The sequence below is a fragment of a genome, unplaced genomic scaffold, assembly GCF_019419815.1.
Source record: "Pyrus x bretschneideri cultivar Hongxiangsu unplaced genomic scaffold, Pyrus_bretschneideri_v1 Contig5, whole genome shotgun sequence".
Taxonomy (NCBI): domain Eukaryota; kingdom Viridiplantae; phylum Streptophyta; class Magnoliopsida; order Rosales; family Rosaceae; genus Pyrus; species Pyrus x bretschneideri.
In genome coordinates, this window is record NW_025999787.1 from 9992795 (window position 1) to 10054528 (window position 61734).

Here is a 61734-nt window from a genome sequence, read left to right on the forward strand (position 1 = left end):
AGTTATAATAAATCTCTCTAAGTAAGACAATCTCCATCATATTGCGGTTTAGATTCATAATCTGAAAACACAAATATAATATGAGAAGATGTATATATTCGACATGTAATCACGCGAACAAATTGAATAAACATCAAAATATCTTGCAAGATCATTTATGTTAACTAGAGTTGAGTGTGACAAACGAATATGCTTATACATATTCGATATTAAACCATGCTTGTATTCTAGATTGAATAAACCTCCTAAACTCGTTTTAAGAATATTGGTTAATGTGCAAATTTACAGACCGACAACATAAATGTCTTATATTAACACAGCGAGTGACAAGAAAATACCTATGCATGTTGGACGTATGAGTTATAACCATGATGCTTTTCCTTTTGGTCTATATTGAAGCTAATATTAGCAGGTAATGATAATTATATTATTAATTATAGCAATAATATATTAATTATACATTAATTACTACGATAAAAGCTGAAGTGCGAATCTGCAACAGGCAGTTACAACATCCTTTCACATTTGAAGGATGCTTAAACAGGTGTTAGGCAGCTAAACACTCTGGACACCCCAGCGTTACACATATTTTCTAATAATTAATTTTTAACTAAAATAAATAAAAATAAATAAATAAAATCCCCAATAATTACGAGCAGGCTGCAATCGCCTGCCACCAACTCTAACCCTACTTCCATCATGCTCAAATCATGGAATTTTTACCAGGACGAAAATGCCCTTGCATGTCATGACAAATTCCAGGTGGCAGCCTGTGATTGGACAGTTGCAAGAGGGACAAACAGGTCCTTTGGGAGGACCAGTACAAAAAAGAGAATAATAAGCAGGCTAATTAGGAATCTTCAAAAACAAGAACAGTAAAACAAGGAGAACCAAAAGGTGAAAAAAAATATTGTAAATGTAAAAATTAAAATTTAAAAAAATGGTTTGAGATTTTGAGCTTCTTTTTCTTTGTGTCTGTTGATTGTGGTGTTCACTTTTTTTTTTTTTTTTTTTTGTTGCTGTTGTTGTTTTCTCTCTCTTTCTTCAAAGATTCCATCCATTTTCTGGTCCACCACCATTGCAAAAACTTCACCCCCATCTCCTTTTTTTTCAAATCCCTCCTTTTTTTAATGTGAAAAATTAAAACAATAAAGTATTGATTTTGCTTTTTGTAATTTTGTCAAAGAACATAATCATACCAATATCTATAGCAATTTGGGGTAGCCCAGAGAGAGGTAAAGATAGAAGCTTTGAGGATTTTTAATAGGGAAGGAAGAAGGGTTGTTGTTTTGGTGTTTTTTGGAATTGGGTTTTGCTTTCTGGGTTTCTTCTGAATTGGAGAGAAAGGAAGGATTTTTTACAGATTTTGGGTTTGGAGGGGTAGGGGTGGTTGGGAGGTTAGTGGGTAGTGGTGGTGGTGGTCAAAGGAGGAGATTTTGGTCTTTGGCCTCTTATTCAACATCATCTGGGCCTTGACTCTTAATCACTCAGGTAATCATCTTTAATCATTCTCTCTCTCTCTCTCTCTCTCTCTCTCTCTCTCTCTCCCCCCCTTCCACATCCAGTTTGCTTTTTATTACTGTTTCAGTGTTGTGTCTCTTAATTTTGAGAAATTCTTATGTATCTCTGACATCAATGCCTTCCCTGCAAACATAAGGTACCTCACCTTTTTTATGTTCTCTATCAATAATGGTAATGATATTAATAGTGACCCCATTTATCTTTGAATATTGTAACATGGGTTTGTTTTGCTTCATCAAAAATTACCATAATTCATATCTTTTTTCTTCCCTTTTTCTCTGAATTCTGCAACATGGGTTTGTTTTGCTTCGTCACAATTTACCAAAATTCACTACCTTTTTCCATTTTTTCTCTGAATTCTGCAACATGGGTTGTTTAGTTTTCAGTGTTCTGAAGCTTAGATCTTCAATGGATTTCAGGATCTAGCAAACTGGTTGTATTCATAATTCTTCAAATTTGAAATGTATGTTTGCCAACTTTGTAACGTTTTTGTCCTGCAACACCCTGAACCTGCACTCTGGATTGGAAATTTTATGGATATGGTTGTCTAAATTTCTTTCCTTTTTCTTTTGAAAAATCATCCAATCATAACAAAAAAATTGTGTTAATGTCTTCCAATCATAACTATAATGATAATTATTTGTGATGACATCTTAATTGATATGAAGCCCGGGGGAAACTTCGTAGTTCATGCCTGTTTCTTCGATTTTGCTTCTGAGAACACCCAGCTGATTAAAAGTAAAAGCAAAAAAAGGTTGTATGTTTAATTATTGGTTTTTTAAGGAACTTGGTTTGTGTTTTCAGGTCGTTAGATTTCCTCTCCGGTCCCTCCACCACCTCCAAAAAAAAAAAAAAAAACAAAGACGCTTTTTTTAACCAAACAAGATGGCTGTATGGTTTAAAAAGCTAAAAACTCGAAGCTTTTTTCTTTCCTCTGATATTTCTGTGCAAGCTAACAGAACTTCATGTAACAATGTGCATTTATGATATAACGATTTTTCCCAAGAAAATTGTTGATCTGCTATTTATGTATTATGTAGCTCTGAAATGGATTTCCTTTCTTGTGCATTCACTGCTAAGCTTTCAGGAGTTGGATCTCGGTGCAACGCCTTGATTGTTAGTGGTCCCTATTGTGTCCTGATAATAGTGAACCGGCTTAAGCTTGATGGCTGGCATTGATGATAACATTGCCATAATTGGAGATTGGGTGCCTCCAAGTCCAAGCCCAAGAGCCTTCTTCTCGTCAATGTTAGTTGACGACATTGGTTCAAGATCAATCTTGGAACCTCACAGCAACAATAGAACAGAGGATTTCTTCCTGGGAGCCCGAGAAGGAGATAACAACGGAAAAAATTTGTCACAAGGCAATGTTTCTGGTGAGGATATAACTGAAGTGGGTTCATTTCCGGAGTACAAGTCAAACTCACGCGGAGGGCTTGTGGAAAGGATTGCAGCCAGAGCTGGGTTTAATGCTCCGCGGCTGAATACTGAAAGCATTAGATCATCTGATCTTTCACATACTTCTGACATTCGATCTCCTTATCTGACAATACCGCCTGGTCTCAGTCCAACCACACTGCTAGATTCTCCTGTTTTCCTTTCAAATTCTTTGGTAAGATGCAACTTTGGAAATATCTGTTGTGCTTAGTTATAGTTTAGTTGGTAAAGTCCTGGGCATCGAATGGGCTAAAACGGAAATTTGATTTCAAGTTCGAGGCATGCATATTGAACTGTCGAAATATTATTTGTTTATGCGATAGTAAGAACATGGAAAAATGTCGTAAAACCAATATTTGTATATTTTTGGGTCCAATTTTGAATTATAAGATAGTTTATGATTTACATGTGTACAGAAATAGTGTAAAAGTTGATGTTCATATTCTTGTAACGCATTGTATCAAGTGGTTTGACTTCGGGGTTGCTTTCGTTTGAAATAGGGCGTGTAGGTGGAAGTTATTAGAGAGATAATTTGCTATTTCTCTACTTCAAAGTTTTCTTCCACTTGTAATTAAATGTAAAAGTAAGTTTTAGTATTGTCGACGTTCATCCCAACACATGTTGAATTTTTTTTTTTTTTCTTCTGGATTTCATTGCAGGCACAGCCATCTCCAACAACCGGAAAATTTCCATTTATCTCAAATGGCCATGGCAGGAGTTCCACATTAATGCCAGAGAGCCCTGACAAAAATAATTTCTTTGAGGACATAAATGCTTCCTTCGCTTTCAAGCCTGTTGCGGAATCAGGCTCCTTCTTTCTTGGTCCGACTGGAAAAGTAATTTTACTCTCGATTCTTTTCCCCAATTTAAAAGATACAAGCATTCATGCATGCACACATGCTAGTTATTTTATGTGTTTATTGGAGAGTCCTAGTGTATTCTGTTTAAGACAAAATTGCATCATGTTTCTTCATCGTCTCCCACATGGGTTAATAAGTAATTTTCTGCCATATACAGATGGGTTCAGGTACTTTTCAGCAGCAATCCTTTACCAGCATGGAGGTTTCAGTCCAGTCCGAAAATTCTTCTCAAAGTATAGAACCAACCAAAGTTCAAAACCAGAATACAAACAATCTTCAGCACCAGGCAGACTTCTCTCGCACGTCTACTGAAAAAGACAATGGAGCTTATACTATCTCTGCAGACCCAAGGGCTTTCGATACGGTGGGTGGCAGTACTGAACATTCTCCACCCCTTGATGAGCAACCAGACGAAGAAAGAGGCAGTGGTGATTCCATGGCGGCTGCTGGTGGTGGTACAGCATCTGAAGATGGATATAATTGGAGAAAATATGGACAGAAACAAGTAAAAGGTAGTGAGTATCCACGGAGTTATTACAAGTGCACACATCCAAATTGTCAGGTTAAGAAAAAGGTTGAACGATCTCAAGAGGGTCATGTAACAGAGATCATCTACAAAGGGGCCCATAACCACCCTAAACCTCCTCCCAATCGTCGATCAGCTGCCATGGGATCATCCAACCCACTTGTTGACATGCGAACAGACATCCCTGAACAAGGTGGAGCTGATGGTGATTCAATTTGGGCAAATACACAAAAGGGGAATGTTGGAGGTCCCGATTGGAAGCATGACAACCTTGAGGTGACTTCGTCAGCATCCGTGGGCCCTGACTACTGCAACCAATCCTCTATGCAGGCGCAGAATGGTACGCACCACAAATCAGGTGATGTGGTGGACGCATCATCTACCTTTTCTAATGATGAAGAGGAAGATGATCGGGGGACACATGGCAGCGTTTCATTGGCCTATGATGGTGAAGGAGATGAATCTGAGTCGAAAAGAAGGTTACTGCTCACCTCTTTCTAGCTTTTGGTGAACGATCTAAGGTATTAGACATTGGGGTCACCATAAAAGTATCTTTATATTTATGATGTTTCAGGAAAATTGAAGCCTATGCAACAGAAATGAGTGGAGCTACCAGAGCCATTCGCGAGCCTAGAGTCGTGGTCCAGACAACCAGTGAAGTAGACATCCTTGATGATGGATATCGTTGGCGCAAGTATGGGCAGAAGGTTGTGAAAGGAAATCCAAATCCAAGGTTTGTTCCTTATTATCACCGTTGAATTCTTCTTTGTTTGTTCTGTGTTACCATGCCTGACGATGAAACAAAATTCCTTGTTCTTTTTTTTTTTTTTTTTGCAGGAGTTACTACAAGTGCACAAATGCTGGCTGCACTGTGAGAAAGCATGTGGAGAGAGCATCCCATGACCTCAAGTCGGTGATCACCACCTATGAGGGGAAGCACAATCATGATGTTCCTGCTGCTCGAAACAGTAGCCACGTCAATTCCGGCCCTTCCAGCAACATGCCTGGCCAAGCTTCCACTATCCAAACCCACCCACACAGGCCAGAGCCACAAGTTCACAACAGCATGGGGAGATTTGAAAGGCCATCATCAATGGGTTCATTCAACCTACCTGGAAGGCAGCAGATGGGCCCGTCACACGCTTTCTCTTTCGGGATGAACCAGCCTGGCTTCGCCAATCTGTCAATGGCCGGGTTAGGTCCTGGCCAACCGAAACTTTCGGTTCTGCCTTCTCACCATCCTTACTTTGCACAACAGCGCCATCAGGTCAATGAAATGGCATTCATGTTACCAAAAGGAGAACCAAAAGTGGAGCCAATGTCAGAACCAGGACTAATCATGTCCAATGGCTCATCAGTATACCAACAGCTTATGAGTAGGCTTCCTCTTGGACCACAGATGTAGAATTTCCCCTTTTGTTTTACTCTCTAATCTTTTGAGGAAAGAAGTCTTTAATTTTCTCTATATTCATATATACATATATATAATGTTGGTTATGATCCATTTTAGCTCGACTCATTTATTTGTCATTTTCGCTTTTGATCAATCAGGATAGGGTAATTCGAACTCAGGATTGTTTTAACTCTGAAAAAAGAAGTACCACAAGATTATATATATTTTGTTTTTATTATTTTCTTTTGGTTTTGGGTAATTTCCTTTTGAATTTGAGACCACAAAATTTCCCCATCAAGTCTTTAAGAAGCCTCCTAGTCTCACAAGTGTGACGATGGTGCCCTTGCAAAGGGTGGGCTAGGGCACTAGAGTTATATTGTGCACGACACAACTATTAGGGACACTACTTACAAGTACTTTGTATTATCCTACTCAAACAATCATGTGCATTCTTTACACGTCATTACAGTATATCTAATCGTAACATGGTGATAGTATTAAGCATTTGTAACTACCGTGAATTGTTTCAAACTTGAGACGTCTTTAGACAAAATGAAGAAAAATCAGTTTCGAGAAAAGCATTATTTATTTAAAAACAACCGACGACCGTTGCACATCGAGGGTGTTTTGGTCTTTTCCCAAAGAAAAGGAGTACCATATCCAACCATTCAGCTTGCATTATAATTTCATTTATAAGGTTTGTGTTGTCCATGTACAATGACCAAAAGTAGTAGGTTACACAAAAAGAATATGTGGTATCAAAAATAAAAACCCCGTAAGAAATTTCAAGCCTCAAACGAAGGAACTGGAAATATATTCTTCGTTCCGAAGCCAAATTCCACAAAAGCAAAGGAAAAAGGAAAAACCAATCTGACAGATCAACTTTTGGTCTCCCTCACTTTGCTCGGAGCCTTGAGCTTCTCTTTCACGCTGGCTGTCTCACACTAAGGTCTGGCATCGGCTCTGTTACTAAAAGCTAAAGGCCATTGGTAATCTCGTGGAGATTCTCTTTTCTATGTTGAACTGTTTTCCTGTGATTTATCTCCTCTCTGCATAAACACGATATCATCCCGATGAGACAAATTGTGGCATCAAAATTTAGTCAAGTGCAAGCATAAATTGTAACTAATGAATGGGCAATTTCACATTTCTGGTTACATCGAAGCGGAGATGAAGAAAAAAAGGGGAAGCAGGATTCGAATACAGCCATTAAGGTATGTATTTTGCGGTTTGGACGAAGGAGTGGAAAGTAAAAGAGAACAATCAGATTAAAATATACGAGGTGAAGGGTAAGGTTGTTTGTGTTGGTGTAGTTTAAGCACAGGCATCAAATATAGGAGAGGAAACAAGGTATCATATCATATAACCGTAAAGTGAGAATGTAATGGAAACCTGAGGCAGTTCAAGATTGAATCGTAATGAAGAATAGCAACAATTCTTCGCTTTATTTCTTTTGGTGGTTCTCTGACACGCTTAACCACAGGCAACTGCCTTATATCCTTGGCCTCCATTAGCTCCTTGGCCATTGCTAAATCTGTGTCTGGATAACAGGTAAATAAACCACGCGCTCGTCCTCTATAGCGAATTCCTCGAGTACAAACAGATGAAACAAGGCATGTATTTGCCTGCAAAGATTCCAAATTCAGATATAATTAGAAGATTACAAACTTTTATAGTAGAAATCACACCAACACATTATGAAATAAAGAAACTAGGGATTAACTAATAATAGAACTTATGGAAGACAACATGTGTGCATGTTCTCACATACATCCAAAAATCTAGATTCGCTCTTTGATGCATCGCTAGACTTCTTTGATTGAAACCGTCTAACATCACCATATGTTAATATTCCTTCCAGAAAATCTTCATCATCAACCACCAACACACAATTCTGATGATTCTCATGCATGCATTTTATTGCCTCTTTCAGAGTCAAGCTCACAGGAACCTTTGCATATTTCTTTGACATGGCTCGCGAAACCTGACATAAGAAGGGATAAACAAGTGAGTAAGTCAGGTAGAATGAAAGCAAAAAATGAATTGAGATGCTGCAGTTGCAAAAGAAAATGAAACAAAATCAAATTACTTGATAACAATTTAAATTACTTATTGAGGGCCAGTTCATGTGTGAGTGAGTGAGAAAAGTAACTCTTGATAAACAACTTTAAAGAAGAAATGTGAAACCTTTAGATCTTCCAGAAGCAATTCTTCACTAACTAATTCGGAGTCAGAATTGTTTCCAATAACAGAGAGTTCCAAATCATCTCCATCATCTTGTTGTCTCCAATTAGCTTCGTCTTTTTCTTCATCAGCCGAAACATAAGAATAAACTCTTGCTGAATTCCGTGTTTCAGAAGGTTCAGTCTCCTTTTCCTGGTTTACCACAGAGGGCACCCATATTGCCAATCCAACAGCCCCCTACTTGCACGAAACAAAAAATTAACACCAAGCATTAAAAAGTTGTGCATCAAATACATGAATTAAGAAATTATATCAGCAGAAGAATACCATGAGAGGGAGCAATATCCGGTAATCTTTTGTGAGCTCAAACAGAAGCAGAACTGACGTCAATGGTACTGAACAAACTGAAGCTAGTGTAGCAGCCATTCCAACCTACCAAAGTTTAGAACTATTTCAGTCATATCGTATGGACTGAAGTATATATTTACCACTGCAGAAATCAAAATGAGCCCCTTGTAAAGAACTGTACCAGTGCATAAGCCTGTGGCTGGGCAACAGCAGCATTTCCTGGAATCGCTGAGTTTATCAGTTCTGCAGCCGAACCCCCAAACACAGCACCAACAGCAGCACCAATCATCAAGCTTGGTGCGTATAGGCCACCTACCAACCCAGAACCCTTGCATAAAGCTGTTGCCACAACTTTAGCTGCTGCTAACTGAGTTAACAGCCAGATTCCAGGAGCCGAAGCATTCCCAGTATGCAAAATTTCTTCAACATTTGTAAAACCCCAGTACAGAATTCCAGGATACTTAAGAGCAATAATCCCAGCTCCTAAACCACCTAAAGCTGGGCAGGCAACAGCTGGAAGACCAAATCTTTCCTTGATAAAATCAAAGAACCTTGTGAACCAAGCAACCAATCGAGTCAAGGCTACACTTACAGCACCACATAGCATTCCCAATATCAGGTATAGAGGAAGTTCTACAAGGCAACATCAAAACATATAAAAAGAAGTCTCAGAACAGATGCACCGGAATCATTTATCTTAAAATTGAAAATTGCATGCAAGAGAGAAATTCAGCAGTTTAGATGTCCTAGGAAATTTTCATACCAAGTTGCACTTTGAACAATTCATTAATAGAAAAAAGGGACGGATGGAATGAAAATGTGGTAAAAATCATATGAAATGTGACTGTTCCCCACCATCAAGTCAGTAACAGATCAAAAGCGTTCCAACAAGGATCTCACCAAACACTCAAGCATACAACTTTTAACCATAGTTGTTTGAGGAACACTTCACATGAGTGCACATAAAATCAGAAAATGTATATATATACCTATATGCCTAAATAAATGGAAAACATAGTAAACACATACATACATTATATATGCATATAATTAATTAATATTACCAATTATATTTATTGAAGAAAATGAGAAAAAAAATTGCAATTTGAGAAAAAAGAAAGGAAGAGAGGAGAATATCAAGTACCAGCAGCAGATTTTAGATCGTATGTAGGCACTGTAAACGCTGATTGAGTCCCTTGTAAAACATTAGATACAGTGGATGATATAACAGAAGCCAAAATAATCATTGCAGTTGTGAATGGAGGTGAGTTTTCTGCTCGCAGAGGCCTTAACACCGTTTCAATAGCAAAGAAACAACCAGCAACTGCCGCATTGAAACCTGAAGAGAAAAAATCCTAAAAGTTTACTACCAGACTTGTTCACTGGTAAAAACAGAAATTCATAAAGTTCCTCACTGTTCTAGGAGTACAAACTAAATTTGTTCATATTTGTGATTAAGGGACACAAATGAACATACTGTGAATGAAAAAAATATGAGTGCATCTCATATCGAAGGTAAAGTTCCTCAGAAATGTTACTCTAATTTGCAAACAAATTCCGAGATTAACATCAATAAATAGCACACTCGTTATCAACATAATTTGTATTTCATGATCTCAAAGACAGCTGGATGTTGCAAAACAAAAGAAATGAATGAACTATACATCAAATAATTACATTCAAAATAAGTTTCAATCTCCCACAGTTGTTAGTCATAAAGAACAGATTCTTTTTCTTCTTATGAATATAGTATATAATAATTGTTCAAGACAATACTAAATTAGGTTGTTTCCTGTAAAATATCATAAAGCACTAGTAGACAAAGGAAACGAAAAAAGAAAAACTGAAAAAACAAATGCAAACAAATTGTGGACAAGAAAATATAGGTAGTACCTGAAGAAATTCCAGCCGCTGCACCTGCTGCAACAAGGGCAATCTTCCTTTCTCTGTTGTTTTCCATCATTAATGAGAATCCATTGGCACAAGATTTTCCAATATCTACACTAGGGCCTTCAGGACCCAAAGAACAACCGGTACCTAAAGTGACAGCTGCTTGGACAGCCTTTATTGAGGGAAAGACTGCAGCAAGTAAGTCAAATCCTTGCCTTTGAGAGGAACTGGACTGCCTTATCTGGTCCAATATTTCAAGTAAACCATGCATCATGCCAACAATAACCCCACCCGTGACTGGTATTAGGAGAATTCGATGCCAAGTATCGCCTAGTCTCTGCAGACGGAGCCATGCAGCACCTTCACTTGGAGTACCAGCCCAGGCCCATTCATGTATAACATGTACCTAGATGAGCACTAGGGCGTCAATCAATGTGAACAGAATAAACTAAAACAAACATACTGTTATATAGACTACAAGTTAAACAACCATACCAAGAAGCACCATCTTTTATCTGTTATTGGTATCATTTCCAAATGTAGACCATTTTCAATCACACCAAGCATCATACAGACACTGGCACAGAAACAAGCAACAAGTTCACACATTCTTTTTTTCTTAACTTGGAAACACTGTGAGTTTAATCACAATGGGCAGATTCTAGAAGCTAAACAATAGAATTAACTGAAACTGACACATATACTTTTACAGACTCTACAAGCCAAAAACCATGCAGAGAAGCACAACATTTTTATACCTTATAGCCAACCACAAGAACCAAGTCCATCAAAACCATTGACATTGTTTACAAATAATAACAACTTTTGATCTAACATAATACATTCTAACTGAGAATAGAGGTTGGAAATGGTGCAGAATCAGCGTTCTAGGATCTGCAACAAGTGTCAAGCACAAATACCAGTGCTGTAAAACTAAGCAGCAAATTCATATCTTTTCATAAATTTACAAATATTAGAAGCTTTTTCATGATGGGTAGCAATTGGATATCCGAAACATCAATGGATTCAAGCATTGGAGGTTTTAAAGCATTCTAAGAAACGTAACAAATCGAAAACAAAATACAGTGCTGAAAAGCAACAAGTTCACATCTTTTGCATAATTTCATAAAAATTACAAGTTTTTTTCATGATGGGTACAACTGGATCTCCCAAAACATTACTGGGATTAAACATTGGAGGTTTTGAAGCATTCTTAGAACCTAAGCAACAAGTTCACATCTTTTGCATAACTTTACAAAATTTACAAGTTTTGTCATGATGGGCAACAATTGGATCATCAAAACATCAATGGTATTACACGATCGGAGGCTGCGAAGGATCGAAAACTTACCCCTTTGTTAAATGCGGCAACAAAGAGACCCGTGGCGAGGCCAAGAAGGCAACCAAGGAGAAGCAACGCCCACTCCGGTGGGGCACTATCGGCAAGCTCGTCATTACCGTCGCTTCCGGCCGGAGACCCATGATGTTGCTGCTGAATCTGATGATGCTGATTATGATGGTGGTGGTGATCTACAGCGGAACGCTGCTCTCTAACCTCTCTGCCGTCGTGATTTGGGGAATTATCTCGGCCGCGCTTGATACTGAGACGGCGGCCGGAAAGCCCTCCTACGCCGTCCAAATGCTTGATCAGCAGATCTTTGAAGCCTCCGACTCTGCCTCTTCTACCGGTCGGACTAATACTGCTTCTCCTGCTGCTTATTAATCCCTCTTGAGCTTCCAAGTCGCTGTCTTTCTCTGCCGAAAGGCCGGCGTTGTCGTCTTTGATAATGTCGTTGGAGGATCGCAGCAGACGAGTCTCATCGCTGTATTCCTCGCCTGACATCCTCTTCCCCAACACCACCACCACAACTTAAAACCCCAATCCCCCCTCTCTCTCCCCTCTTTCTCTCTCTACAATTCTGCAAAATCAACAGTCCTCTGGTTCCTCTCCATCTTCTCCCTGCTCTGATTCACTGTGTAATTACACGCATTCCTTGTTTGCTTCAGAAGCTTGCAATCTCAGTTTTACCTTTCTCATTTGTCATTCTTGTTTTTTGCTAGGCGTTGGTGCCACGCTTTTTAACTTTTTTCAACCGTTCGAGTCAGAATTTGAAGATTCGTCAACCGTGACCATTCATAAATTATTTTAAATTTTTTTAATTGAACCCAAATAATTCTAGACAAAAACTGACCGTATAATATATAACTAACGAATATGATTTTTAGATCTCTGGGATCCTCACAAAGAGGATCCGAAGAGGATCATGTTGGTTTTCTACGTGCTGTAATACGGGTAATACACTATATATGAATTTTCTTTTAAATGTTTCTTCATATGATATATATGATCGTGTTTTGAACACAGAAAAATCTATTATATCTTCCTAATTGCAAGTTGGAATGGTAAGTTCGATTTTGACTAAAGAATTATTTTTTATTCTTAAAGTAATGTTATACTTATTATATTTGAACCATCTTTTTAATAAAGATAAATCCACCAATATATATAGATATCATCTTTATTAAAGAATAACCACCAGTATGATATGAAAAATGTGATTCAAGTATCATATTATTATTCTTGACTGAATTTTTTTTAAACTTTGTCATTCGATACATGCATTAACAGTATATTTGTTTTCTAAATTCAAAAAATTACCGAAGTCAAGTAATTGTAAAAAAATGGAATGAAATTAGAACGTTTGCGATTTCGAAAAATTCTGAATTCAAGTTATTCTGATTTAAAATTTTACGTGTATTCTAAACTTTCATAGTTATTTACTAAAACTTATTTATTAACGTGACAATTTGATGTAGGGCATGATTTGGGCTACTTGTGTTGGGGTAAAATTAAATGAAGAAAACGACGTTTGAACGGAAAAAAAAAAACGTGTAGAGAATTGGCAATTTGCGAGCTTATAGATCGCCATTTTCACTTATCACATAGTCTTTATTAATTTTTGTATCCTTTTATTTTTTTTTTAATTCATTTGATTTGTCGTCCATAAATTAAAAGAGTATGTAAGAAGTAGAAAGATGTGTGTGGACAACATATTCCTCTTATCTTCTTTATTTCTAAGTGAGAGGTCTTATGTTCGATTCTCGCCAAAAGTGAATTTGAATTACATTATTACTAGTCCATTATGAGACTAAGTCCACTCTTTTTTCTTTAATGTAGAAATATCATCTGTTCAAGAAAAAGACGCATACTATAAACTATTTGTTAGTGGCATTTCTTGAAAATTAATGTTTGGACTTTTTGAGAAAACCCCCCAAAAAGTCCTTGTACTAGTAGGTTCGAGCCATATTTGGCAGACTGGCGATGCGATAACTTGCTTCCCATCTATTTATTTAATTTAGGTTAAGCTTTTCTATTATTTCTTCCTATTGATTTTTTTTTTTTTTTTTTTTGGGTAAAAGCGGTAAACGGTTGAGGTCCAATTACAAGAAAAGCTCAAAAGAAAGAATGGACCCCCAATACAAAAGTCTGAGACCATAAACAACAAAAGAAACAGAATATCCTAAATTCCCTGCGATTGTTGCCGATGCATCGCCGAAAAACTGCAGTCCAACAGACGCCAAAATCCAGCCAAACAATTCCTCAAAAATGACAGAAAGACGACTCCAACAACCATCACAAAGCATCATAGCGACAAAGTCATCGAAGGCAACAAAGTCGTCGAAGACAAATCCATGGGAGGTGATGGTGTAAACACCTGAGTCGGAGCAAAATGTACTTCCCGATCCACGAGAAGTGGTGGTGTGAACACCTGCACCAGAGCTCTATGCACATCCCGAAATAATCGTGTCAAAACGTGTTTGAGGTAAGTGGCTGCAGATTTGAAATCAGATGGGGTTAAGGAAAGCCAAGGAGGTGGAGGATGGGAAGGATGATGAATATAAAATGGAATTGATGGCATCGGATTTTGATAATTTAAGCACATATCAGAGACGATCAATGGAAAAATTGCAGGGAAACTAAACCCAAGAGCCACCGACCCAGGCCTTGGCACAAGCCGGTGGCGAAGGACATGAAGTTTGAAGATGGCTCAGCACACAGGCTAAAAAAACTCTCACGGGGATGGAGAGAACGACTCTCATCGTGGGAGAGAATTTTTATTATTTCTAGTACGAGAGACAAACTTTTTACTCAAGAACATTTCTTGTTATTGAAGTTTGGGAATAAAACCAGAGAGATTCTCTTTTTTTTGGTGGACTTCAGATGTTTTATGATTTGGGGATGATCAATCATATCACACGCAACGTCGGTATAAACATACAATAATTTATAGTGATTCAGACAATATTATCTACAACTCTGATTCCATTGAGAAATTTAGTTAGCAAAAAATAAGAGTTTGTCGCGACTAAAAGTATGTGACTAAAACATTAGTCAAGAAAAAAGATTTGAAATTGATTAGTGATTGAAAATCATGTGACTAATTGATTTAGTTATCGAAAAAATACATTGATTGATGAAAATTGTATTAGTCACACTAAACCTTGTTACTTCAAGAAAGGGAAAAAAAAAAAAAAAAAAAACAACAAACCTTGTTACTAGAATATCAAACCAAATCCTAACTTTTAGACACATTATTCTTTTAGTATATATCTTATGTGTCAGTCCTACAATGACTAATAAGCATTTAGTGTTACCACTCGTTCTTAATATTAGAGTATTTTAATCTTCAAATGTGTTAAACGATCAAAATGTCCTTGATTGGGTGAATGTTTTCACTGACGGAGTGTGACACGTATGACTTATTCTCTAAACATATTATTGTAGTACTCCTCGTTATGAACGCGTGAGCTCATACGGATTAAAATTTGGAGTTGGGACTAAGAAATTTATAAATTTTCTAATTTAGTAATTTCGAAAGTTTCTGAAGCTAAACAACTTGCATCTTCGTCTTCCCTGCGCCTGCGTGTAGGACCAGCTATACCCAGAAGTACGGCCGCTGTTTCTTCATTTCCTTCTCCGTTTTGCTCTCCCAAACTCATATCTTCATATCTCTATGTAAGTGGTTCCTTGAATTTGTCACTTGCAGATTGGGCTAATTTTAGATTCTTGTTTTAATCCCTCTTGATTTTATGAGAGGCTATGTTATTTGTGCGAACTGTTTTCGTTGAAGAGTAAGTGAAAAGTAATTGGAATTGGCGTGTGGTTAATTTTTGAAGGAGGGGCAGATTTGTGGTGGGTTAGTTTTGAAATGTTGATTTTTTTTCGTTCTTATTTGAAAAAAGTACGATATTCATTAACGAGGATGAAACATACAAAGTAAGGGGATAATATGCATAAAAGGGCCTCGATAAAAAACATTGTCAAAAATTTCAACTCGGTCGAAAGAAAAATAGTGTCCCGCACAAAACAACTTAACTATAGTTAACTATCCTCAGAAAGCATTAAAGTTACATCAACATCAACTAAGGTTGTGTTGAGGACTCTCCTCAGGATATTAGCAAGCACTAGCAATAGTGCCCGCGCGATGCTGCGGATTTTAAAACTGTATAAAACATGCAAAAAATTCTAAATACACACGATATGCAATACTATTTATATACATACAGAAATCTATTTACAAAGATATGGATTGGCAGTTCTATTGCCATTGTTCTAATATTCACATCTTTTACAAATTTACATACAAAAGATAATATTTGATGTGTATTTACATCTATTTACACACAAAAGATTGGGTAGATAGTCCCTATTGATATCCTCATGAAATAGGCAGATAATCAGCTTATTTTACCCAATCATAACCAAACTGTGTGGTTGCAATTGACTTTAAGTTGTTAATGGAACAAAGTACCTGAAGTCGAAGATAAACCTGGTGAATGTAGAAATCTTCAAGCCCTAAACAAATTGGCCTTGCTTTTTGCAACAAAACAATCTTTTTATGACAGAAAATTACAGGAAAAACTTTTAGAAATGGAAATAAAATTAAGTCAAATGATTAGGGAACCAAAAGTTTACTGGACCATACACAGAAATAAAATTCAAATTAAAAAAAAAAATTCTCAAATACACAGAGCATGACAATTTTAAACATACAAAAGCGAAACAATATCATCAGAGCAAATAATAACATGAAATTGAAAACTCATTAACAATTTATTAAGCATATATAGGTACACCCAACAGATAATCTTATTTAATCACACCATTTTAATTTATCAAACTGATTATTTAATACTGTCATGCACAACAATATTTTACCATAATGAACTCTTACAATACTCTCTCATCCCAGTCGCATTTTTTGTTAAAATTTTGTTTGCTTTACTTGACACACCCCAGCCGAGATCAGGGCATGCTGGCCGTCACCCGGAGGTGACGTAGCCATGTGCACGTGCGGAAGCTAGAGAAAGTAATGTAAAAGTACGAATAAATTAAAACCTAGCATACAAAGTATTAAGACAAGTACTAGTGTATGTGAGACGCTAAGTTCAGAGCAAGACTACAGCAGTCCAAAGAAAATAACACGACAATAATACACCCGAAGGTGACCCTACATTGGTGAGTATCTGTCAGAAATGCCGGGACGCCCTCTAGGAAGACCACCGCAACCGCTAAGCAACTAGAACCTGGAGGGGCGCAAAACAAAAGCGTGAGTGGGCAAAAACAAAGCTCTTTGAAAACTCTTTAACAAAACACATTCTAACCCCTCGCCGTAAAACCTGTATACATCCCAGAAAGTGAACGTATATACATATGTATAGATATGCCAATCATGCTCCAAGATATGCCATTCATGCTCGAGAATATGTCACATCGGAATCTCATAATAAATGTAAATGCTCAAGCATAACTCTTATCAATAACATCTAATCTAGCAGCCGGGAGTCACCTAACGTGACCTGTACGGCGGCCTATAGAGCTCCAATCTCAACTCACTAACCGAATCTGCACACGAGTCGGAACCACCTAACGTGGTCTGTACGACAGGCTTGGTGTAATATATATACGCTCTAGTGCTACGATCACGTGAAGCTGTGCGATAAATCGCGGGTCACCTACGAGTCGGAACCACCTAATGTGGTCTGTACGACAGGCTGTGCACCTAACCTGGATCCAAGCTGAGCGTGTGGTGCGGGAGGTGAACATACACGTGAAGGCTATGCCCTGGCCACGGGCGGGAGCACTAACACCGGGGTGCAGATAATGAGCTCTCTAAACATCTCAAACTACAACTGTATAACATCATGAAACCACTTACCTGGCACTTACCTGTGCGTCCACAGCACCAAATACAATTATATAAATGTATGCCGTTACTAATGTATGTGATGATGCATGAGCGATAATACTAAAGTGCATGGCATAAATCAATTAACTCTTTTTATTCTATTTCTGCGAATTTAAAGTATATAGGTATATACGGAAAACAAAAGCCCACTCACTGATAAGTGGAAGGGTCGTAGCCCCCCTGCCTCGAGTGAATACGCTCGTCCTCGGAGTACGTATCACCTATACGCGAAAAAGCTACGAAAACGTCAATTTCAAAGCACATAACCAATTCCTTGTAATAATCTCTCATACATTGCTCAAAATGGACAAATGAATATACCAAAGTGATCTACACAACCTCAGGATCACACCCATATTTTTATATTGATTTTTGGACCACGCACGCGCCCCCACGCGCCTGAAATGGCACGGACCCACGCGCCCCCACGCGCGGTCACGTGCAACGCACACTGACGGCGTCAACTGACGCCGTCAGGAATATTCCGTTTGACTGACGGAATATTCCCTAACTGACGCCGTTACTCCTTTAGGAATATTCCGTTAAAACTTAACGGAATATTCCCCTTCCTTCTCCGGCGAGCCACCGCCGGAAAACTGCAAAATTTTCAAACTTTGTTTTCTCACTCGTTTTTCAACCATTTTTCACGTTCTTTATACCAAAATGAAGCTTAGGACTAGTAGAATCACGTTAGACTACTTTTAAGGCCTAAAAATCAAAGAATCTCACCTGCAACAACGATCCAAATTCGGCCAACTTTGAACTAAGCTTTCCCAACGTCCAAATTCACCCAACGAAGCATTCCCAAGCTCCTTGAGACCTCACTAACACATCTACAAGCTTAAAATGTCCAAAAACTAACTAGATTAAGTTTGCATGAATAGTGTTCAAAACGGATTACTTCGAATCGACGTGAAAATGGTGGTTTCCTTACCTGGAAATGGCACCACTGGACTCCTCTCAGCTCCACGAGTTCAATGGTATAATTGGTTTCTTGATTGGTGAAGATTTGAGTATGTTTGTGTGTGTGTCCGTGTGTTGGAGAAAGGAGAAGATGAAGAAGAAGAGAGCTCGGAGAGAGAGAGAGAGTGAGACAGAAAAGAGACATAGGAGAGGGAATCAGGGAAAGGTAGAGGAAAAAGAGAAAATGACAGGTGTGTGTGTGTGTGTCTCACACATTTCCACACTACCCGAAACTACACTAAACGCAATTTTAACGAACTAGGGGTAAAAAGGTAAATTCACACGTACGTTTTATAGTTTTTGGAACGGGATGTCACATTACTTCCATCCATAAGTTTAATATCTTTTCACTGTTTTTCAAATCTTGACGAAACTATGAAGACACAAACAACAGCACTCAACTCCTTTTTCAACCCTGTATCCAATTACACAAATAAGAATGCAGCATTTTTATTAAAGCATGTAATTCTCCTCTTCCTATATTCTTCCCCTTTCTCTAACCAAATAAAAATTTCCAAAACTATATACGAATTTTTTTTTTTATATAAAAAGTGATACATAATTAAAGCAAACAAAGAAAAAACACGAAAACTCAATTACTTTGTTAGCAACCAGCAGCAAAATGTTTCATCTTCTCACCAATTAATAAGTCAGTAAACAAATGACTAAACTTTCTTCATCACAAAAGGCTAAAAGCAAAAAACAAAAATCACTCACCTTAATGATAAAGCACTTTGAACAGTCGCATCATCTCATTGTGTAGAAACTGAAAATCTGTAAAGTGTTAACATTTAAACAGATATCAAAAATGGCATCATCACTTGGATTAATTCTGTAAGAAAGTCAATGACAACTGTAACATAAGCATCCAAACACCAAATTAAATGCAGAAACATGGCAACCCATAACATAAACTAAATTCCAGATGAATAGAAAACAATATTACAGCAAAAGAACTCCAAACATAAAAAAATCCCAAACCAATTGAAAAAAATAACCAAAACCAAAACAGACCAACTCAGGGTCATTGACATAGTTATTTAAAGAAAGCTTCCCAATACTGATGAAACGACACTTCACCCTTGCATTGGAGCAGTCTTTTATTTTCAAGCTTCAACCAATGAGTATATTCAACCAATAGCTGAGTTTGGAAATATACAGCATAGATAATAATTTTCCTGAATTAAACTCAAATCATATATATATGAAATTTTTTAAAATCATGAATAATCCAAATTCCAGTCCAAAAAAACTACAAACATGCAAAACCCAAATCAAATCTTCAAGTCATTTCAGATTTTATCAATAACTCACCAACCCAATACACACAAAAGAGTAAATTACCTGAGATCGCGGCTGCTCAAGTAGTTTCTAAGGACATGCAGATTGTGCCTTTAAGTTTCAAGGTTTTTACTATGGAATCGAAGCAAAACCCAGATCAAATTCTAAGTGGGTTTATCAAAAATAATAATTTATTCAGGAATCAATACTGAAAATAAATCAGAAATTAACATTGAAAATAAATTAAGAATGCAAAAAAATTGAAATTTTCATACCTCTAAGTTTTTGGGTTTTACTGTGGAATCCAATTGCGAACCACCTAAAAAACGAAATCACGTACGCTGAGCAAAAATCACCTGAACACGTTAGACTACGCAAGCAAAAAACGGATTTCAATCGAATTGAAAAAGGCAGAAATCTGTAGCCCCTCCACCGTTCACGAATCGAGCAGTTTTCCGGAAGAAAAACGAAGGTGAAAAATCGGACGGAGAAAGTTGCAAAGGGTGGACACCAAGAACAACACCGGCGTGGAAGAGAAAAAATGTTCGACAATTTGCAGAAGCTGAGGATGGGGAGAAAGAAGCGAATGGGAAAAACAACGAAGAAATCAAAGGAGAAGGATCAGCGATGATAGACGCGTGGCCACCGAGGGCAATGTCGCCATTTCACTGGTCATCCACAGTACTCAACCCCTACTGGTTTTAGTATATATGATATCAGGAGGGTTCTCAACCCAAATCAACTCCCCTGTTGCTTGCAAACCCGCCCGAGCCAAACGATGGGCATCACTGTTCCCCTCACGTCGAATGAAGCTTGTCAATGCATGAACAAAACCTCGCAGGAGAATATAATTATCATTGATGATAGGACCCAAAATGGAGTGATCATCGCCCTCCCCATTCATTGCCACAATGGTCAAGCTGAAATCCCTTCGAAAATGATCCCTGAGCTGCATGAAACTATTTCATGAGCAAATTGCAAGGCTCGCCGAGCTGCCAAGAGCTCTACTTGTAGAGCCGAACCGACATCTTCCTCCACAGCCGCAAGACCCGCAAAAAATTCACCACTACAGTTGCGAATAATCACCCCAACACCACCTTTCCTCAATCTCTCATCCCAAGCACCATTGAAGTTACACTTCAAGAAACCTATGTCAGGAGGAGACCACTTTTGTATGGTATGTATCGATACCATTTTGCTGGGAGAGTGATAGTGCCTAAAAGCAAGCATCCATTCCTCGGCTCTCAAAGCCACATCACGCAAGTGAGTGATTGTACCTTTCCACAAAAGATCATTGTGAGCTCTCCAAAGGTTCCATACAGTTGTCAACACCAAGTCAAAAGTCAACTTGGAGGAATCATGAACAAGCTTAGTTACCCAATCTCTGAAACATACTGATGAATTACCTTGGCCTCTAATGCCCAAACTCGCGAACCATATTGCTCGAGCCATCGAGCAATCTCTCAGCACATGCTCAACAGCTTCTGGCTGCCCGGAGCAAAACAAACACTCTGTTTCCTAGACAATACGTTTTGTAGCAAGTTTTGTTATGGTCGGTAGAGAATCCAAACACCCCCTCCGAACACATATTTTTACCTTACCAGAAACACAAGCATTCCATAGTCTTTTCCAGATTATCGAATCTTGGGAATTCGAACCTGACGTTCTAGCATCCACCTCTCTCCTTGCCAAGTAAGAAGCACTCTTCACTGAGAAAATACCATTCCGTTCGTAATGCCAAACTTGTCTATCAAACATACGTCGAATACTGAGAGGGATGCTCTGAATAACTTCCGCTTCTTCTAAGCTAAACAATCGATGAAGCATGTTTTTGTTCCAAGTTCGTGTCCCATCCAAAAACAAACTCTCCACCGTGGCCTCAAGTAGTGGCAGCAATGGAGGGGGAGTGAAAACTTTGAAATAATTCTCTCTCGGCAACCAATTATCGCACCAATTTTTACACACGAACCACCTCCCCCTTGCCAACGTAGACCTTTGGGGGGCGTTTGTTTGCCCTCACTAAGTTGGACTGGACTGGACTGGACTAGCTTTTAGTCCAATACTGTGTTTGTTCCATGCTGGGACTAACGTTAATGAGACTAAAGGGGACTAGCATAGACAAAACCCTTCACTAAGAGGTCTTAGCGAGACCCCCCAATAACCATGGGACTAGCTAAGACTATCCTCTCTTTCTCGTCCTCGTCATGCTCAACGACCACTCTCGACAGACTCCTCGTCATCTCCGGTCACCTAGATCAATCATTAACTTTCCGACTCTCTTTCAGATCCATTTCACAACCAACTTTCATACAAAATATACCAAATTGAAGCTGGAAGTGACAAGATTACGATTTTACCTGAATCGAGGCCAAAATGTGGTCGAATGTGGCTGGAAAATGGCCTGGAAATCTCGGCTTGTTTGGGCTTCTTCAAATCCATGACAGATTCGAGCATTCAAATCTAAGATCTCAGTCCAGGGATGGTGATGAATATTTTGGCGGTGCTAACTTCATCCAATTTAACGAGGAAATGGTAGGAAAAAATGAAGAAAAAGATAAGATCATAATAAAATATTAATAATTTATATATTAAATAATATAATATTATAATTTGTTATTATCCAGTTTCTTAGTCCAATACTGCACCAAACGCTTCACTAAGTTAGTCCAGTTTAGTCTAGTCTAAGCCAGTCTAACTTAGTCCTTGAAGCTAATCCAGTCCGAGATAGTCCGGCGCAACAAACGCCCCCTTAGAGATCACTGGACGAGTGGCTGCAATACTACGCCATACAAACGATGCGTTTGTCTTCATTGGTGCGCTCAAGAAATCTGTGGAAGGAAAGTACCGTGCTTTGAAAAGAGTGAAAGCTAACGAATGAGGCTGCATGATAAATCTCCACCCCTGTTTCGCAAGAAGAGCGATGTTAAAATCATAGAGATCTCTGAAACCCAAACCCCTTTCCTCTTTTGATTTACATAAGGTTCGCCAGTTCACCCAATGAATTTTGCGCTTCCCGGGTTCTCCACTCCACCAAAACTTGGCTATCATCGTGTTCAATTCCTCACAGAGACATTTTGGAAGAGGGAAGCACTGCATAGTATACATTAGTAATGCCTGAGCCACGGTCTTACTAGTAATTCTTTCCCTGCACTACTCAAAATGCCTTCACGCCACCACGCCACCCCTGCAGTTTTTCCATCCATTTTAGATTTTCATACAAAAACCAGTAACCCGAGATACCTATCATGGGCCTGCACTTTTCGAACACCCAAGCAATCTGCCAATGGTTGTTGATCACACTCTGTGAGATTAGGGCTAAAAGCCACACAACTCGTTATAAAATTAACTGCTTGCCCCGATGCAAGCTCATACTTCATCAAAACTGATTTTATATTTTGACATTCATCCAGAGTGCCTTTAACAAATAGAAAGCTATCATATGCGAACAAGAGATGGCTTATACTTGGAGCGTTTTTACAAAGCGCAAGACCTTTAATAAGTCCTCTTTTCTCCGCATTTCATAAGGTCGCCGAGAGACCTTCGGCACACTACACAAATAATGAAGGAGAAAGCGGATCTCCTTGTTGAATACCACGTTTAGGAGAAACAAAAACCACTGGTTCACCATTTACTTTAAAAGAATAAGTGACCATGGACACACAAATCATCGCCAATCGATTCCACTCCTCAGAGAAACCCATGCATTTCATTATAGACTCCAAAAAGTTCCATTCCAACCTATCATATGCCTTACTAATATCTAGCTTTAAAGCCACAACTCCGTTCCAGCCCGAGCTACGTTTATGCATGTGATGTGCTATTTCTGCCGCCACTAAAGTATTATCAGAAATTATTCTTCCCGGTATGAAAGCACTCTGAGTGGGATTAATAATCTTCGGCATGATACTCTTAAAGCCTATTTGTGAGAACCTTTGCAACAATCTTGTAAACGACATTGCACAAACTTTCGGAATCAGGGTAACATGTGTACAATTAATTTTGCGGAGCATGCAACCTGACTGCAGCATCAAACGAACGCCACCACAAACATCAGCGCCTACCACATCCCAATGTTTCTGGTAGAATCCATGAGACAAGCCATCCGGACCAGGGGACTTGGTCGGATGCATTCGAAACAGTGCTTCCTTAACTTCCTCATTGGAGACAATACGAAGGAGATCAGCATTCATCACATCGTTAACTCTGGGTGTAATGTGGTCCAACACCATATTTAAATTTCCCCCACCATCTGAATCAAATAACTTAGTGAAATAATCCACCACCACACGTTACATACCAGGTTTGTTGTCATGCCAATCCCCGTTCTCATCCTTTAGCCTGTGGATCCAATTTTTCCTTTGCCTACGAGTAGCTTTCTGATGGAAATGCCTGGTATTACGATCCTCTAGCTTTAACCAGTTCTCCTTAGATCTCTGGCGCCAGAAAACTTCCTCTTGTTCCAATAGGGAGTTTAACTTAGCTAGCAAATATTTTTTTCTGTACAGTCGACGATTCCGTGAAAGGTAACCCAAGCAAAACCGTGAGTTTTTCTTCGACCTAGGCAATCTCTTTTGGCCCCTGTCTTGCATTGTCTCGAGCCCATTTGGATAACCAAATCCTTGTCACCTTAAGTTTCTCCGTCACTCTGAACATCTAAACTCCCGTTACACTAATCTCCCAGCCACTCTTTACCACCTCACGACATCCCTCTTGCTCAGACCAACGTTGCTCGTAACGAAAGCTCTTCCTACCTTTCATGCGAATTCTACCATCCCATCCAACAAGTAACGGTGTATGATTCGAAGTTGATTTCTTAAGATGGTGAACCTTAAAACCTGGAAAAAGATCCATCCAAGATTGATTCGCTACAGCCCTATCAAGCCTGACTTTGATTCCGCCATCACGCGTCGTAAACCACGTAAATTTATTTCCCACGAAACCCAAATCCAAAAGCTGACAAGAGCATCCCGAAACCCAGCAATTTGCCTTCCATCTCGCGGATTGCCACCTTCCTGTTCATGTTCAAACAAAACTGACAAATTCCCATTTCCCGCTTAAGTTTCCATCAACCTCCATGTTTTAGCTCTCTCACGAACCACCGGAAAGCCATAAGAAAGGTCACACGCCAATAATTCACATCACCAATACCTCCCACATCCATATCAATATGATTCTGCGAGTAGGAACGCAGACTCAAATTTATCTCCTGTTTCCACAACACACATAAACCCCCTCTCGGTCCCCGACTCGGAACGGAGAAGACGAAATCAAAGTATAGTTTCAATCTATGTTTTTCCATGCTTATACCATTACTTTTGGTTTCGCACAGGAAAACAATATCAGGATCTTCACTGTATATATACCTTTGGAGTGCCTGAACTGCACGGAGGTTCCCAAGCCCGCTGCAGTTCCAACTAAGGCAACTCATTGAGACCGGCGGGATTGACGCTCGTCAGTCTCCTCCGATGAAGATCTAATACCTCCATTTGCGCCTTGAAACAAATGTAGGGAGAGCATCGTCATCCTCAGGAGTACACCGTTTCCTAACTCCTGGGGTAGCCTCCAACAAAGCCGGTCTCGACCTAGACACCAAAGATGCATCCTCACGCCGACTTGGTTTTAACAATTTTACGTGGCCTCCTCTTTTTCTGAAAATTACCCTCAATTATTGGCAGTAAATTGAAAGGGTCCGGCCCCAGAGTGAGCTCCCAGTGATTCGTCACTGCTGCACTACAGTCTGACAGAGGTTGCCACATATCTTCCAAAACCCCCTCTAGAACAATCTGTTTGTCCTTCATGATGCTAGATGCGGACAAAGCCCGCCCGCCTTCCATCTCCCCAAAACCAAACCTTCCATAGCTCGAAGAAAAAGGAGCAGCAGCTGACGGAGAATTTACATTAAGTCTAGCTGGCATTGAGACATGCTGGGACATAGTGGAACGGCCACATCACTAGTCAGCACATCAACACCAACCCCTTCTTTAAAAGTCGACGTCACTAGATCCGGAGAAATTATTAGATCATCAGTAATTGCGTTCAAATCCTGTTGGTCAACCATCATCTCATCTGTAAGTGGTAATTCATTTAAATCAGGCAATAAGGAAATATGGGATTGATTTTCTGCTGCAATCGGCGCCAAATTATTGTTTCCTTCCAAACTTCCCTCCGTACCATTAGGAACAGCCCTAGCCTTCTCGCCACCATGCTGATCTTCCATAACCCGCCAACTGTCAGCCCATCATCATCATCGGCCAACGGTGCCGTCATCCTCCAGGGTCGGGAACCTTCCAAACCAAACCGTTTGCCATGTGGTTTACGATAACCTTCACCATTTACATGTTCCTGAAACCGGCGACCATAAGGCTTAGCAAGATCATCAGCGTTCTCCTTTTTACATAGTTCACAAAGCTCTTCCATATGATCCATCATACCACATAGAAAGCATGTGGAAGGAAGCTTTTCATAACGTACTGCAACGTCAACAGCTTCATTCTCTAGCTTAATCAAAAGACTTCTACGGAGGGGTTTAGTAAAATCGATCACCGAACGAATCCAAGGGATACTACCATTTAGCTCTTGCTTCCTACTTTGATCAGTCACAACGTAATCTCCGATATGATTACCAATAAATTGACCCATCTGACGAGTCATGAAAGGAAGAGGTAGCCCTTTTACCTGCACCCAGAACTCTTGACGTTCGAGCGGGATGCTTGAAGGACGGGATGCTTGACTTTCGTTCTTAAAGTGAATATTATGCTTGTTGGGTTTAATAGAAACTAAATGGGATTTTATTTGGATGTTACACGTGCAAGTATACGAAGGAGTGGCTTTCTTTTAGTTTGGAAGAGTGGAAGGCAATTGAATTGGTTTAGAAGCGAAGAGATTTTTCAATTTGACTGGTACACGGGATGGTATAAATAGTAAGATATATATGCTAAAAAGTTAATAACTTAAAAAATAAAATTTCCTACCATTCCAATTAAAACACATGATGTATCACTTTTGTTCTCGTCACAATTAAAAATTTCTTGAAGTGTAGAAGGAATGTTTTATGCTTTACTGTGAAGGAAAGGAAAGTGGAAAGAAAAAGTGCAGATTCTTGCCCATGTTCACTTTATTTGTGTTTGGGAGAAATCACCACACAAGGCAGAAGAAAGGCGAGAAGGAGAGCAAATCCCGCCGGGAAACTGCAAATTCCGGCCAAAATCATCGGAATTCAACCTTAAGCCAAGAGATAAATTTAATCGTTTTCACATGGGCTTCATTTCTATGTAAGTGGTTCCTTGAATTCGTCACATACAGATTTGGGTTAACTTTATATTCTTGTTTGTAATCCGATTCGTGTAATATATGTCGAGGTTTCGAGCTGATGGCGTCGAACTGAGATCGTGGCAGTAAATTTTAGGCGTCGAAGACCAGTTTTGGAGGTATTGGGGTAAAAATCTAAAACCCTACCTTGATTTTATGAGGCTATGCTATTTGTGTGAACTGTTTTTTTGGTTAATTTTCCAAGTAGGGGCAGATTTGTGGTGGGTTGGTTTTGAAATGTTGAATTTTTTCGTTCTTATTATACTTGTTGGGTTTAACAGAAACTAAATGAGATTTTATTTGGAAGTTACGTGAGTAAATATATGGAGGAGTGGCTTTCTTTTAGTTTGAAAGAGTGAAGATAATTGAATTGGTTTAGAAGCGAGGTGTAGATCGAGAGATTTTTCAATGCCCTGGAAACATGGCCCGGCACACCAAGTGTCAAGACATAATCCGTTGGACGCTTAAACATTTAAACTTCTCCCCAATTATGTTATGACATAACTAAGAGAGAATACATACGATTTTCGACTCTTCGTATTTCGCCCTTGTATTGAATATGTTCACCAACCCTATGAGCTTCGATTTTCAACTCTTATAAATGCGTTTAGTTTTATAAGAGATCCTTTTCCAGTCCTGATATTTCTCTGTTAGTTGTTGCTTTGTGATGGTTCTTTATCTTTTGTTGTTATTCTTTGCAGTGGAATATCTTCCCTGTTAAGTCATGGATTCTAGAGGTGCTAAAGATATGTATTAGGGATTTCTTTATGGGCAAGAAACCTGATATTCTCACCTATAAATATAAGGCTTAGATTCCCACTCTTATACACAATATTCTAGCACAAATTCCTACCCCGTATAGGAGTGCATAAGGAGTGTAGAGAGAGAGCGGAAGATCTTGCTTGTTGCTGTGTTCGTGATTCATTCTTGTGCTTGAATTCAATGGCTTCTCAAGGTTAGTACTTTTAGTGTGCATATTATTATAGTTGAATTACAAATCTCACCGGAAAACTCCAAATTCCGGCCAAAATCATTAGAATTCAACCTTAAGCCAAGAGATAAGTTTAATCCTTTTCTCATGGGCTTCATTTCTATGTAAGTGGTTCCTTGAACTCGTCACATACAGATTTGAGTTAACTTTATATTCTTGTTTGTAATCCGATTCGTGTAATATATGTCGTGGCAGTAAATTTTAGGCGTCAAAGACCAGTTTTGGAGCTATTGGGGTAAAAATCTGAACCCTATCCTTGATTTTATGAGGATATGCTATTTGTGTGAACTGTTTTTTTGGTTAATTTTCGAAGTAGGGGCAGATTTGTGGTGGGCTGGTTTTGACATGGTGAATTTTTTTCGTTCTTATTGTACTTGTTGGGTTTAACAGAAACTAAATGAGATTTTATTTGGAAGTTACGTGAGTAAATATATGAAGGAGTGGCTTTCTTTTAGTTTGAAAGAGTGGAAGATAATTGAATTGGTTTAGAAGTGAGGTGTAGATCGAGAAATTTTTTAATGCATTGGAAAAACAGCCCGACGCACCAAGTGTCATGACATAATCGGTTGGACGCTTAAACATTTAAACTTCTCCCCAATTATATTATGACATAACTAAGAGAGAATACATACGATTTTCGACTCTTCTTATTCCGCCCTTGTATTGAAAAGGTTCACCAACCCTATGAGCTTCGATTTTCAACTCTTATAAATGCGTTTGGTTTTATAAGAGATCCTTTTCCAGTCTTGATATTTCTCTGTTAGTTGTTGCTTCGTAATTGTTCTTTCTCTTTTGTTGCTATTCTTTGCAGTGGAGAAGTTTTCCAGCTATACTCTTGATTTCCTGCATCAGTTGATCTCTCAAAGTTTCCAAGCAATGCCAGAGGACTGGGATTCTTCATCCTTGGTTCACCTCAATGTGGGAGGAAAGAAGTTTTCCACCACCGTCAGTACTCTAACTCAGCGTCAACCCGATTCCAATCTTGCTGCAATGTTTAGCGTTCCAAACACTTTGCGCCAAGATAAGAAGGGATATCTTTTTATCGATAGGGATGGCGAACATTTTCGGCACATTCTTAACTGGTTAAGAGACCGTAAGATTCCTATATTAGAAGCTTCCCAATATGCAGAACTTGTTATGGAGGCAAAATACTATCAACTACTAGGGTTACTTGTTGGAATACTTGATGTCCTTAACAGTAGGCAAGATAAGAAGTTGGATGCAGATTTTACCCGTGCCGAGGTTATCAACTACATACATTCAGGGAAGTGGACTAGAGGCCTGCGTAATCGTGTGCATTATTTTCGAGGGGTTAATCTTTCTGGCCTTAATCTTTCAAAACTGGACCTGTCAAATGTCGACTTCAGCTAATGCATGTCTGAGACACGTGTGTTTCTCAGGTGCAGATATTCTAAATTCTAATTTCAACGGCGCTGATGCTGAAGGTGCTACCTTTGACAATGCAAATTTGCGTAGTTCTACTTTTTCTGAAGCAAATCTTCGAGGAGCTTCTTTTGTGGGTGCTAAAAACTTCGATCTCGCCGGGGCATCTTGCGTGGAAGATTGTAAAGGGTTGATGTATCCTATGTTTGGCTTTTTGTGACCTACAAAGCCATGGCCCAGCGACTTGCTGAAATTCACGTTGAAATACAAAATGTAGAAAATGCTATTCATGATACTCGAAGAATGTTAAATTTTATCTGGAGGCATCTTCGCTCCGCGAACCCGGCTGCTTTTGAAGCCCGAATGGAAGCAAGCCGTCAAAGAATTCGGGAACTAGAAGAAAGACTCCAGGGACTACGCCAGGAGCAGCAAGCACTCATTGTGCAGGCTGTCACCCTCGGTGACCTCTAATTCATTGGTCTCTATTTTGCCAAGTTCGTTATTACAAGTGGGTCTTTGAAAGGATTTTACTATCGACTGCAAATGACGTTTTAATGCAATGACCAAAATTTAATCATGTATGTGTATTATAATGCTGGTTTGATTCTAATATACCTTATTATGTAAGCTTGTTCTTATAATACTTGTCGTCACGAATGTGTGAGCGCAAACTGATTAAAATTTGGAGTTCGAAGAGAAATTTTTAAACTTTCCAAATCAAAGGGTAATTTAGTAAATCCCATCAACTTGCATCGTCGTCTTCCTTGCGTGTAGGACCAGCTGTACCCAGAAGTACAGCCGCTGTTTCTTCATTTCCTCCTCCGTTTTGCTCTCCCAAACCAAATCTTCATATCTCCCTCATTTGGTCACCGTTTTCGACAAGTCTTATATCAAAGTCTAAGCCCTCTTCGAGCCCAACACGTTTTGTAACTCGATTTCCCCCAACAAACCACCACACAATGCGGAAGAAAGGCGAGAAAGGGAGCAAATCTCGCCGTAAAACTTCAAGTTCGGCCAAACTCATCGGAACTCGACCTTAAGCCAAGAGAGAAGTTTAATCCTCTTCTATTCGGCTTCATTTCTACGTAAGTGGTTCCTTAAATTTGTCAATTACAGATTTGGGTTAAATTTAGATTCTTGTTTTTAATCCGACTCGTCTAATTTATGAGGCTATGTTATTTGTGTGAACTGTTTTCGTTGAAGATCATGTGAAAATTAATTGGAATTGGAGGTGTTTGGTTAATTTTCGAAGTAGGGGAAGATTTGTGGTGGGTTAGTTTTGAAATGTTGAATTTTTACGTTCTTGAAGTGAATATTATGCTTGTTGGGTTTAACAAAAACCAATTGGGATTTTATTTGGAAAGTTACGTAAGTATATGAAGGATTGTCTTTCTTTTAGTTTAGAAGAGTGGAAAATAATTGAATTCGTTTAGATGTTTCAGTGTTATAGAACCATGGTCCGTACAGCAAGTGTGATGACATGATTGGTTATACTAGTTAGATCATCTCCAAATGAGATGTCAAACCTAAGTGGAATGCTATATAATCAAATTTGAAGGTAAAAACAAGTTTCAACTGATATGTCAATCCTATGTGGATTGACATATGAGTTTTCATATGTCAAATTCAACATATGAGAAAATGTGATGTCGAATGATTTTAATTATTATATTATGTAGACCCCATTAATGCATCAATTATATATCTTTGAAAATTTATTTTAATTGATTTCTTTTTAAAATGGGTCTACAAATATCATTTATAACAAAAAAAACATATCAGTTGGAAAAAGAGAAAATCTGACATTGCCACATTAGCCGTTAAATTAACATTTGACATTTATTTTTTGACATCTCCTTTAAAGATACTCTTACGTATATAACTATATTATTCAACTTACATTAGCTACGACTAGTGTATGACTAGATTTTCAGCTTACACTAGTTACCACTAGTATATGGAATTATATGCTATACCACCACTAAGTATCATTTTAGTATATATGCATGTATCATTTTTTCAGTTTCTATGACATGCTTAGCTTTCAAAACAAGAGGGTTAGTATGTTCAGAAAACAAAATGTTTGAAAAAAACCTTATTCTTCGTCCATACACACTTTTTTTTTTTTTTTTTGGCCCCTCAGTACTTAGTGGCAGAGATCATTTGACGTTGAGGCAAACTTGCGACAGCTATGATCAGTTGCCATCGAAGACTACTCCCTTATGTATATGCATGCACGTTATGGTTATGTCACCTTCTGGGTGGCGGCCAACACACCTCAATTTTAATGTTTATCTTAACATCGGATCAGAGGGTATCATTTAATGTTAACCATTCTTCATGACTGAATCTTAGAGTAACAGTAGCCCTTGTGACTGAATCTGTGTCGGAGATGCTATAAGGTAAAAATATTTTAAATCGTAGGTATTCTTTTCATTTATTTTCCATAAAAAAGTCGTGTCATTTAAATGTTCATATCAAAGTGGTGAACCAGTGCAAAAATAATTAAAGGTTCATATCAAGAGGGAATACATACGATTTTCGACTCTTCGTATTTCGCCCTTGTATTGAATCACTAACCCTATGAGCTTCGATTTTCGACTTATAACTGCGTTTAGATTTATAAGAGATCCTTTTCCGGTACAGATATTTCTCCGTTAGTTGTTGCTGCATAAATTTTCTTTTTCTTTTGTTGTTATTCTTTGCAGCAGAGAAGGTTTCAAGTTATACTCTATATATATATATATATATTTTTTTTTTTCGTTTGCGATTTTGATATTGTAATTCTCACTCTTAATTTCCTGCATCAGTTCATCCTTGGTTCACCTCAATGTGGGAGGAAAGAAGTTATGCACCACCGTCGGTACTCACTCAGCGTCAACCCGACTCCATGCTTGCTGCAATGTTCAGCAGTCGACACATTTTGCGCAAAGATAAGAAGGGATACGTTTTCATCGATCGGGATGGCGAACATTTCCGGCACATTCTTAATTGGTTAAGAGACGGCGAGACTCCTAAATTAGAAGATTCTCAATATGCAGAACTTGTTTAGGAGGAAAAATACTATCTACTACTTGATTTAGTTGATGGAATACTTGATGTCCTTGATAGTAAGGAAGATACTGCGTCGGATGCAGATTTGACACGCACCGACGTTATCAAGTACATACATTCACAGAAGTCGTGTAGATGCTCGTCTAATAAGAATTATTTTCAAGGGGTTATTCTTTCTGGCCATAATCTTTCAAAATTGGACCTGTCAGAAGTTAACTTCAGCTCTGCATGTTTGAGAAATATGAGTTTTTCAGGTGCAAATCTTCAATCTGCTAATTTCAAGCATGTGGATGCCGAAGGTGCTACTTTTGACGATGCCAATTTGTGTGGTTCTACTTTTTATGGAGCAAATCTACGAGGAGCGTCTTTTGTGGGTGCAAAAAGCTTCGATCTCTACGATCTCTCTGGGGCATCTGGTGTCGAATATTGTAGGCTCTGAACGTTATCCTCGACAGTGTTGATCATGTTAGAAATGGTTTTGGGAATCTCTTTACATTACATACAAATGCGACCGATGGATTATGCAAGGGCGTAAGCCAACTTCATCTTTCAGGTTCTACAAGATTTGATTTCTCAATAGCTCTCGAGTCATTTAGTGGTTAATGTATGACTTATGTCCTGTACTTGTGACCAACCACATTGGTCTCTATTTTGCAAGTTCGTTATTACACATAGTTCTTTGCCAGGGCTATCTTTGATATTTCGAGGGCCTGTGCTAATGTATGATCTATTTATGTCCTATATTTGTGACCGACCACATTGTTGTACCTTCAATGCATTGGTCTCTATATTGCAAGTTTGTTATTACAAGGTAGTTCTTTGATAGGGTAGTTTCTGAGATTCGGAGGCAGTAGCAAATTCAGAATTTTAAACTTGAGGGGTCCCAATAATAAAGGTAAAAAAATTTATAGATTAAAATAACATTTAAAAGTTAAATTATAATACATTTTATTGATGAATCATACGTAAAACAACATTACAAGCTATAAAATCTAATTCAAGCATCTACGACGAAGTTTCATAGTCTAAAAATGTTCCATTTGCAAATATGATCTTTGAACCTCATCTTGAATATTAGGAGGATAATCCTTCATTCAAATTCTTTTTCCAGAGTCTCTCTCAAGATTATTCAAATGAATATCACACTCATTTTGTCTTGAACTTGAACTATCCAAACAAATAGATTGTGATATTGGTTTTGGCTTGAATTTTTTTTTCCATATTTCTTACCTATACACTACATATTAATATAAAAAAACACAAAAACATATACCAATTAATCAATAAACAAAATTCCAATAATTAAATGAGTATACAAAAATAAAATATATCAATAATAGATTATAAAATCTCCATCAATATATAATATAATTTAGTTGAGATTAGATTAGAATACCAAAAAATCTTATTTGAATTTTGAACCAAATGGTGGTGGTGTGGAGATTTAAAACAAATTGAGATATGATATTGGAGTAAAATTAAAATATGAGATTGGGTGGGATTTTAGGATTATGAGAATTGGGAAATTGGGGATTGGATATGTGAAAATTGGGGGTTTGAGGTTTTGGATGGGGGAATGGATGGTAAGGTATGGGGATTCAGGAAGAGTGACGGAGGCCTTGGGGAATTAAAACAAAATGGAAGCAAACGGCAGTGTTTTGCCATTGTTTAAACTTAAAAAAAAAAAAAAAAAAAAAAAAAAAAAGTTTTAATCACTTGGCCAAATGTGCGTTTTGGGCCAAGGTTGAAATGGGCAAATTTTCTTTCTTCCTCTGGGCGGCCTTCTTCCCCATCATGACGCCACTGCTGCAATTGCACAGAGTTCGTCCAAGTACGAGGGGTCCCCGAAAAATTTCAAACAACCATTCAGGCGTCTTTGAGGGGTCTTGGGACCTCCTAGGTCCCTCTATGGATCCGCCACTATTCGGAGGCCTAAGCTAATGTATGATATATTTATGTCCTATATTTGTGACCAACCACATAGGTGTACCTCCAATGCATTGGTCTCTATTTTGCAAGTTCGTTATTACCAGTAATTCTTTGAAATGATCATACTAATAACGTATATAATATTGCATATGACGCTTTATTGCAGTGATAGAAAGTAATCATGTTTACGCACCATGGTGCAGGTTTATTCCCAATTCTTCTTTCTCCTAACAACTAACTAATTAACTCACTAACTCTATCACTCTCACGAATACAAAACCTTAACTCTCGATATAAATGCTACATAGTTGTACCTCCTAATCAAGATGATTTGAAAGTTTAGCCCCGGCCCAAAGTCAGCATTTTTCTTCCTTATTTTGTTTCGCAAATGCTCTTGTGCGGTGCTTAGATGCGCTATATAATTTCACTGTTATATCAAACCTGCACAGTTGAGATTAGAATGCTACAAAGAGTTTTGCGTAGAGTCTGGTCAAGTGAAACCCTAGTTGGCGAACCCATCTCTCTCTCTCTCTCTCTCTCTCATCATTCCCTTCAGTTTTAGATTTCTGATTTTCCTTTTCACCTAATTTTCAATTTATGAGTTATTACAGATAGTTCGAGTCGTAAGGAATTCCAATATATCATCAAATAACTGAGTTCCATTGCAATTAAAAGAATTCTCATAATAATAGTATCCAAGATCCATAATATAGCTCTAATTAGCAATGTCATTTACCATTACGTTTTTTTTCCTGATAGATCTGCATTAACTCGCATTTAGCTAATGTGTGTCATACATTTACCACTGATCAATAATGCTGTCAAGAGAATAAGAGCTTGTATGTCAACTGCAGGTTTCAATTTTTTATTTATAATTTTCATTAAACATGATTGTCGAGCGCGGAAAGGATTTCGGGAACGTTTTCGGATATTTTTCTGTTAAGTGACAATATTCATTACGAAAGAATGATATATTGCAGAGCATGACGTGGCGGGCTCAGACGCAGACAACACTTTTTTGGCAAAGGATCCAACGATAGATAGAAATCTGAATTGGACTGATCAAAACAAATAAAAAATGAAAAGGCATTTGGTGCGTGGCACTGGCAACCCTATATTTGAAGATGAACTACACAATCCGAACTGGGGCGAACGATTGCAAAAATAGGGTATAAGTGGTGGTTGTACTCACCAATTTACTTATTATTATTAGATAAATTTAAATTTTAAAATTTTTGTCTATTCATTATACATATATGAATATTTAAACTCATCTAACGATAATAATTATGGTAATAGGCATTAGTGAGACCTTTGACGTTCCTTTGCATGTGTTGTTACTGACAATAACCAAGAGAATGCATACGGTTTTCGACTCTTCGCATTTCGCTCTTGTATTTAATATGTTCACTAACCCTGAGCTTCTCTGTGCGTTACTTAATAAAATCGTCTTTAATTATCCTGTTCTTGGTATAAATACAAGTGCGTGCTGTAGGTTTAGTTTTGTAAGATATCTTTAATACTGATATTTCTCCCTTAGTTTTGCTGCATAAAGGTTCTTTTCGTTTGTTGCTGTTCTTTGTAGTGTAGAAGGTTTCAAGTCATACTTTTGTTGAATTTACCTCAAATGTGGGAGGAAGAACATTTTCCACCACCGTTGGAACACTAACACAGAGTAAACTTGACTCCATGCTTGCTGGAATATTTAGCAGTCGACAGACTTTGAGCCGGGATGAGAAGGGATATATTTTCATCGATAGGGATGGCGAACATTTCCGGCACATTCAAGGAAGTGGTATCGACACTCGGCTAACAAGCATTATTTTTAAAGGGTTAATCTTTCTGGCCTTAATCTTTCTAAACTCGATCTGTCAGTAGTTGACTTCAGCAATGCATGTCTGAGAAACGTGTGTTTCTCAGGTGCAAATCTTCAGCGTGCTAGTTTCAACCATGTGGATGCTGAATTGCTGCATTTGACAATGCGGATTTGCTTGTACTTTTGTTGGTGTGAATCTGCGAGGAGCTTCTTTTCTGGGTGCTACAAGTATAAAACTTCAATCTCACTAGGGCATCTTGTGTGGAAGATTGCAGAGGGGTTGGTTTATGTATCTGCTGTTGGTGGATGGAATTTGGCTTAAGGATTAGTAGATTATGTTTTGCAGAATAAAGTACTTTCACGTCTGTTTTTTTGTAATTTGGTCTTTTATTTTGTTTTTATTTAATGCGTCGTATCATGACCAGTGCTCGAGAATGAATATGGACTATTAAAATTTTTAACTGTATATTGCATGAACAGCTCTACGAGGATCTTATTACCGCAAAGACATAAAATAATATTGCTTAATATTAGAAAAATGCTAAGGAGACTTGAGACACCGTAAATTTTTCGTCGTCTTATGTTTTTAGCACAATATTATAATACATGTGATTCCATTGTCCTTTTAATTATTAAAATTAATAATTACAATACCTAAATTCTCGATATAAATACTATGCCTAATTAGATTATTAGTCTTGTGGTGATAGAGTAGTTGTAAGATAGCCCTTATGATAAAAATAAATAAATAAATAAAAACTAGGATTTAAGCCTCTGTGATGAAATCCGTTAGGATTTAGACTCAAAATTGAAAATTATGTCAAACTCTCCGTTAATTGTATCAACTATGATCTAAACCCTAACAATTAATGGGGAGTTCTGTTTTAGCTTAATACGTGTGGCTCCGTTAATTGTTAGCACATGAGCTACACATTTTAAACTAAAACAAAACTCCCCATCAATTGTTAGGGTGTAGATCCTAGTTGACGCAATTAACGGAGAGTTGATGGAAGGGAGATTTTATTTAAACCCATTTAACCTCTTTCTACACCCAACTTAAGTTTTAAATTTTAATTGTCTATTTTACCCTATATTGCATAATTACTATTAAGTACAAAATGAAATTAATAATGAAAATTTATCAATAGACCCACATTCTATAATTAAACCCTAGCATCGCCATTTGTTTATCCTTTTTAGAGCATCTCCAAAGGATATATCAAATATGGTATGTCAAAATTTTATTTGATGATTGATGTGGCAAAGTGAATACAAGTGTTAAATCTTCTTCTTTTCCAATGGATGTGTCAAATATTTATTTTATTATTTTATTGGACCTAGAGTTACATTAACTATGAAAAAATAATCAAAATTAGTTTTAGTTTGTATTCTATTGGTTGTTAATGGGACTCATGCATTAAAAATTAAATTAAATATATTTGACTCATTTGTTTGCTGTCAAAAAAGGCGACTAGAAAGCAAGGAGTCAAATGACTCACATGCCACATCATATATGGCACATCCATTGGAGAACACTTGAATGTCTTTTAATCCTATTTGGCATATTTGACATCTCCTTTGGACTCCTTTGGAGATGGTCTTAATCCTCCAACTAAGGTATGACTCGATTTATAGATATTTTGTTTGTTTGCTTCTTCTTTGGATTAAATTTCATACTTTCTATATTATATTGTATTTGTTTTTCTCTGTCGTCTGTATACGCCCTAAAACACCAATGCAAGGACTTTTGATTAGTACTGCAAAGACATAAAACTTGATTCTTGGTGCAAATAAAGATTGCTCAACCTTAATCACGAACTAGCGGGTGGTATGTCTTGCACCTTTTTTATTCGAAATAGCTCCAATTTGTTTATTTGTTTATTAACATAGCAGCAAAACACCCAGCCCTATGTCACTTCAAAGTTTCTTAAAAAGTACATGAATATGCTCGATTTAAAAATGACTGAATTGGAGCTTGCATAACATTCTCTTGGCAAATTCAAGTCTATGGAATGATCTCTTGGATAGGGTTGTGGTAGCCAAAAGAAAAAAAAGTAGACATGGAAATGCTAGTCCTATACAGCATATGTAATTATAGGGGAACAAATGACGCCTCTTTGAAAAGAAAAAAACAAAACATTCAATTAGAGATGTTATTTTATAAAGGGAATGGATGTAAAGATAATTTTACATTTTGAATTGAATTTGAGAGGATAGTTTAGGTAATAAATTTGGGTTTAAAGAGGTATTAATTCTTTAATAAAAAACAATATGGGTGAACAGAGTAAGTTGGCTGTAGAAAGATGTTAGATGAGTTCAAATAAAATTTCTCTTGATAGAAATTTTAATTTTGAACCTAAATCCTAATAGACTTCACTAGAAAACTTAAATCCTAATATATTTTTTTTTATCATAAAGATTATCTTCTAACAACTCTATCACCACGAAACTAATAATTCAATTAGGCCTAATTACTACGATGGTTCACATTCTTCACAAAATGATCGCCCTAAGATGATCCTAACTCCATGAGTGCTAGTTTTGCCATTTTTGTTTTACCAAACTCAAGATTTTATAAAATTCCGAGTTGAAAATTACTTAAAATGAATGTAGTGCGGAGGTGACGTATACGCCATTACTGATTTTGTATAATTTCATTTTCATGCCTTTATTTATTCCTCTTCTTCCCAAAAAGTAAATACCAAAAAAATCAAATCTTCTGAGTTTCAAAAAAAAAAAATTACAGAGCTGCTGATCACAAAAAATTGACTGAAAAACAAGCTCGGCCACCATTTCTTGGTAGAAGGGGGAGGAAAATTGGAAGGAGCTAGGGTTCTCAAATAAAATTGAAAATCCGATTACACAAATTGGGAGCTGGGTTGGAATGAATCGAATTCGAAATTCGCAAATTCCAGAAAGTAAAGGTCAGAATTTCAGCTGTTCTTCCCCAAAAGACCGAATCTGTTTTTTTTTTTGTTGTAAATTTTGAATCTCTGAATCTTGGGGTGTGAGAAATTTGGGAGGATCAGAACAAAAGGAGGTGATTTTTGGGTGTTTCGATTTGTATGAACAGTTGGTGGTTGGTGGGTAACCGCCATTTGAGCTCAATTCTGTGAATTTGCAAGGTACTGGAACTTCCAATAACTCTAATTCAGCGATGCGCTGAATCTCTGTAGGTTAATTTGTAGAAGTAACTTGTATTTGATTTTTCTAAACACAATAAAAATATGCATGCCCGGAATCGGAATCCTGGAAACGGGTACAGGTCCAATTCCATGGGGATGGGCATGGTTCCCAACTCTCGAATCTCCCCAGAGGGTTCTATGAGGGGGCATGGCTTTTACAACTCGGAACACCGCAACTTCAATCGGGGTTTTGGCCGCCCGAAGTCTTTTCAACCCCCACCAGCTCCTCCACCACCACCACCTCCTCCACCTCGCAAAGGTGACATCTTTATGGAGGCGGGGCGCCTCGCGGCGGAGTATTTGGTAGCTCAGGGACTGCTGCCTCCGAATGTGCTATCTGCTAAATGGCAGAACTCCAAGAAGCAAGTGGGGGAGTTTCAGGAGGCTGATCAGTTGCAAATTGCTGAAGAGGGCCGGACTTCGGCTCTTGCCCGGTTGGGGAATTCGGTTTCGGATGGAGGGTCAAGAAGGGGAAGGTTTGGTGTTGATGAATTCAGCAGCAATGCAAGGAATCAGTTCAAGGGAAGGAGGAGAAATGCAACTGGATCGAATAGGGGCGGTTATGGCTCTGATTGGGGTCGAGAGTCTGGCAGGACTGGCTCGTTCACTGATAGGCACAGTATGGCTTCCTTTTATATGGAGGGTGATGAAGGTTCGGTATCTGGACAGCATGAGGAGCAGAAGGTCAGTAAAGATGTTGGTAATAATGGATTGCAACAGAATTCTAGTCCAAGCGAGTTGGGACCGAAGAGCGAGGATGCAGTGGATTCAGAATCTAACTTGGACAAAGGTCAAAACCCTGATGAGGATATGAGTTCAAAGCCAAGTTCTGGAGCTTGGATAGATGGTCCAACTGAAACAGATGAAGTTGGTGAGGAAACCACCAAGGTATCTGATATAGAGATTAAGGATCAAACCACCAATGATGAAACCGAGAAAAATAATGTATCGGAGAACTTACCAATTCAGCTTAGCGTTTTGGAGGCTGAGGGTGAGGGCGATTCTTCAGGAAAGAATGATACTAATTTGCTGACACTCTGCAAATTTGCCAAGGTGCCCACCAGAACACGCTCGTCGTTGACTTCTAGGGGTCCAAAGGTTGATCCAGTTGCAAATATCCAGGAGGGGAGCACCTCTGACAATGCTGTCCAACCGGCAGATTCTCAAGTTTTAGTTGAAAGTTGTTCCCTTGATGTTTCTGCAGGTGCCACTCTATCACACAAAACTCCTCAGGATAATGGTCTCAACCCTGAAACTTGTAAATCTCAGTCCAGTCAGCCTGCTGAAATTTTGGTAGAATTAGATCCTGCATATGGTATGGAGCAAAATAAATATGGAAGATCCCAGTCTTTGCCAGGTAGAGCTTTTGTTCATGAAAATGAGCAAGAATCAAGTCAGGGACCAGTAGGGTTTGGGAGTTCCAGCTTTGTAGCTAAGGAAAGAGGTGACAAAAGGGATTTAGAAGAACATGATAAGCTGGAGGGAGCAAAAAAACCGAGAAAATGGCTTCCTTACATGGTTGCGGACACAGATGAGTGTTTCCAACTTTCTAACTTGAGCGAAAAGAAAGAAAGTTCGCAGGAAGAAAACGGTTCTCCTGGTGAACAGGTAATTATAGCTTTTGGTCATGAAAGCTCGGTAATGAATGATTCCCATTTCCAAAAAGATAGACGTGAAGCCTGTATTGATTATGTGCAAGAAAAGCAGCTTTTTCCAAATTCATTCAAGATTTGCGACCTTAATCTCATGGATGCACATGAGAATCGTGACAGTGATCATGCAATAGATTATCCACCTGTTTCTGGAATAAAGAAAGAAGCTGAACCTGTTGATATTGATTTGTCAATGAGTAACTCCAACGTGTCTGGTGAAAACAGTAGATGCACTACCGATGTTAAAGAGATTGAAATCATAGATTTAGAAAGTGACTCCATCCAAGAAGAGACCTTCAACACTGCTGAAAGAAAGTAAGTTTTTCCTAGTTGCATTCCGCTGCATGAGCATTGATTAAGTTCTCCCTTTAATTTAAGTTCTTTCTGAGTGTGTCAAGTAAAGCTGATAGTAGTTTGTACTTTTATATATCTTTCTGAATTTCTTTGACATGTATTTATGTTTCTGATTTCATGTTGTTCAAATATACAGGACAGAGACTGAATTTACTCCTCTGGTGGGCTTTTCCAACCATGCGCAGAATCCTAATGATATCCCCGATGTTCAAGATGGTTATGGGCTTATGATTTCAGAGTTGCTGGGAACTGATTTCCCAAATTGTTCAACGGCACCAGGGGATCTTAATCCATTGCATAACGAAATTGTCCTTCATAACGGAGAGGTACTGACATTTGTTGCTCGATAAAGTTGTTAGTTCAGCAGATCCGAAACTTATGCATGAATCCATTGTCCTGGCGGTTATTTGGTCTCAAAAGCATATGCATGGATTACTTGAACTTATACAACTGCACACATGCTTGTATTGCATAATTGTTCCCATGTGGTCTTTGTCCTTGGCTGCTTAATGGAAATGCACTGCTATGTAATTTAGCATACAGTACACAACTGATATTTCTGTTTTTTTTTTTACTGATTGTTTCAGGAAGCTCTTGCTGACGATGATTCGATATACATGGCACTGGGAGAAATACCATTAAGTATGCCACCTTTTTAATTCACTGATTTGTTTTCTAATGAATCTCAAATACTTGTCAAGTTCTGCTAGGATGGTGTTGGATATTGTGTGTGTGTGGTAGAACATGTATAAGGTTACATGCCTTGTACCACCTACCTACAACTTGGTACACAAATGTCCCGATATTTAATCGATTCTGACAGCATTTGTCTGCAGAATCTTACAATGAGTGGAATAAGTAGTTTTCTTTCTCAGGCTTTTAAAACTGTTTCACTACGGTGACGGTGGTTGAAAGTCTTGAGGGAGATTTTTCCTTTCCTTTTAACTGCTTATCTGTTTGAATGTGTTGCATGCACACTTGAATATGAGATAGGGGTGGGTGGTGCAGGTGTGACATATAAACCTTGAAAAAGTTATTTGAATTCCCTTTTAAAGGCCGTTTGAAATTTAAAAGTAATACCGATAACTAAGTTACGAAAACACATGTCCATTAATTTACTGTAAAAAATTCAGAGACCTAAGAATCATTATATGGTTTGGGAATCACGACCTGAAGGGTTATGATGTTAAGGTCTTGGGTTGATCAGCATATTTTGCAACTAGGACTGGAACAAATACTGACTTGTGGGTTTTCGGTTTCCTCCGAAATCTAGGAAGTGCAGCTTATTTCATTTGTGTTTTGTTATGCATTTACCTTTAGTTGTATTGTTATGACTCTTGTGACAACAACGCGCCTGCAGTTTCTTATTTTATAGGTCAAAACTTTGTTCCTCTTTTAAAAATACTTCTCCATTCGTTTAATTTGCATATCTAATACTTCTTAAATTACCTATGCAGCCTTTTTGAGACCCTGGGAGCAGCCAACCCCGCAGGAGTATGAGAAGCCCTTTTGATCCAGCCATTCATAATATTGCTCGGATGTATAATTCGGTATGCTTAGATCATTTGGGGTTCTTTTGTCCCACAATTAGCTCTATATAAGTGACAATCTTTGCTTTGATTGCTTTTTACTTTTTTTTTTTTTTTTTAGTTTGTTAAGGGTGCAAGTAAATCTCTTCCTCTGGTAGGAAGTTTAAGGACGTTGAATGCTTTTGATTTTCTGTTACACCTCGCTTTTAACATGAAACATTTTAACCGTGTTGATTCGCATTTGGCGGTAATGGTTGAAGACCCCATTTGTTATTCCCCATTGACGTAACAGATGGATGTTGCACCTTGTTCTTACATGGAAAATGTTTATAGTGTTGATTGTCAAAAATGGTAGAAGAACTATCCGCCAATTTTCTTGCTGACTAAACATCTATCGACTCTAACAAGTTATGTATTAGGTATTAATACGCAGTAATAATCAACTCTATTGAATATTCAAAAACTTACTTGCAACTGGACAAAAAATTGACAATGTTTCGTTTTATGGTTTGTCACTTGTCATACTAATTAATTCTATTTTTTTTTATTTTTTTTTATTTTTATAGCTTGTCACTTGCATCTGAAAAATAAAAATAAAATAACTAGAATTCGATAGGAGACGTATATCACTCAAGTAGATATGTAGTAGAGACCACAAAAGGTTTTGAATGCAGAAGATTAGAACTCAAGAGAATGTGGGGTAGCAAAAAACGCGAGAAATTTTTATGTTAGGCCGCGTGCATGCATGCTATGTAACATTATGTAAGCAAAGGGACACTTGAAATTTTTTTTTTTTTTAGTATAATAACATATGGCGTACTGTTTTATGTTCTCGACACATTAAAAAATCTCTCCAAGTATGCACCCTCCATATCCTTTGATCATCGTAGTTGATGTATAATACTTGGTTCCAACAAGCTATACTTTGAAAGAGAGGAGAGAAATGAATATGAATGTTTGAAACAAAATTTGAAAATATGAAAGTGAGAACAACGTAGTTAACCGTTTGTTCTTACATGTAAAAGAACTTTTCATCTTTAGTTTCATTTTGTGTTCCATTCCAAATTAATTTTTCAACATCCCTTTATATTTTAACAACAATATATATTAAACCTTTAGTCGTAAGTTGTTTGAATCTAATTTCGAACGTTATCCTACAAATATTAGCCACTTTTACTAACCTTGTATATTTTAAACATGACCTACTTTTACCCAACCGTTGAAGGATTTTGCTTTATACTAACCTTCTCGACAAATTTGTTGAACGACTGTTCACCAGTGTAAACGACTATATAGTGAACTTATCACTTATATGTGACTGCACCATTTTGTGCCTTTTTAGTAAAAAAGCACAAATAAAAATTGTACATGAACCTAGATATTAGTAGGTTTGTTATATCATTGAGTTTATAAATTTCAAGTCAAAATAGTCACGTAATATAGTTAATCCGGTTGTTGGACATGCTGGTGACATGGGGACGTAAAAAGGGGAATATAATGAAATAGAGTTGTTTTGAGGTACCCTATGAAATTAGGCATAAAGCGAAGCCACTACAAAGAAATTCTGAAAGTTACAAAGAAAACTTCGAGCTCACATCGGTCAAGCTAGACCTCTCCCAATAGTATCTAGTAGAAAGACCTGTTGAAACTGCGTGTCTCGATTCATAAATCCTCGACATGAACTAAAAACCAGAGTAGGAATATTGGTATGTGGTGACATTTTAGATGTTGTAAATTTGTTGGCACTCTGTCATAATTCAATTTGGAATTATCCGAATTATTAAGAGAGGGGGAGAAAAGATAGGGTTAATATTTTGTGGTGTTGGAGATGGATAAAATCATAAGAGGGCATAATGTTGCATGTCCTTGTCAAACTATGCAATGCCAGGCGTGGTTTCAACTGTTTCTTGTCATGAAGAGGAGAAAAATTTGCATGTTTACGTAAAAACAGCCCTTTTGATAATGACATTATTATTATTATTTAATGTTCGATAAACGAAAATTTGTCGAAAAGACTTTATGTTCGTTATTTTGTATTTTAGTTTGAATCTTTCGTTTGATTCAAAGTAGTGTTGGAGACATGCAATGGTAAAAAGAAACAACAAAACTTTCTCCACCGACGCTTCATTTCTTACGTGAAATTGACGTCCAGCCTCCAAATGCTTATTTGGCTTTTTCAAATTGGATTAATGGTTTCCGTATTGATAGAGTATTCAAAAGATAGTTATGTCGTTCTGCCCAACTGTCAATTCTTATGTAAAATTGATGCCTAGCCTCCAAATATGTGAGAAGGCTAACAAAGATAATAAATGTGTGAAAGTCTGGATAAAGATCCGAGAGGAGATTCAATTACACAGACAAAGACACGAAGATCATTAATCCGATTTGACCCTTTGCATTTGACAAGGAGATGGTCTTATAATCAATGTGACTTAGCTAGGTTAGTTGATTGTTAATCAATTTACACTAGTTCAAATCCACCACCCAACAAATTACATAACCTAGATCATATCTCAAACGCACCAAACGCTTCACTAAATAAATCTATGTTAGTCTATTTTAAGTCAGTTCAATTAACTTCTGAAGCTAATTCAATCCGAATTTGTCCGATGCAACAAACGTATCTTATACTCTAATTCAAACCCCCATCCGATAAATTACATAATTTAGAATAATTTGTCTATCTCTTTGCTCAATTATTTCTTTATTAATTATCAGTTTGCTGACTTTGGTTCTAGATATTAAAGCCGGTCCATATGGACTGGACCATATCATGGCAATAGCATTTTACTTTCAAAGCAAAAGGAATAGAAGAAGCAGAGGAGATACGACGTCGTTGGGGGTTACGCTGGATCGTGTGAGAGAGGTTTGCAAGAGTCGTCCGACAGAGAGACAGCGTTAAACAAAAGTACACGTGGCCCTATTTTATAACGTTAAAAAAAATTATTTAAAAAATATAATCAGATCTCTTCGGTGTGTGTTACGTTGCTGTGGGACCCACTGGCTTGGAATTAACACCAGACATCTAAACCGTTCCATCGCTTTCGCGGTTTCTTTTTATTTCGTGATTTTACTTGGTCATTTGTTGTTCTTGTTTTACCGTAAAACAGTAAATATTGTTTCTCTCTTCTTTCAAATAACCTAACAGTCACGGTGTAAATTAAGAAAAATTTATAAAAAGGGTTTGAAAATTTTAATTTTTAACGATAAAACAAAATAAAGGATAAAGTGAATAGTACCATGATTGACTGTTTAGTATAAAAATTTGAACTTAATGTAAAAATTTAATTTTTCGTTAAAGTTCGCTATAAATTATCCAGAAACGTTTAATTGGGCAGGCCTAAAATCATATTAAACAGGTGTCTTATTCCTTTCTATCATGATTTCCATGCAGTGATACGGCTTATAAACAATCGTGGCATGTGGGAGGGTTTGAAATATTGAAATAAAATTGCCCTTAATTGATCAGAAATGATTTCTACACATTTTGTTTCATTAATTTTTTATACTCACCATTTGATTTAAATGGTTAAAAATTATTATAAAGCGTGTGCATGTGAAAAAATGATGCGTTAAAATTAATTCTTGTCAATTTATTTTCTTCTAAAACTTTTACATCTTACATTCTTGCGGGAGGATTACTTTGCCGACATCACCGAAATGGATTATGGGGCCTGCTGACTGACCTAATTGTGACTGCGAGTGCTTGGTAAAGAAAATTAGAAACTAAATCGGTTAATGTCGACAAGTGCCAACCTATAGCTTAGCTATAAGTGTATATGTAACAATTGTACAAAGTTTTTAGGTACAAAGCTGATGAGATGTAACAATGGCTTGAATTATATAGGACAACATATATATATCTACAGTGAATCAGTGAGAAAATGTTTCATTCACTTTCAACCTAGATTGGAGTGTAATCGTTTTTAGGGTTTTGTCATGTATGAAAACTAGCTTTCACATTTGCATTCTCTCTCCTTTCGGCTGAACTTCCTTGACCTACATGCGTCCCTGCTGCAACTCGACTTCCTCCATCACAAAGCCACCTACTCTCATCTTCCTCCATCCTCATTTTGCTGCTTTTGAATACAGGGAGTAATACATAAGAAGCTAGATTCAACTAATTTTGATTAACCATCTATTTTAAAGGAGTAAGAAGAAGGTAATTGTGAAAATGAAGAGAAAAACTTGCATGCATGGATTGTTAGTAACTTGTGTCACACATTTAAGTCAAGTCTAACTTATATAATGTTGTATTTAGCGTGCATGCCGCACACAACGAGTGCATGTAAGTTTTTTTTGGATATTTCTGCCCCTGCTTGATGCGTAAAAAAAAAGGTATTGATAAGAACTTTTTCTTTTGAATTGAAACTAAAATCAAACCCCTTAAATCAAGACAAAGCTTAGTAACCATCTGACCTAATATTTGGCTCAGCCTTCAAAACCACTCAGCTAGGCTTTATGATCAATGACTCACCGCCTTGATCTATTCAAAAAAGCTTACCACTTACATTAGCCTTAAATAAAGATCACTATTGATATATTCTATTCCTTTTTCTAGTAATTGCTTTCCCTGTTGAGGAAAAAGCCTTCAGCAATCGGATAGGATGAACTACATAGCTTTAGCTTTCAAGCCAACAAGATTACTCTATTTCACAACGTCTGGGTGAAGTCACCGAAATAAGGCCAGGTAGTGAAAAGAACAAGTATCTAAACAAAGTATAAATAAATGAGTTGGTCTTTAATTTGGTCCTAGCTAGTTGCAATTGCTCTTCCACCTAATTTGATGCAAATGGATGGTATTTAATTAATCTCGGGGAGAGAGGAGGGGGGAGGGGGTTGGGGTGGGTCTGGTGGTTACAGAGATTAAGGGATGTGACATCCACACACTCATTTTTACTTCTCACACACCTTTCTAATTTTCGGCCATTAAATCGGATGAATTGAAGAAGATCAAAGAACATAAATTAATAAGGGGTGTGTGAGAAGTAAACAGGAGTGTGTGGATAGCACATCCCCAAATTAATTATTGGAATACAAAGACGAGTTGAGGGTCAAGTAAATAGAGTTTTTATAAGTTTTTGCTGTGTTTGTTCATATGAAGTCTTCTTGTTTTTTTTGGTAGTGCAATCCACATAATCATTTTTATCTTCTATATGTACACCCTTCTTAATTTTCGGTCGTTGAATCAAATAAATTGAAGATTACTAAATGACATAAATTAAAAATGGTGTGTAGAAGGTAAAAATGAGTGTGCATAGTGCCAACTTTTTTTTTTACGCATTGTTTGATAGTATCTAATTTTAATATTTCTTCTTAGTGAATATTAAAAGAGTCTTTTTAAAAATTTAGGGAACTGTTATTAGCACTCTAAAAATCTTATTATACACTCCTCACAAGTATATTTTTCTTTCTAATTATAGAAAGTTTGGAGTGCCAAATGAGATTTTTGGAGTGTTAATAACAATTCTCAAAATTTATTATTATTAAAAAGAGGGGGAGGGTTCAAAACTATTACAATAATGTAAATGAGAGAGTTTTGAACTCGAGATGCATGAATGGAAACAACCAATATCCTATCCACTAAAATATTAGACCACATACAAATATTAAAAGAGTCTAATTCAGACATCAATTGTTATTTGTAGTTGATAGATCACGGACATGCATGATTTATTAGTTGGATGCAAATGCCTCCAACCCTACCCAATCTTATTGGTAATTTAAAAAGAAATGAAAACTGAAAAACGACTTTCTTTCTTGAGTTTTCAAAATTGTCCTTTAGTTTTCACTTTGTAATTTTTGCACTTAGCAAAAGACTAACATAAGAAAACTCAATGTTTGTTGGAGGGAGACTCATAGCGAAGCTTCTTTTCCAATAATTGCAAAATCATTAGAAATTGGTATAGTCTTTTCATCCTGGAGCCTCTACAATAGTTCTTGGGCTCGCAATGTTCTAGTTCACGTGATTAGGTTTAGGGCGTAGGACTAAGGGTTCTCCATGATTGAAGAATCATATTGTATATTTATGTGTTTGTAATTGTAAGGTTGTGATGTTCTTTTGACATGTGTAGTCTCTTGAGTTGTTCTAACTTCTAAAAGGCATGTTTAGGTCATCTCCAATCGACCCGGCTAATGGTCATAGGGCTAAAAATAACTCGAAATGACACAAAAATCGTTTCCAACCAAGAGTTAGGCCAAACCGGGCCAAAACCACCAAATCAGGCCAGCGGGCTGGCCATTTCCAGCCAGCCAGCCCGATGAGCCCATTGGATTTTTTTTTTTTTTAAAAAAAATCCAATTTTTTTTATACACCATTTCTCACATACTTTTCACCATTCCATATATCTTACCTCATTTTATTTCAATTATTCACATTTGATTCTCTTCCAATAATCTTTCCTTTAATTTTTTCAATAATTTTCAAATGCCCACCTCTTTTAATTATGTTCCAATATGTCCAAAAATCTTATTTTAATATGATAGTTTAGTTTAATTAAAATAATAAATTTGTTTGGCCTATGGCCCTTTGTCAGTTGGAGATGGTTTTTTGTCAAAAGACTATGTTTGGCCTATGACCCTTTGGCCCCTCGGTTGGAGATGATATAAAATATGACATGTCACTGTTCATTAAAATATAATTTTTTGCAGGGCTATAAGGCTAAACATAGCCCTTTGGCCCTCCTTCGGTTGGATATGACCTTAATATATATGTCGTATGAATGTTTTTTTTATACTATTTTTAATGGAATTTCTTTCACAAAAAAAAAAAAAATTAAAAAACGTGTTTTGTTAGCAAGAAAAAGAGATTTGGGGATGGAAAATCACTTCCTTTCCCATGTTTGATAAGTTCATGGTAATTGCGGGACTTTTTAAGTCTCATCTAGAGAGGAAAGGCAAAAGTCCACACAACGGATTTTCCTTTTCCCATTCTTTTTGCAACCATTTAATGTTAATTGCAAAATTTTAGGAAAATAATACCCTTATTTAATATTGAAAACTCAATTATACTCGTAATAACTCTTCATATCAAAATTTTATTTTCCCACTTTATCTTCATCATTAAACTACAAAACTAAAATTGTCTCTCTCTTCCTATTTTATTTCCCAACTTCACCAAACTTGGGAATGGAAAAATGCATTTCCCATACCCTAGGAAAAACCATAGAAAATTATTTCTCATGAATTCTTTTCCGCATGCGAAACACAAAGGTAAAAGCAAACACCATAATAACAATTAACCTAATTCAATTAAGTCCTTGAAGTGCTTCAAAAAAAAATTTATTTGTCATGCTGTTTTTTCTAATGTAATACTAGTAAACTAAATAAAGTTTGATATATAAAATATTCATAAAATAATTTTTAGGGCTTATTTCCAACATTTTTTTTCAGCTTCAGATGGTAACAAAGGACAAGCCACATTGTGCTCTCTTGCTGCAATACTCTTCATAGCTTCTTCAAATATCAAATTTCCATGGTCACGTACCCCCACGTCGAACAAAATAGGGTGAAGCCATGCAAAGCATGCATGAAAGGCATACGACGCCGACGCCGACGCCGACGGTGATACTTAACCTCGGAGGATAATGCTTGCAAAGTGACTGGTGGCTGCAAAAAACTCTCCATGCCTTTTTCCTTAATATTAAGGATTTGATTAAAAATGCTCAACTGTAATTAACATCTTTATTTCATGCTAGCTAATGATCAAAGGAAAGTTGCAAGTGGTCATTTACCACAGTGGTGGAAAAGTGTTGAACCCTTACTTGACAACATGGGTTCAAATTCCGTTGGTAGTTAATCTAACATCTAATCTAACAAAATTTATTGTTTGGCAAAAAAAAAAAAAAAAAAAAAAAAGATCAAAGAAATTTTTTTGTTAATCTTTTCTATTAATTTCTAGCCGGTGTCGATAGAAGTTTCTAGCCCATTTTCATCTCATCACATATATCTACATAATTGGAATCCAAACAATTGTTGTATATAATAAGAGCGGCATGTTCCTTTGCTATCCACAATATAAAAGCTTGCTTGTCGATACATATTATATATAAAAAATCAAAAAAGTAAGAGAAGAGGGACACATGTTCCATGTGCCTTCCACACATATACACATTGTGTAACATGATTGTTCTTTTTTGTCATATTATTAGGAAGAGCTGAACTATAAACGTAGAAATAGAAGGGAGAATACGGTGATGATAATATTAATAGTGGTAAAAATTATTAGCAACTAATTAAGGAGCTTCTTACATTATATAATAGTAAAAGAAGGTTGCCTTTGCTAGTGGTTTAACCTCTCACAACTTATTCCCTCATTAATTTACGAACTAATTACACATATTCTGTTCTGTTTTCAAATTTTCAATTCACATATGCATATATGTATCCTATATTTCTCAGTAGTTACATCACGTTGTGAGCAAATTACGTAGAAAGGATTATCTAGTCAGTGAGAATAGTTCTCTATTTAGTTGGAGAAAGGCCTTTTCTGGTTCTATTCAGATAGTAAAGATATACAATATAACAAATATATATATTCGCAATGAATTTGATACTTAATTGTAACTAGTTTTTAGGAGCATCTCTAATGCATCGGAAAATCTGAACTCAAATCTTATATTTGACTAAATTGCTAAAACTCTAATATAAGCTTTGAGTCCAATATTTTATCCTCCAACGCAAAGAATCAAATCTTAAAACTCAAAATATTGAACTCATAGTGGAATTACACTCCTAAAGTGGGTTAGAAAAACTGCATGTGATACCAATATATTAAACTCATTAGTGTTATACTTATAAACTAATTTTGTAAAAATGTATGACTCTCACAGTTGTTGAACTCATGCTAGTGTAAAAGTAATGTTATAAGTATCAAATTCAAGTTGCCTAGGTCCCAGACTCATTCAAACTGTTGTGGAATGCCTAAACTAGTAGGTTCTAAAGTATGACTCACACAATTATTAAACTCACACTAATGTAGCAGTATGCTCTAATAGCGTGTTTTGTTGTGATATTGTAGGTGCATAGCAAATGTCTTTGTAAATTGCAAATATACTATGTCAATAATATCTCCCCTCCTACATTGAACAGAGAGAAAATTATTAGGATTTTTATTGCGGTTGATCTCTAAAATTATACTTTCTAATCCAAGTGATCATGAAACAGAAATTCATCAATTTAATTAGTCCCTGAAATTGAATCATGCATATCCATTTGGTCATTCTGTTGCATTTTTGTCAAATTTTCTATTAGCGTGTTAATGTTGCAGATGAGTAAACATCCAATTATATGATGCCATGTGGATTAACTATAAAAATTATTGTTATTAAAAAGATTTGAATAGTAAAACCAATAAAAATAAATAAACAACTTGAAAAAAAAAAGATCGTCGTCATCTTCAAATATCAAATTGATGAAGACGTCGAGTACTTTTTAAAACAATATTTTTTTATGATTAATTCACATGACGTTATATGATTAAATAGATGAAACTTACTTATGTGTTATATCAACACACAATAAAAAATAAAAAAAAAACAGTACCAATAACAATTTTCTAAAATAATCGAAAGATTAAATTGATTTGCGAGATGCCATTTCCGGGATTAAATTGACGAATTTTATATTTCAATGACCATTTTAATTGGCTGGTGTGTTGAATTGATGAATTTTCTAGAAAAGGAAAGGCAACACCTCGAAACCCACGCGGGCTTGGTGTTGAAGTAGTTAAAAAATAACGTTGAAAATGTCAAATACTCAAGCCAAGCCAATAGTGCCATCTAAGATCATCTCTAAAATTTAAAGTTAAAGTCAAATTTTAAATATAAATATATAAATATATATATATATATATATATATTTAAATTTTAAAAGTTTATGTAACACTTTAAAGTTTTTTAAATTTTATTCTCTATTCAATATGTCAAATTTAAATTATTATTTATTACATTGTTTACCTTTCATAATTGTAATAAGTAGTTTTAAAACTAAAAATAATAATAAAATTGATGAAAAACATTCATTAATCACTAAAAATAATAATAAAATTGATGAAAAACATTCATTAATCACTAAAAATAAATTTGAAGCTGCTGTCAAATTTACAATAACTCTCTTACACTTGAAAATTGACATTTCAGTTAGAAAACATTAATGATGTCCTTTTTTATTGTTATTGCTTAAGTGGACTTTTTAAGTCCTCCTTTAAAGATGCTCTAAATGAGCACCTTGAGATTAATAATTTATTGCTTTCAAGTAATCAAGGCATTGGAATTGTGGGAATAGGTCTTTAGATCTGTGTCGAGAAGAGAGATTAAGATGGTTTGAGAAGCTAGAAGGACATTGGCTAAGAATAAGATGATAAGAATAGAGAAAGTTAAAATAAAATAAAAAAAAAAAATAAACTCTATTTCAGAAGTTTAGCGGTTAAAATTTTTTATTTATTATAAATTTTTTATTTAAGTGTGATTGTGTAAATCCTAGATTAGATTTGATTCTAGTTAATATTTCATATTAGGACTTGTATTCTTTGGGAGAGAAAAATTTCTTCTCTCCCTTATTACTATAAATAAGGGCACTGTGTCGGGCAAATTACACATCCTCTACAAAACCCTACAAACACATATTCTCTATATTTTCTCTATGCCGCTGACCCCTCTCCTTGTCAGTAAATATAGGCCACAATACATTATCAGCACGCTCCTACCGCTGCGCTTAGGAATCTGATGTGGAAGTTTTCTGCATCAAACCAGTTCATTAATATCATCATGCAATCAGGTTCTTTTAAATCAACAGCTTTTATCTCGATATTTTTGCAGCCCTGATAGCATGAATATTCACCATAATGCATGAACCAACTTTACGTTTTTTTTTTTTTAATTTTAGATTCTACATAAATTGTGTATGCATTATATCCATAATTGCTGAATTATGTGAATTGATATTGCCATGAATTGCATCATATATCTGCTCATGCATTAAATTATATGTTGAATTAATCTGAAGAAAAAAAAAAGGGTTTTGTAAAACCCTAACATCGCCGGCTTCATGCCGTGCCGCCGTGCAAGCTGCCAACACCAGGCTAACAGCCTGCGTAGGCTTGGCGAGCCTAGCCTAGCCACGGATTACAAGGCAGCAATCCTAGAACTAAATGGTGCGTTTTAGGCACCATCGTCCCTATCTGAAACCCTCGGCTTGAAGCCCAAGTCCTTATCGTTGATTTTTCCGACGAAAACATGACCAACAGTCGTGTGATTTGGACAAAACTCATCGTTTTCACCAATGATCTTCGAAATTCCAGAAGAATTTCGTAAGTTTTTCGTAGGATTCACTCGAATCTCTTCGCTTCTCACCACCCCCCACGTTGAGGTTCAACTTCCATCGTCAAATCTTGGTTCTCTAATAAACCACTGCTTGCACCGACCACGAAACACTGCTTGAAGCGGCGTTGTTGACCATCTTCGGTGAATCCCTACACCCAGTGCCGCTGGGATGGCCTAAAGATCCAAACCCAAGCCCTAACGGGCCTCGAATTCGTTTGGTCCATCTCGCACAGCACCATTTTATTGGGCCTGCTTGTGCATATCGTCTTGATCCACGTCACCAGCCCTTTAGGCTTTGGTGATAACCCGGCCTGAGAACCAGTTAAGCTCTTATGAGCTTCTGCCGTCTCTCCCATGCACCGCGTCACACATAATCACAGCCTCTGTTAGTGTATATGTGTATGTGATGCACCAAATCCTAGCTCACACGACTGTTGTGGTTTTCATGTTCTGTGACACATCGGATCCCAGCCTCGCTAGGGTATCCGTGCTCTTCACCGCACTTGATCAGCACCTTATCTGGGCCTATGCTTTGGGCCCTGCTTTCTTGCAACCCGTTTTTCTACCTAACCCCAACTCAGTTTTTGGGCCTGGACTTCATGGTTCTTAATTTACTCAACTCACACGCGGGCTTTAGCCTATTATTTTGGGCCCCGAGTTTAAATGCCTATTTTTTTAGGCCATCTGGGTTTTATAATTTTTTCACCCACAATTTAAATTTGGTCCAAAGTCCAAATAATTATTTCAATTATAATTATAGACCTGAAGTTCTTTTTGCATATTTCTCTGTGTGTGTGTGTGTATATATATATATTTACGTTTGTCTGCAGGAAAATATGAACCTGAAGTTTTCTTTAAAAACATCACCCATGAAAACCCGAAGTTTTTTTCATGCAAATTTAAACCCACACATGTCTATTAGAACATAAATGTTCTACTCCTACATGAATGGATTAATTTTTTTCTCCATTATACTAACCACATCTTGTCCATTTATTTTGTGATAAGAACATGTTGAATTTGAGCAAACTCGACTTCAAGGCTTTAGAGGTCTCTGGAAGAAACTACCTCAAAGCGGTCCAAGATGCGACCTCACCATAAAGAATTTACGTCCCACCATTGAAGATGAGACGGACAACTTGGTTGGCGAAGCTGAGAAAGCCACTGCCATGATCTTCATCCGAAGACACATTCTTGATGCACTGCAAACCGAGTACCTTGCTGAGGAAGATTCATGAGCATTCTGGGTCATTTTGGCTGATCGCTTTGATCACCAAAAGGACATCTTCTTGCCTGAAGCAAGATATGACTGGCAGCATTTGCGCTTCCAAGACTTTAAGTTTGTCGAATCCGATCACTTCTCAAGTTCTGTAACGAGACCTTAACCGAATAGGATCTCCTGGAGAAGACCTATTCGACCTTTTCTGCTACTAATATTGTCCTACAGCACAATATAGGGCTTAGAAATTCACTAAACTTTCGGATTTGATCTCTGTTTTACTTATCACTGAAAAGCAGAATTAGCTATTGATGAAAAATCATCAAGCTCGACTTACTGGGGCGACTGATGTGCCTAAAGCATATTATAGCATAAACCAACGCCCAAAACGCCAACATAGGCATGGTAAGATGGCCAGAAGCCACCCAGTCAAGGTCAACAGAGCCAATGACCATCTAAGGGAGGAAACCGAGCCCAAAAGCGCCCTAACCTTGCTCCCAAGGCCTCAAACTTCAAGAATAAAGGTAAAACACCTGAAACCATATATGTGGACATGTGCTATCACTGTGATTTAAAGGACCATTGGCCCCGTGTTTGCTGAGCACTCCTAGAAGGTTGTAGTTGAATATCATTCTCGTCGTAAGAAGTTTGAATCAAACTTTGTGCAAGTGGATGAACTGGAAAGTACCAAGATGGAGGTTTCTGACTTTCAGGAGCATACCACCCCTATGGAAGATTAGAATCTTAAATATAAACTATTTTCTAGTTGAAATTTAGATAATAAGGCCAAATTCCACCTAGTGGCTGAACCCCCCCCCCTTTTGTTTTTTGTTTAATTATGAACAATTTTCCTTTCTATTTGGATCATTTGTTGGTGATTTGTTTTTGGATATTAAGTTTTAATTAATTATCATCCTTGAATACTTAAATTATTTAGAATGGATATTTGTTTTTAGAACTTTTATGCATGTGACCGATTCAAATTAATTTTTATTTTTACGTATGACTAGTGGGAAAATTAGTTGTCTGGCAGATAGTGCAACCACACACACCGTTTTGCGTAAACACATCTATTTCACTAACTTCATCCCTAAGAATGCACCTTTGACAACCCTCTCAGGCCCATCCAACCTGATTGAATGATACGGTAAGGCACGCATAATGCTGTCCAATGGTACAATTTTGAACATTGATGAGACATTTTATTTTCCGTGTTCCGGAAGAATGTTGCTGAGTTTCAAGGACATTAGAGATAATTACCACGCTGAAACCTATGTAGATAATGGAGTCGAATTTATGTGCACAACTTCCTACGAATATGACTAGAAGTGTATGATAGAGAAGATGGAGCGTATCCCGAGTGGTTTGTATACTACGACCATATGCCTATAGAAAGCTACTATGTGGCCGGCCCTACCTCTGGGACCGTGCACGAAATTACACTTTGGCATGATCGTGTGGGATACCCTGGACGAACAGCGATGCACTGTATCCTCAAATCATCATACGAGCATCCACTGACTTGAAGTTTAGGTTCAATTCAAGGAATCACATGTCAAACCTGCTCTATGGGAAAACTTATTATCAAGTATTCTTATGACAAAATTCGTTCAAATCTTTTTTTTTTTTTTTTTTTTTGTACAAAGGATTCAGGGGGACATTTGTGGATCGATTCACCCTCCATGTGGACCATTTAGATATTTTATGGTTTTGGTTGCTGCTTCTACACGTTGGTCACACGTGTACTTGTTGTCCACAAGGAACGCTGCATTCTCCAAACTGTTGGCTCATGTTATCAAACTCAAGGCTCACCACCCTGATTATCCGATCAAATTTATTCTATTGGATAATGCTGGAGAATTCACATCTGAAACTTTTGATGCCGAATCTACTTGATTATTTACACACTCAATGAGGAGTGTTATAAACTTCTTATTTAAGTGTGATTGTGTAAATCCTAGATTAGATTTGATTCTAGTTAATTTTTCCTATTCCTTGGAGAAGAATGATTACTTATCTCCCTTATTACTATAAATAAAGGCACTGCGTACGGGGAAATAACACATCATTTACACAACCCTACAAACACATCTCTCTCTATATATTTTCTCTGTGCCGCCGACCTCTTCTCATTGTCAGTTAAATATAGGCCACAACACTCTTCTTATTTTATAGTTTAAATTCAGAGAAATTATACTTTATGACTCAGGGACACATCACTTGCTAAAACATCTATGTGTTTTTGGGACAGAGATTCATTTTGGATTTCACTATCCAGAGTCCAAGGACATTCGGACCACTTAAATTAAATCTAACAGTTTTCATTAACTCATTTCTCTGGCCTTACAAACTAAGGGCTCCAATTTCTCTTTCATACAAACCAAAGACTTGAATTTCTTGGTCCTTAGAGCAAGTCTACCGGGATCACATAGGCCGACTCACATAGGACGACACCCAAGCCGTCCTATAGGTCGGCCCAGAATGTGCTGAGCCAAGGCCCGACCTATGTGACGTCACGGGCCGTTTTAAATTTTTTGCTCCAGGTACATGGTCGCGAGTGCCCGACAGCGTTGCAGAGGCGGGGCCCACTGTGCAGGGGCAATATGGGGTTTCGACATGGGAAACGTGGCTCCTCTCTGTCCGTTGGATTTCTAACGGCTAGTTTTATGGGCCGTTGGAAGGATTTCCAACAGTAAGAAAAATTTGAAATTTAAAATTAATGGCTACTGACGTGGCACAATGAGGATCATTCGATTTTCAGATCAACGGTCCAGATTTTTCCGCAAAAATAAAACTTTAAAATAAATAAATAAAGTGTCAGAAATTAATAATATTTTTTTATAAAGTCAAAAAATAAAATAAAATAATTATTTTTTATTATTTTATAATAAATAATAATAATATTTTAATAAAATTGACTAGGCTATTTTTTTAGGGATGAAAATGCATTTAGCCTATTACTGTTCATTGAATGGATTAAATGGGCTGGATGTTGACGCATTTTTTTAGGGGTAGACTTTCTCTTAGGCTCCGGACACAAGGGTTCAAAGAAAATCCGAATTCATGTTTTCGTATTTTTGCACCCTTTCGAGTGGTGCATGAATGTTTCCAGAAAACAGTTACTCCTTTGTCATGACGGATATTCAAAATCAATTACATATAAAACCGATTAATTGAAGAAGCTTGAATTTTTGAAGCGAAGGAAAACAACATTATAGAAAGGGAGATTATATTCTTTTTCATAAAGCTGGGTCATATACATCATGTTGTTCAAATTTTTGTAATCAGTTTATTTATAATTGATATAGGATACTTAAAGAGAGCTCTATATATAGAGGCAAAACTTTTACCATATTTCAAGGAACTTCACTAGTTTTTAAACATGTCAATAAAAGACAAAAATCATAAAAACAACTAAAGCCTAACCAAAAACATGGAAACAATGTTTTAAAATGCCAATCATAGCCCTAAGGCTTTAAGACTGTTAATAGAACCCAACTCTCACAACTCCAACAAAATTAATATGTGTCATAAGCTCAACTCATTCTCGATTATTTCTGTAGAATCAGTTTTGAAACTATATGTAGAATCAATTTGTATCATTTATTACTAAAATCAGTTCAACCCATTCTCGACCATTGTTGCAGAATCAATTCAACCCATCTTTGAGCATTTTTGCAGAATCAATTCAACCCATCTTCGACCATTTTTGCAGAATCAGCTCAACCCGTCGTCGACCATTTTTGCATAATCAATTCAATCAGTCATTGACCATTTGTGCAGAATCAGTTCAACCCATCCTCGATCATTTTTGTAGAATCAGTTCAACTAGCCTTTGACATTTTTTGCAGAATCAGTTCAACCCGCTTCCGACCTTTTGTGTAGAATCAGTTCAACCTGTACTCGACCATCTTTGCAGAATTAGTTCAACCTGTCTTTGACCATTTTTGCCGAATCAGTTCTCGACTAATTTTGTAGAATCAGTTCAACTCGTCTTCGACCATTTTTGCAAAATCAGTTCAACCTATCCTTGACCATTTTTGCAGAATCCGTTCAACACGTCATCAACCATTTTTGCAGAATCAGTTCAACCTGTCCTTGACCATTTTGTAGAATCAGTTCAACCAATTTTCAACATTTTTGCAGAATCACTTCAATTAGTCTTCAACCATTTTTTTTGCGGAATCAGTTCAAATTGTCCTCGACTATTTTTGCAGAATCAGTTCAACTCGTCTTTGACCATTTTTGCATATTCAATTCAACCCGTCCTCGATCATTTTTGCAGAATATTTACACTGTAATCTATGTAGATGAATGACTGCTAATACTCAACGCTCAATAATAAGTGTTTATATAAAACAAACAAAAAAATGATAACTAATGAGTTGGGAATGTGTAATACATGTGAAGGTGACAAACTTATATAAACGATAGTTGTCGTAGTAGAACAGAGCTACAAGGGTCACCAGTGCTAAAAGCATCATAGTCACCATCGCAAAAAACATCATACAACAATGCATGTCTAGCATGAGGAGATGAACAAATCCAATTTACATACGGAGAGATAAAGTGGTCGTAATTAACTACTGATCGCCGCCGACAAAGTTAGCCTTCTGCCCGATTTCAGTAAAACTAGTAGATTCAAAGGTAGAAGCTAAATACAAAAGTTTCAATTCTCCAAGAAAGTAGACAACGAATAAACAAAATGCAGTTAATGAAAAACTTCAAAGCACCCTCATCTTTTCTTTAGTACAGAAGATAGGCTAATGCCTAACATCAAAACTAAACATAAACAAAACGATGCTTAAAAACCCTTACAATGTCTTTTTAAATCAGCCAACCAACGCCACAAGGAGGCCTCTAAAAAATATGACAACCAGACTCTACTGACATCTATCACCATTCATCAAAGCCGTGCAAATAGCCACCATTTCATATAAAGGGTGGAAGGCAATGAGCAACAAGCAGTTTTGTGGAGGGAATCACCCTCAACAAAGATGGAGAGTTGTCAAAATTTAAAACTTCAGGTGAAATATACTCAAGAGTATATTTTTACTCACCATCTTATTTATCGTTGTTGGATGATGAACATTATCGCCATTTGATATTAGTAAACTAAAATGAGACCCATACTGTAAGACGTTTGATCATTATAATGACGAAAATTTAATAAAATACGGACAATTATAAATGTAGAGACTTGAAATTCCAAAAAGATAGCATCAAGTCCTACTGATCGTTTCATGGAAAACCAAGAAAAAGTCACCTACAATGAACAAAATACATATTGGCAAAGTCCATGACATTATGATTACTAACTGGGACTCTGTAAATATAATATTTACGTCATACGTGGCCTTAATAACCTTACAAATATCTCTTTTTTATTTTATTTATTTATGTTTTAAGGCTGCAAATAAGCATTTGCCAATTGCAAATACTTTAAGCAGTAGTAATTCTCTTCAGAAGGTGAGACAATTTTAACTGTTTTTGTTATTAAACTAGGGTTAGCGTAGTCTTATTTAATTAATTAATAGTTTAATATATGCTTCATATTTGTGAGGGTACAAGATATTATCCAAGTGCGGTCGTACAAGATCGGCTAAAAGAAATATGTCAGAACGTGCAGATTCAATTATCTATATACTATTAGTAAGAGAACTTTTCTTGTCAACTTTTTTGCTATTTTTTTTTATTTTGCCATCACTTTTGATACTCATTATTGACAAAAGGAAGGGTAAATTAGTAATTTTATAACTTTTAACAAAATAACAATTATATTCTTATTTTTCCTATTTTACCCTCTTTTTTATACTTATTTTTTTAATTTTACCCTCACTTTTAATACACAATATTTACAAAGACAAAATAATACTTATGTAATATTAAAAAAAATGCACTTATCAAAGAAATTATTCACACATACAAAATGTGTTCTCTCTGCTAGTTTTCTTAGAAAAGCAGGCTTTGAATGTATTAGCCATTATAATATTCATTAGTTGGAATAGTGAAAAGACTTTACCATGATAAAGAATATTTTTGTAACTTAAATTTTAAAGGAAAAAAAATAATGATATCATATTTTATATGTATTAATTTTTATTCTTCTTTGAAATATTTAAAAAATATTATCTCAATATAAAATTAAGTATTAAAAATATATCTCATATGTAATTTTTCTATATTTAAAGTCATTTTCACGATAATAAATTTAACAAAGAATTTTTTTGGTACCATCATCACACATAGGGGTTACTAATTAATTTATTCATGTAATTACAAGTGCATTTTTTATTTATTTATGTGTATTTGTTTATTAATATTAACCTCTAAGTTCATC

General features: G+C 36.9%; 6 protein-coding genes and 1 long non-coding RNA gene across 11 annotated transcripts; 4 read left to right on the forward strand and 3 right to left on the reverse strand.

The window, feature by feature from the left end:
- Positions 1-989: 989 nt before the first annotated feature.
- Positions 990-5848, forward strand: WRKY7 (probable WRKY transcription factor 2). Of its 5 annotated transcripts, none has more exons than XM_009380820.3 (6): positions 990-1491; positions 2602-3133; positions 3618-3794; positions 3976-4823; positions 4919-5077; positions 5182-5848. In XM_009380820.3, the coding sequence occupies exons 2-6, from the start codon at positions 2687-2689 to the stop codon at positions 5747-5749; spliced, it is 2199 nt and encodes a 732-aa protein (XP_009379095.2). In that variant the 5' UTR covers positions 990-1491; positions 2602-2686; the 3' UTR covers positions 5750-5848.
- A 556-nt stretch (positions 5849-6404) lies between these two features.
- On the reverse strand, positions 6405-12138 carry LOC103967561 (chloride channel protein CLC-f). Its single transcript, XM_009380818.3, has 9 exons — positions 11511-12138; positions 10163-10565; positions 9414-9608; positions 8451-8902; positions 8249-8353; positions 7925-8158; positions 7509-7721; positions 7130-7362; positions 6405-6786 (listed from the first exon to the last, which is right to left on the reverse strand). The coding sequence occupies exons 1-9, from the start codon at positions 12000-12002 to the stop codon at positions 6714-6716; spliced, it is 2400 nt and encodes a 799-aa protein (XP_009379093.2). The 5' UTR covers positions 12003-12138; the 3' UTR covers positions 6405-6713.
- A 3560-nt stretch (positions 12139-15698) lies between these two features.
- On the reverse strand, positions 15699-20266 carry LOC125470190. Its single transcript, XR_007252428.1, has 4 exons — positions 19929-20266; positions 19717-19785; positions 19090-19146; positions 15699-16053 (listed from the first exon to the last, which is right to left on the reverse strand). It is a non-coding gene; the product is annotated as an uncharacterized LOC125470190 (long non-coding RNA).
- Positions 20267-20568: 302 nt separating this feature from the next.
- On the reverse strand, positions 20569-21105 carry LOC103967594. The gene has a single exon (XM_009380863.2). It carries the CDS (start codon positions 21103-21105, stop codon positions 20569-20571), a length of 537 nt encoding a protein of 178 aa, XP_009379138.2.
- A 5601-nt stretch (positions 21106-26706) lies between these two features.
- LOC103967563 (FH protein interacting protein FIP2-like) lies at positions 26707-29722 on the forward strand. The gene is given in 5 exon segments (XM_048569451.1): positions 26707-26924; positions 27012-27088; positions 27663-28187; positions 28764-29317; positions 29319-29722. Coding segments are annotated over 2 exon segments (726 nt in total). The 5' UTR covers positions 26707-26924; positions 27012-27088; positions 27663-28187; positions 28764-28828; the 3' UTR covers positions 29556-29722.
- Positions 29567-33193, forward strand: LOC103967565 (FH protein interacting protein FIP2). Its single transcript, XM_048569353.1, is given in 4 exon segments — positions 29567-29795; positions 31982-31991; positions 32146-32202; positions 32204-33193. Coding segments are annotated over 4 exon segments (921 nt in total). The 3' UTR covers positions 32829-33193.
- A 5830-nt stretch (positions 33194-39023) lies between these two features.
- Positions 39024-43088, forward strand: LOC103967566 (uncharacterized protein At4g26450). Its single transcript, XM_009380832.3, has 4 exons — positions 39024-41286; positions 41462-41651; positions 41913-41967; positions 42783-43088. Exons 1-4 carry the CDS (start codon positions 39362-39364, stop codon positions 42836-42838), a joined length of 2226 nt encoding a protein of 741 aa, XP_009379107.3. The 5' UTR covers positions 39024-39361; the 3' UTR covers positions 42839-43088.
- Positions 43089-61734: the final 18646 nt, after the last annotated feature.

Coding starts and splice junctions, on each gene's coding strand:
- LOC103967566 (XM_009380832.3), top strand. CDS start 39,362: ATGCATGCCCGGAATCGGAATCCTGGAAACGGGTACAGGTCCAATTCC. Junction 41,652..41,912: donor TTGTCCTTCATAACGGAGAG/GTACTGACATTT, acceptor TGATTGTTTCAG/GAAGCTCTTGCTGACGATGA. Junction 41,968..42,782: donor ACTGGGAGAAATACCATTAA/GTATGCCACCTT, acceptor TTACCTATGCAG/CCTTTTTGAGACCCTGGGAG.
- LOC103967561 (XM_009380818.3), bottom strand. CDS start 12,002: ATGTCAGGCGAGGAATACAGCGATGAGACTCGTCTGCTGCGATCCTCC. Junction 9,609..10,162: donor AGCGGCTGGAATTTCTTCAG/GTACTACCTATA, acceptor TTTTCTCTTCAG/GTTTCAATGCGGCAGTTGCT. Junction 8,903..9,413: donor CGATCTAAAATCTGCTGCTG/GTACTTGATATT, acceptor GTTGCCTTGTAG/AACTTCCTCTATACCTGATA.
- WRKY7 (XM_009380820.3), top strand. CDS start 2,687: ATGGCTGGCATTGATGATAACATTGCCATAATTGGAGATTGGGTGCCT. Junction 3,795..3,975: donor TTCTTGGTCCGACTGGAAAA/GTAATTTTACTC, acceptor TGCCATATACAG/ATGGGTTCAGGTACTTTTCA. Junction 5,078..5,181: donor AAAGGAAATCCAAATCCAAG/GTTTGTTCCTTA, acceptor TTTTTTTTGCAG/GAGTTACTACAAGTGCACAA.
- LOC103967594 (XM_009380863.2), bottom strand. CDS start 21,105: ATGGCTCGAGCAATATGGTTCGCGAGTTTGGGCATTAGAGGCCAAGGT.